This window comes from Aedes aegypti, chromosome 1 (assembly GCF_002204515.2).
Source record: "Aedes aegypti strain LVP_AGWG chromosome 1, AaegL5.0 Primary Assembly, whole genome shotgun sequence".
NCBI lineage: Eukaryota > Metazoa > Arthropoda > Insecta > Diptera > Culicidae > Aedes > Aedes aegypti.
In genome coordinates, this window is record NC_035107.1 from 131,443,786 (window position 1) to 131,515,874 (window position 72,089).

Sequence of the window (72,089 nt, forward strand, 5' to 3'; positions counted from 1 at the left end):
AATGAATATGATAGTTGTTCAGTGGATCTTTTATGAATGCAAAACAAGGATAATTTTGATTTGGCACTGAGTTATCTAAGAAAAGTGTACTATAAACATTCATAACAACAATACTTGCATAATTTCCTGTAGTATTTGAACATACAGATATGTTCAGTAAAAAAGGAGTGATAGCCGATTTTCATACAAAATGTTTAACATTGGCATGCTGTAACTTTGCTGTTAACAGAGAAATATAGCACCAGGTGAAATTGTTTATAGTAATAGTAATTTGGGGGCCCAGATAGCCGTAGCGGTAAACGCGCAACTATTCAGCATGACCATGCTGAGGGTCGTGGATTCGAATCCCGATGGTCGAGGATCTTTTCGTAAAGGAAATTTCCTCGATTCCCAGGGCATAGAGTATCTTCGTACCTGCCACACGATATACACATGTAAAAATGGTCAATCGGCAAAGAAAGCTCTCAGCTAATAACTGTGGAAGTGCTCATAAGAACACTAACGTAACACGTAACGCCAGAAAGAAAAAGAAGAAGAATACTAATTTAAATAATTCGAAATTTCGCTGTATTTTGAGTATTAAAATGTTTTTACTTATCTTTTTTCTCGATCTCCACCCAAGCTGCAAATGTATGAACAACAGTAAAATAATCACAGAACAAAAAATATCAAAACTATTATTATTGAACGATTTCACTAAATTCAGCATATTTTTATCCCTTTGACAAAATTTCATACCAATTGCTTATAATTGCCAAATGTAATAAATATGTAAAATGTCTCTATCCCCTTATTAATAGAAAATCAAAACTTTGTCTTAAGAACAAGCTGTTGATATTCAAACAAATTTTCAGGCCAGCCATGTTGTATGCTGTACCAATATGGACTAGCTGTTGTAAAACCAGGAAGAAAGCTCTGCAGAGAATTCAAAATACAATTTTGAAAATGATTCTGAGGCTTCCTCCCTGGTATAGTACCAATGAGTTACATAGAATATCCAATGTTGAAACATTGGAACAAATGTCAAATACAATCATTAATAATTTCAGGCAAAAATCGTTACAATCTTCTATTGCCATGATTAATGCGTTATATGTTTAGGTTAAGTTAGGTTAAGTATATTAAAAACGTTTTTTTTTCTCTTATAAGCAGGTGAAATCAATTCACCTGTAAAAAAAACTGAACTGCTACGGCAAATGAAATGTAATATGTTGTTAACAAAATGTTAATTAAATCTTAAATTTGTTTTACCAAATTAGGATGATAGTGTTGTCAAATAACACAGAACATCTAGATATAAGAAATGAATGTAATGTTTGGAATGATACTAATAAAAAAATAAAAAAAAATAAAAAATAAAAATAAAAAAAAATAATAATAATAATAATAATAATTTTGGAATTCCAGCGCGGCTTCGTCAAATAGCGATCAACGGCAACTAACCTTATGATGTTCACTAACTTCCTATCGACAGAAATTTAACAAAAGGAGCCAAGTTGACGTCATATACTTTCATTTCTCCAAAGCGTTCGAGAAAGTACCACACGAACTTGCAATAACGAAGCCAATACACTTGGGCTTTCCGGATTGGATAACTGAGTGGTTGCGACGCAACGTGAAGCATTCGTCAACATCAATGGCACACACTCTAGCGTTTACTCTATTGCTTCTGGTGACCCTCAGGATAGCGTTCTGGGGCTACTGATTGCCATATTGTTTATAAATTACCTGTGCTTCCGACTGGAATCGGGAAAATTATTCTACATTACGATTGAAAAATATACAGAACTAAAGTATCTCATCTGGACTGCTGTGCGCTACAGGCAGATATAAAGGAACTTGAGCTGTGGTGCATGGGAAACGGCATGGAGTTGAATATCAAAAAGTGCTAGCTGCTTCAAAGACATCTATTCTCTTAAGGTATTATATTGCTCGCTTGTTCGTAGTACTATCGCAAGAGTCCAGAAGAGATCCAGAGATTTTTGAAAGACTTCTCTATTATAAGAATTTATTCTGCATTTCATCAGCGATATCATAAGGATTTAGTTTAGAAATATCTCCAGGATTTTTTTCAGGAAATTCTCTCCAATAATTTCTGAAAAAAAATTCTTAGCATCTTCTTGAACAAACTCCTAGACAATTTTTTTACAATTCTTCATAGGGAATTTTTCTGAGGGTATCATTGAAGAAAGAACTGGTTAAATTCTTCAAGGCTCTCCGAATGAAAATCCTGGAAGATTTTTTTGGGTAGTGTATGAAGGAACTGCTCAACGTACTTCTCAAAAAATCGTTATGTGGAAGTTTCTGAATAAAATCAGCAGATCCAACAGAAACATAAAAACTACGCTTTGAAGATTGTCTGGTTGGGTTACTTGAGGAATCCATATTGAAACATGGATGATACAACTTCGATTGATTGACTAGCCAATTGACACTCACCGTTATTTTGAATGGCCCCCCAATTTCATTCCATATCGTGTCCAAAAAACCCTAACTACGCCACTGATTCCGGTAATCCTTCGGGTCCTTAAAAGCTTTTTTAGAGTTTTTTTGAGCGCCAATGACGTACTAAGTATCACCGGTCAATTGGGGTCGGGCAAAAGATCACAGTGAGTCTTCTTCAGCACATTGGACAGAAACACTGGCAATACTGCATAAATTTGGCACCTTGTTAGATCAGCTGATAACAACAAATATAAACCTAAACCTTTTTTCATAAAATTGTTGTTACAAAATCATGAATGATGTCGTGTTTTGGTCTTATATTCAGAAATTATCTAATGAGAGGTTTTAGGTGTAGAAATTAGAACAATCTAAAAAACTCCAGTAGAATCTGGTGCATAATTTAGTTGGTAAGCACTCAATCGACAAAACTTCAATAACTTTAGTTTTTTTTCCCTAAGTTCAATCACCGCATGACTTTATCATAATGAGCTTTTATTGGCTTTTATCGGTGGAAGCGATACTACTCAAAGTAAAAGGGAGCAACGAAAGTAATGAAATAATATGATGGGTAAGTAGAATCGCAAGCGAGTTATGAGATAAATGAATAGAAGTTGAAAACTAACAAAGGGCCATATTGAACAACAAAATCGAAGCGACAAATCGTTGCCTAACGTCCTGGTCTTGAACGGCTAGATGTTGTAGCGTTAGTCACTACTAGCATAAGACAGGTAAAATTTGAGTAGTATCGCTTTCACCGATAAAAGCCAATAAAAGCTCATTATCAACTTCAGTTTTTGTTTTGAGGTGGATTATTATGCTTCAACAAATTGACTGCGTACAAAAAAAATGTATGTTAAGGTGAAACAGTTTGGAATCAACTTCTAAGATTGCACTGAAACTTCGAAGGCACAAAACTCGCGAAGGAAGCATCCAACAACAGTGCACTTTTTATTTTGGTTTTTTGCACTAGCAGAAAGCTTAAAATAAGAAGATCTGAATCTGATCTCGTTTACCAACTATTTCTCCAGTTTAGTGCCTTTGAAAACGTAAGTAGGGGCACAAGTCGGCCTTTGTGACGGCTATCTATGTATTCCGAGATGTTTCACCTTAATAGTGTAACATTTTCGGGACATGAACCGTATACAGCCAAACCTCTTTTTACGCCCCTAGCTACGAGAGCGTAAAAAAATTAGAGCGTAGAAAAAAGGAGCGTAAGTTGCAGCTCCTAGCGTAAAAAGAAGAAGCTTAAGCTCAAATCCAATATCGAGCGTAAAAATTATAGAAATGTAAAACAAGTTGTCAAGTTTTCTCAAGGAGTTTTGCGAAGAGGTAGGGTTCGTGATTCTTATCCTTGGTACATCATAAGGATGGTGTAAATCGAGGTCTGACGCCATTTAGCAATTTAAGATGTTGATTTCCGGTTTGTTGAAATCACTTGCAAAATGGGTAATTTCGGAACGCGACCGATGAGTGGGTGATGTAAGTCGATGTCTTACACTATTGTGGTATCCAAGATTACAACTTCCGGTTAAGTTCATGGATTTCAAGTGTTTTTTACTAACCGGAAGTCGCCATCTTGGATTCCAAAATGGATCTGGAATTCAAAATGGCGTCACACATCGATTTCCGCCATCAACTTATTGGTTCAGTTGCAAAAATACCCATATTGCATTGGTTCCAAGTGGTTTTCACAAACCTGAAATCGCCTTCTTGAAATATAAGATGGCGCCTGACATCGATTTACAGCTTCTGTGCGATGAGAATGGTTCCCCCATAGGTCATTAATCCAATAAATCAACTTTAATGAAATCGTGATATTTTTCAATGATATCATGCTAAATAAAGCTGTAAATAAAGCTGAAATCATGTTAAGGGGAGGGGGTGGGAGGCTGAAAACCTAAGCACCACACCCTCTTTCAGAATAAATTCTTTGCATGTAGAACACGAATACATATCAAATTGCTTGAACTTATACAAATTTACCGATTTTCGCACTTTTGACCGCCCTTCTTTGTAGCTGGAACCACTGTGCATCGGTTCTATTCCAAGAATACCTACCCACATTGCATGGGTTCAAACAATTTGAAAACTGAAAGTCACCATTTTGGATTTCAAAATGGCGTCAGACATCAATTTCCTTTATCTTTTCGTAGGTTTTGTTCCAAAAATACAAATATTGCGTTGGTTTTAAGTGATTTCCTTTCAGAGTGTTATTTCATGATTGTTTGTAGATGGTATTCGAGTTGACGTAAATATTTTATTAAATGAAAATTGGTATGGACTACTATCTGGATAGTTACAACCAATTGTAAATTGTATCAAACATAAGAAAATCGAATTTTAGGGGGAAATAGGCACAATTTCGTTGAGCCAAATATGCTCATGGTGATTGGTCGTTGAACATATTTCCCATTATGCGCATCGCGACAAAAGTTCGCTCTAGATTTGCAATGAAATATCATCAAAATGTCTTCAATTTCTTCAATTTACAGTTATCATTGCAAGGAAACTATTATAAATGGATAGAATGGGAAAAATCATTTCTCAAAACGTTATTAGTGGAAGAGTTATGTTTCTAGTTAGTTTTTTAGCATTTGGTACAGTCACCCCACAGTTATGAATAGCACATAGATATGGATCAGATTTGGATTAAATAGAGAATATCTCATCAAATACAGTTGCAATTATGCAGAACACATTTTACATACTAGAACCATACATCTATTCAACGTCGCAATCGATTAAAATATGCCTAAGCATTCCTAGAAGCGTTGATTCATAAGTGTGGGGCAAAAACCGCCAAAACGTATTTTTTTCTTTAAATTTATCGCAGATTTTGTGATTACAATGAAACCTGTTACACAGCTTGTAAAAAAATAAATAAAATGTAAATGTTGTAAATTTACCTTTTTCATGCACATATTTGGAGCATCAAAATTAACTTAAATTTCAACGACCAATCCATTATTTCAATCGAATTCACTTTAAATTTACACGTTTATGTAATATTCAAGCATTACCAGAGGAAGAGAATAAGTGTGTCAAAATTCCATCATAAACATTTTGTACGTCTTGACTTTGCTGTATATTCAGTTCGATCTTTTGCTCCGTACAATGCGAACCTCTGCTCTCACTAGGACGGGAAGCAATTGTATTGAATCTTATCATAAAGTCCAATGAACTTACACCAATTGAGTGATACTTTAACTGGTTGAACATGAACATAAACAGTGCACAGCCATAACAAAACTTTATAGAATGTTAATTGAAACCTCGGAAAGTTGTTTTGCCCCAGGGGTGCACTAGAGATGGTCGGGTTTCATATTTTTCAAACCCGAACCCGACCCGTACCCGACTTATTTTATTTCATAAAACCCGGACCCGACCCAAACCCGAGACAATAATTGAAAATCAAACTCGGTTCCGACTCGAACCCGAATAAAATGTCGCTGTTCAAACCCGAACCCGACCCGAAACTCGATTTTTTTTTTGTTAGAAAAAAACCAGAGTTCAAAGTGATTATAAATTCATCGTTTCTGGTGCATAGGGAAACTTTCGTGTTGTTACTCTGTTCCCAATTCTCACAAAACTCGACCCAAACCCGACTTTTTTCAAACCCGAACCCGACCCGTACCCGATAATTCTGTAACCTCCAAACCCGACCCGAACCTGAACCCGACAAATTAAAAATTTTCAATAGCGAACCCGACCCGAACCCGTCGGTTTCGGGCTCGGGTCGGGTTTCGGGTTTGAAAACCCGAGACCCGACTATCTCTACGTATTACCCCAGGTACCCTTATAGAATCAAAACTATTCACACAACTCTTACCGTAGCGTTAGAGTTGAAATGTGCTTGATGATCTGAATTGAACTACGTTCATCTATATTTTCCTTTTGTTTGAAAATATTACCTAAAATACTGTTGGCAAGCTTCAGAGCTAAAAATAGGTGCTAAATTTCAGTTTATTTTCATGCACATATTTGGAGCATCAAAATAACCTGGAATTGCATCGATCAACCTCTTATGTTTCAATAAAATGCAATTTAAATGTACACGCTCATCAAGCATTCAAGCATCTTTTGTTGAAAATTAAACGAGATGCCGTAACAATAGATGAATTTGGCTTCTTTTTTTTGTATGCCTAGCTTTACATAACATTAAAATTTTAATATTTTTATCTGTGTTATAAAGAGTACAGATGTGTTCAAAATACTCTAAACAACACCGACCATAATGTCATTTAATTCCATGTGGCTTTTGTGCTCCTAAATTGAAATAAAGGATTGAATGTTTTACTGTTATCTTCTCCGACTCGGGTGCTGAGCTTTCGGTCGGCTACCGGAGGGTGTACTGTACACGGGTATCGTTGTCGTAGCACACAGAAGGGAAAAAATCGGGCTCGAGCGGCTTAGAGTAGAATGCCGATCGACCACCCCGTACAACCCCTTTGGAGCGACCCGAGGGTGAGCCACGCGTTACAAGTGGTCGCCGTATAAAAGCTTTTGAGCGGGGTAAAACCCTGCTCAGTAACGTATAACTCGGAGATCGTTCTGTGTGTGTCGTGTGTTCTCGGTCGATGCTAGATGCTATAGAAGAGTTAGCCGCCGGTAGGACATCTGGATATTCTAGGTTCCGTGGACATATTTGCAGTTGGCATTGAGGGCCAAGGGGAACGGGACGAAAGTGGTGTCGGAAAGTGATTGTGCCCGGGAGTACAATAGGGTGTGTCGAAATCGAAGCTGACCCAGTGGATACTGATCGGTTCAATTGAATCAAAGGCACTCGAGGATTAGCCAGCCGAAGTGCGGTCGTGTGTTAGAAAAGAAGCGAGCAAACGGAGTGTGAAGCAATCATGATTGGATTCAAATTGGTATGTGAGCAAAAACAGCATCATTCTCATCATCACCATCATCATCAACCCTTGTCATACAGTTCGATGCAATTGGTCTGGGAATGAAATGGAATGGAGGAAACAGAGAAGACTTACTGAAGCAAACTGGGGATTAGCGAATGTGCAGCAACAGAGCCGCAAGCAGCTGGACAGTGATTGCCTGTTGTGACCTTGTAAGGCTTGGACTGCGGGCTTTATTCCTGGCTGGGTGGGTGGAGCCAATCGATGTGAAAAAAATGTGATTGTATTGCAATTGGGGCAAGGTCAAATCGAGCGCTTGCGGAAGTGAACTTTTATGATATCAACGTTGCACATATCACCAAACGTTGATTCATTGATTATTTTGATATAGGAGGACATTGTTAAATGGAATCGGGGATGGAGTGATATGGAGTATATTAACGTTGCTGCATGCGATACTTGTATTCACTTTCACTTTTAAGAATAGCAAATATTTACTTTATAATCGTAAGTGAACAGCTGTGATATGAATCTCAATGGTTTTAAATTTATGTTTCTTTTTTAAATATATATATATATATATTGGAGAAGTCTTCTACAGCTTATGCAGTTTATCGATCAGCTAATTTCTTAGTTTCAAATCTAAACTGATCAGATTTCAAAATAACGTTTAAGCTGGTCTTTTAACTCTTTGTGTTCACTTTCACTTTTGAGAATGTCAAATATTTTCCCCTCGAAGTAACAATTCAACAACAATTTAACTTTCATATTAATTTGTTAATGTTTTATGACAGTCTCGTAAATGCTATAATAGTGAGAGGCGACATTTAAAGTTGCTAAAAGATGATATTTCGTAATTCGGCTCTTAGCTATTTTCAAAAAGAGACGAACCACTAAGTCAAAATTGTATAGCTACAACAACAGTTCTATGGCAACGTACAAAACGTTATTCAAACTGCTTGTAGTGTTTGATTGATACTTATTTGTTACAGCTATGATAAAAGATTGATATAATACACCCTGTTGTCTTAAAATCAGATTTTTACTGATTGATTTCCACTTGGTTACTGACCTTATTTGTACCTCTCAAATGAGTGTTTGGAGACCATTAGCAATATGAATTTTTAATTACCACACCAACATTGCGTTATTACTGAAAAACACTTATTCTCAATGGGAATATACGGAACTAATATTCGTTTTAACTGTTTTTGCGTACCATGCCCACACAGTTTACGGATCACTTTGGCGTTCAACATCGGATAACTCGCTCAAAACATAAACGTTGACGTAAAATATATTTTTTCCATGTTATACTATTTGTCTTCTAGCATTTGTAAAGTTTAGCACAACATTCAACCGCTTCATAACGGTGTATTTGACAAATGTTTAGTTGGTACCACACAGCTATCATTATATGGTCGTTTTCTATAAGAAGTGCCGTCAGCATTCTTAAGCTGCCACAAGTGGTAAAATTCATATGTTATAGCATAAAACATGCTCGTTCGTTTCGATTTAGTGTGAATTCATCTTTAGAAAACAGTTTTGATTGTTGATTGTTGATTCTAAATACCGAATAGTAGCACTTCTAACTAGTGATCCATAATATGGACCAGGAAATGATTGTTTACCACGGTTATGGATCACTACCAAAGAATGTAGATTTCTACCATTTTAAGCATTGGATTCGACATTTTCAGACAATAGCACTAAGGATAAAACTAATACAACATCAAGGTTGGTAAATTTCATTTTTTAGCAGACAAAATTGGGTGGAAAACTTGGTGTGGAGCCAAAACAGTTCATGCCTCAGTTACTACAATGCAGTATATCACAAAAAAAGGACATTTTACCCTTGTTTCCAGCTCAAACACTGCTATTTTTTGCAGTTATATGTGACACATTGTTAACTTTCACCAAATCATGCAGTACAGATGCAATGAGTTGAAAATATCTTGAATTTGCGCACTGATCCGTAATATGTCACAATTTGATCCATAATATGAAAATTGATCCATGGTATGATTTTCAGAAACCGATGCAATTTTTAATTTTTATGTAAATATTACACTCAAAAAAGTTTACTAACCGAAGTTCCAATTTGAAACGATTCAATTCGTGCTTTTCATTTACAATTTTACGTTTTCCATGTCGTTTTATTGAATTTTATAGGTTGGACTCCACACTATTTGATCCATAACTGTGGGGTCATGGTATATTCTTTATAACAACACGCCTAAACTGTCAAACTTAATTGAATGCTGCTGATTGCCATAAACACATGCACAAATGCCGAAACATTACATTGTGCTCTTATTTGTCTTTTTATGATGGCAAAACAGCATTTGTCGATAGCAGTTTCAGTTATGGTTCTGCCGTATAAATTTCACTTCGGTTGCCAAAATTTTACTATTTTGAAATTAAATTATCTCCATTAATATGCTCATAAAATGCTATGGTATGATGGTTAAGTATAAAATCGAAACGGAGAGCTCCTCGCTCTTCTTGAATGCACATACCATAACATTCTAAATTATAACTTAAGGAAGGCTGCAATTATGACAATTGACTTAAATTCAAATGCAGCAAATCACATGGCGTAGTTAACGTCATGCGGTCGTGTCTTGTACACAACTCCCTCTGATTGTTAACGTAATTGTGGTACATAGGTATATACTGCCCATAACTGCATATTTGTCACATTCGACATTTTTGACAATTTCTAGTTAATACCGTGGATTGTCATCAAATGATAAACGCTTTCGATCAACTTACAGAATCTGTGAGATTGTTCTAGAAAAAAAAAAAATATTAAGTTGTTTTGTCACATTGTCAATTTCAACCGCATAGCAGTCACATTGAGATTATACATGAGCCTCGTAATGTAGTAGCAATGAAATTTCTAACAGAATTATTTTCTGAATATTCACCCAATATGCAATATTGTCTGTACAAAATTCCAGTCTCAAAAAGCACTTTTGAGTTCATGGTAATTTTTAGGAATTTTACTTTCTTTCCATACTACCATAAAATGCACACTTGGTGTTCCATTTAATCAATGCCTATTCTTTTTTCGAATGTTACAAATATGCAGCTATGGGCAGTATTGGTGTAATATAGGTGCACGATGCTACTGATCCTGAGCTGAGAGAGACTCGCGAAGAGGAAAAATATCAACGTCAAATGCAGCCCAGATTCCGCTGTCACGAAACGTCAAATGCAGTCCGCCGTTTTTATGGCTAAAAAAGTGAAAAGTATTGTATTCAAAATAATCTGTTATTAAAAACCTCTGCCGGTGGAGCAGTTTTTCGAAAGTTGCTGATAAATCTAAACATTAGATTAGTTCTTTATAATGTCTGCTACGTTTGCTGGCATGAAATTTCACTCAAAAGGCTTCTTATGATTCGGTGTGATGCTAACGCAATCATTTTTTTTGCTGAGAGGTTCATGTGAGGGTTTGAACGGCTTGCACATGATTGGTATAAACACAAAGCGGAATAAGAAAAAACTCAGCAATTACAGAAAAAGAAGACCGTTTTCGCGAGTCTCGTCTCAGATCCTGAGTAGCGTCTGTTGATTCCATGTGTAAGGTAAGAAGGTATAATACACCCCCCTTAAGAAAAAACTGCTCTATCGCAGTAGCAAGTCAAGGTGTTGCTTATTTAGTTGGCCCTGCTCTACATGCAACTTTATCTTTCAATGTTGCTTCAAAAAAGTGTACAAGACGTTTTTGGGTCCAGATAGCCGTAGAGGTAAACGCGCAGGACCTGAGGGTCGTGGGTTCGAATCCCACCAGTTGAGGATCTTTTCGGAATGGAAATTTTCTCGACATCCCTTGGCATAGAGTATCTTCGTACCTGCCACACGATAAACGCATGAAAAATAGTCATTGGCATAGTAAGCTCTCAGTTAATAACTGCGGAAGTGCTTATAAGAACACTGAGCTGAGAAGCAGGCTCTGTCCCAGTGGGGACGTAACGCCAGAAAGAAGAAAGAAGAAGATGTTTTTTTGTAAACAATCCAGATGTTTACGTTTCAGAACAACCCGGGCTATATGCCCCTCCCATAGAAAATATGTCCACAGCGTTGTAGAAATATTTCCTAGGAGAATTCCACCACCTGCTAAGCTTAAAAAGGTCCACTAACATTCGTCTTTCGGTAAAAGTTATTGTTATAAGTACCATAGTAAGGAATGGGCTACATCCACCCTGAAGCTTGCTTATCAGAAGCATAAATGATATTTTTAGAATTTCAATTGTACAATACTTTTCAAAAAACATATATCTGCAACATAATTTTTTCGCGAATATTTTATATATGCACAGTTCGAACGAAACGTGTAAATTTCTGAGACATATAATGCACATAATTGGAGCGTGGTATAAAATGGATATTTACATGACATGTCATGTAAACTTCAATTATATGTCATGTAATCCAGCAGGATTCTGAGTGATTACATGACATATAACATAAATTTACATGATTCCAGACTTAAATTTACGTGACGTCATGTTTACATCGCACAAATGAAGTTTACATGACGTGTAATCTTCATTATTTTTAACTGTGTGTAATCATATTTACGTGTAAAAGAATCATCAATCCCTTAAAAATGAATGAGGCGTATTGCCCCATTGGGGCGTATTACACCGAGTTACCTTAAGCACAGCTGTTTTCGCAATAACGGAGTAGCAACTGCGGGCGCTCACGCTCATGCTCATGCTTAATATGTATGAAAAGTAGTTATGTGAGTTATAACGTAATATACACTGTATTTGTAGTTTGTATCAAAACGTTTGCATGGGTTTTTACTAGCCGTCAAGGCTTGTGACTTGCTATAATTTTCACGTGTCACCTGATACAATACCAAAATACAGTTTTGGTTAAGTTGTTGAGAGTTAGCTTTAAGTTGCAGGCCCGTTTGACAATACGTTTAAATATATCTGGCGATTTATTTTCATAAATCGTAGAACGATATGGTAAAACCATTTTCCAGATGACGGGACATTCATCTAGAAAAGTTGGTATCAAAAAAGCTACCATTAATCACAATTAGCCATATAGCACTTTAATTTGCCATGCGTTCTAAAATAGTGCTATTATACGGCTGACATGCCCTATGCAGCACCCTGGAAGTTATTCGTAAAACTAAAATTGTTACTTGGGCTATATAGTGCAAAACTGTAGTTTGAATCTCAATGGCTTTAAATTTATAGTTTTTCTTTTATTCTAAGTAGTTTTCAACTTATGCAGTTCGTAGATCAGCTCGGACATTACAATATTATCTGATTTTATTTAAAAATAACGTTTTAGCTGGACTTTCAGTCGCTTTAAAGCGAAATTCAGTGAGTCGAAAGCTCTCCATCAAGGCATGTCTTATTATTTAGTCTAATGAGAAATATTTTATTTGGCAGTATAGAAGTGTCCAACTGGTCCAACAATGATTGGACATGCGGACAGCGCTTATTTGTTCTAAAATATTTGAATAATAGGAGGATTGACATGAGCACAAACACCAAATTATTCGAAGAAACACCCGGTTTGCCTACCCAAGTAACTATGGAGCATTATATCATTGCTCAAATAAAGCAGCTGTATAGTCGTAAGCCTACCATTAAAGTAGTTTAAAAGTGTGAAAAGGCCCTGATATAGTCGAACTAATGCAAGAATCTTAATAAAGCAACCAAGCCATTTTTAAGTAATATTAGTGCATTGATACATTTGTAATGTAGCGTTAATGCTCTTTTGCTTGACAGCTCTTGTAATTTGTCGAATAAAAGCAATGTTGCAACAGTATTGTTGATATGCAGTAGAATACGTGCAATGTTATAATGCTTGGTGTTACTTGGGTAGTGTTTATTCAAATAGTTTAGCGTATAATCTAGGTTGCTATTACAGTGACCTGGTGTTTATGTCAATTCATCCATATCATCGTTCATCAAACTTACTGATTGGACAGATAAAACGACGTATGCGTTTTCAGGTAACAAAAGTAAGAAATTATTCAAAAAGTCTACCCAGTCAACTTTTGAATTTCTATCTGTAGCAAATGCACAGATAATTTGACGGTAATTGTTGAAAGGTTTAGGAATGTAGCTGGGAACACAAAAGCGCTTTTTCCAGCAATGACAGTGGTGTTGGTGGTTACGTCGACCATGCAAACATAGACAGTACTTTTGAGAAAGTTGATCTTTTGACGTGGTGAATGAAACGCAACGTTTTTACAGCACGAAGGTTGGAATTGAACGTAATGTTCTCTTGTTCATTGATCAAAACAATAAGTTAACAAAGGAGATGTGTTGTTACTAGCATAAACTCAAAAGCATGAATACTTCGATCTTCAATCAGCCTATTCTATCATGTACTAAGAGAAATGAAATATCACCGAAAGTTCGCCGAAGTTCGGCGTCGGCATTCTACCGAAGTGCTACGCCGACAAAGGCAATCCTTATGCGTTGGCGAAGCACCAAATTAGAATGCCGACGCCGAACTTCGCCGAAGTTTTGACAGCCGAACTTCTAATTGTCACTCGAATCGTCAATATCTGTCAGTTGATAGCGAGTTGTCGAAGGACCCTATCATAATTTTCATGCTTGTTGATTTGACAGCTGCATTATTTCTAAGAAATTGAAAATACATCCTGATGGCGGCACGTTACTTCCAAGCATTTCGCAAACCTGTTCGAGGGAAACTTGTGCTTCGGTTCGATGCGCTGCTCTCGATCTTGATGCAAGTAGAACACAACTTTAACGTCTTGAGCAGAATCATCATGAAATTGATTTTCATCCGTCGCTACACCGTTGTAACAAACGCTTCCTTGGTTTTCTTTAAAAATTTCCCCTTTTTGCTAAAAAAAAGTCCATCTCGTAAAAATCGTTTCTAATGGGACACACGCCAATGTAACCGCCATTGATACCGTTTTGTCTCAAATTCCGAACAGACTCATATTCCGAACACTCGGTTTTTGTATGGCGATTGGGTTGAAATGTTTCGCTGAAATATGTCATCAAATTACAATGAAATGGTAGTCAATTAAAATTCAATTTAAACGTTTTTCAATCTATTTTATACCTTGGGAATAGTGATGAGTCTGTAGTTCGAGACCAGTAACACTAGCTCAGATAAATTTATTAGCGAAATTATTAATTTGAATATGATTTATTCGTGCTGTTCGGAATTTGAATCAAGGTGTTCGGAATATGAGACAGAATGAACACAGTGTTCGGCATTTGAAGCAAAATGTTGTTCAATACTTTTACGTTAAAACAAAATTAAACAAGTTTAAATTAACAATTTAATCGGCAGCTAACAGTTAGGCTTTGCGGAGAAATTAAAATGTTCACAAATATCAGCTTATTTATGCCCACCAGATGCATTTGAAGTCACTGTTGGTCTTAAGTGTTCGGAATATGAGTCAAAACGGTACTTATCTCAGCCGTTGTTGATTCAAACGTTACCTTCATTCCAGCTTTTGCCAGAGTAGATTCGCTCGTACTTCCACAACATACAGTACCGTTTTGACTCATATTCCGAACACTTAAGGTCAACAGGGACTTCAAATGGATCTGATTGGTATAAATTGGCTGATATTTGTGTAAAATTTAATTCCTTCGCAAAATCTAACGGTTAGCTGTTGGGTGTACCAATAATAATGTTGATTTCATTAGTTTTAGTATTGTTTTTACGTAAAAGAATGTAACAACATTTTGATTCAAATGCCGAACACTGTGTTCATTCTGTCTCATATTCCGAACACCTTGATTCATATTCCGAACAGCAGGAATAAATCGTATTCAAATGAATAATTTAGTAAATAAATAAATGTGAGTTTGTTCTACTGGTCTCAAACTAGAGAATCATCACTACTCCCACGGTATGAATTATAATGGAGACGTTAAAATTGAATTGTAATTGACTGCCATTTCCTTGTTATTCGATGACATATTTCAGCGAAACATTTCAACCAAATCGCCATACAAAAACCAAGTGTTCGGAATTTGAGTGTGTTTGGAATTTGAGACCAAACGGTACGTTGTTGATTTGCACGAGACTCCTACGCTGCTGTTGATTCCCTCAATTCGTCATCTATGCGATGCGGTTAGCGATTGATTGTCCTTCACAGATAGAACTACTTGTTGCTTCAATCTCTCCAAGGAAATAAAATATTTCTGCCGATTCACTAGGTGATAACTAGAGGAGTTCAGCTTGAAGGTAACCCGAGTAACACACATGTTATAATTCAGGCATTTCAACAGTTATATGACTAGATCTTGTCATATAATAGTTATGTTGCTTCAAATATAAAATGTGTGCTACTTGGGAACTGTTTTTCGGCTACTGCTATTCATTGACTTGAGGCTCATGAACGCAACTACCTTACTGTTGGCCGCCACATGGAAATATCGCTGCGAGTACACATTATTTATATTCCGCTTGTTCATCAATAGAAAATCTCAAATTTGTTACCGGTAGTAATATGTCAGCCTTTGATTTTGATCTTCTATCTCTATAATTCCAATTCACCTTATCAATTTCTCTCGTTTATAATAAAACGTCTTGTAGTAATCTTAACGTAACGTAGCTTAGTTGGTTAAAGCGCCGGTCTAACGTAGACAGAGTCGTGAGTTCGAGTCTCACTATCTCAAAATATACGTTCCTTTTTTTTCGCAAATTTAATTTGTTAAACAAACACACACTGTATCTTATGATTATACATGTTCCCAAAAGTTTTGGACACAGACTCAAATTATTTGGAAATTATCGAAAATTTTGAAAAAATAGGAAATCAAAATGCTTATTTTGAAAAGAATATAAAATTACAAAATAAGGTCAATTAAACATTAACAACCAGCTTTTTTTAAATCAAGAATTAAAAAAGCTCAGAAACTTGCCATACAGTTTGAAATTGTGAAATAATAAAGAATAAAGACTCACTTGCTAGTCCAATTTAAATATGTGTTCTCAATGATCAAGAGTTCCTTGTTTGTCAATGTTTGGAAGAAATATTTGAAAAAGGTAAGATCTATTAATAAATCAAAAGGAATATATTAAAACTACTAGCATTGATGGAAATTTACACAACCTAATCAAGAAACTTTTGAAAATGAGTAAATCGTTCTAGGTTTTATATTTAACAAATGTTTTCAGTTGGCATATTTTCCTGCAAATTTGAAAAAAATACTGTAGCAATTTCAAAACGTGATAAAAATCTAGCCGAGGTTTTAAGCTGTGCTGTACATTGTAAGTAAACTTTTCGAACAAGGTATATTTTATAAAGTTATGGCACACATCAATTAAAAATTATTTTTTTATCAATAAATAGTTCGAATTTTGACTTGGACATTCTTCAACTTTTACATGCACCGAATTTGGATCATTCCAACAAATCTAAAGGCCATTCAACTGGTCTTGCTATTCTTTGTATGCACTCCAAGTTAATTATCAGAACTCTGAGTCTGACAGCCTTCCAAGTATCTAGGACTTCTTCCAGGTAAATATTCAAGTTTCTGAAATTACATTGAGGGCATCCAAGCCAAATATTACAATTATGAAACACGTATGTATCCACTTACTAGCAGAAAATCAAAACTACGTTTAAGAACAAGCTTTTGATCTCCAAACAAATTTTTAGGTCGTATATTCAGTGAAGGAACCTATAATGTTCACAAGTGCTATAATGTTCTACTACACAACAAAACTCGTCCGTCAAGTTTGTGTCCTTAACATTTCCCAACTTCAGTTGTTTGGCGAACAATAAGCCAAGCATTTTCCACCCAAGCACTCCATTAAGTTTCCCATTGCCTATTCCGTAGCTGGTAGGAACAAACGACACAATCAGCCCCAGTTCTGACAGCAACAAGCCAATTTCGTAAACATCCAATGTTCATTCATCGAGTATGGTTGGATTTAACAATCGTGCCGCCATTGGCTGCTGCTGCTGCTACAGTAGTCGTACAGGGTGAACGCTCCCGTAGTGGAGGTGGCTCCAATGAATATTTGATATTTTTCTATGAGTACGATCTGGAAATGAAACAAGCAATCGATCAAATATTTGTCGTTTTTTTCATTTGATAAAAAGTTCAGTAATCTAAAGAGCCATAGGAGCCTTCTTTAACTCCGTGGCTACAAAGCAAAGCCAGCCATGCTGAAGGTGCCTGGGTTCGATTCCTGGTCGGTCTAGGATCCTTTCGTAATAGAAATTTCCTTCACTTCCCTAAGCCTAAAAGTATCATCATAACTTTCTTAAAATATACGAGTGCGAAAATGGTAACTTTGGCAAAGAAAGCTTTCAGTTAATAACTGTGGAAGTGCTCATAAGAACACTTAGGTGAGAAACAGGCTTTGCTCCAGTGAGGACATTAATGCCAAGAAGAAGAACATACAAATATGTGGAAAACACATATTTCATAATTTAATCGGCATGTTATGGCTGTTTTCCCCAGTTAATCTACTATTGGTGCACCTGCCCTAGCTTGCAAATCGCAATTTCGACCGGTTTGCCAAAATGCCTCGGCCGAAAGCTTGGTCCACCATGTGCACGCTTGATATTATGACCCAGGCCGCCCGCGCAGTGCCTACAGAAATCTTATTATAGCAATAGCACTAAGTGCTTTCGACGGCGTATGGCAGCGCTCTGTAGATATGCACGTTCCTTATGCTCTCTTGGCCGCGAACCTAAACCAGTAAAACCTGAAAATGACAAGCGCTCTAGTTCTAGGGAAGCAATGAACCGAATGAAGATAAACTACGTTAAGCTTAGATTTTTCTCCAGTAAAGAAACGAATTGACAAAGCAGAGCAGCTACCCAACAAAACAAAATCATATGAACTCTAAGTCCATATTTGAGAAACCTATTTGAGGCTTTGGTTACCACCAACACGTTTACGACCATTTCGATCCTCGTTTAGACCCGTGCCTTCGATTATTCGTTGGACCCGTTGGCGAAAGCTAGCTTTAAAAAAACTTTTAAAAGGTCACGTCTTCTTTAGTTTACGCACTGAACATGGTTGCACCTACAAACAAAAGAACTACAAAATTTCTTCAAAAAAAAAAAAAATAAAAAATGGGTTTTGAAACTGTCACTAAACGTGGCAAAAATGGAAGAAAAGACGTTTCTCCGGAATGCGCGCTTTCTTTCAAGAGTGAAATGATAAATGTTGATAATTGCATCTAAATGAGCAATCCGTTCGATGCTTTAGACAAGTTTGTCGAACAAAAAATCGATGAAGCCTCTAGCTCTGGCGCTTTGATGCAAGTGAGGAAACAAAGAGTGCCGCCTATCGTGATCAATTGTTTAGAATTTGGTGGATTAGGTAGGAGACCTTGACTCCATTAAAGGAATCAAGGTCTCCTTCCAAATCGCAAAGAAAGGAGACAGTCGCGTTTTGCTGGAAATTTTTAAAGATGGCGAACTTCTTCTCAAACATTTTGAAGAATAGAAGCACACAATTTTTATTTATGACGACATAACTGAACGTTTGTTCAAAGTTATCTTGAAAGGTCTCTCAAGTAACTATGAGTCACCTGAAGAGATCAAAAATTAAATAAATGATTTACTTGGATTTTCCCCAGTCCAAGTAATCATTATGAAAAAGAGAACCCAATCTGGCATTGTTCGGAAAGGGCTTTCTTGAGAATATTATTTAGTTCACTTTAACAAAAAAGAACTAAATAATATTAAAGCTTTAGAAGAAGCTAGACTTATGTTCGATGTCCGTGTAACATGGGAACATTTCCAGAAACCTGGAGGAATTTACCAGAACCCCACTCAGTGCCGTTGGTGTCAAAAGTGGGGTCATGGTACAATAAATTGTCGCATGGATGCTAAATGCATGATTTGCGGAGGTTCTTCTCACGTCAAGGACGTCTGCCCAGTGAAGCAAGATACTGATAATTTCATATGCGCAAATTGTGGGGGCAACCATAAGTCTAACTTTTTAACTTGCCCTTCGCGTAGGCGTGTCGTCGAGCCTCGTGCCAAGCAGATGAACGGTAATGTCCGTTACGATAACGGTCGTTTCCGGAATTCCCTTATTAGAGTATCGAACAATGCTCATTTTTCAGTTAACGATCGCTTGATTAAGAATCGTACCCATTAGGAAGATTATAATCATGCTCATTCACAAACTAATTAGCCAACCGATTACTCTGGCTGATTTTGATTTTGATCATGTCCCTGTTACATTTCAGATATCCCATGAAGCGATTCTCAATCCTATCAGCTCCACTTTCAATTATTTTCGAGCCGATTCCAGTCGGACGTATATTGACTCTAATCTTGATGTTAACATTTCATTACAAACTAAACTTGATATTGACAATGCTCTTGAAACTTTAATAAATTCCATTGTTGAAGCTAGGAACATTGCAATACCAATATTTGAAGTAAAATTCGATTTCGTGATTATAGACGACGATCAAAAACTATTGATTTATTACAAAAACGTGAGGATAAGGCAATTTCAAAGCAATCGCGATCCTGCTATGAAAATGATATGGTAGGATCTGTAAAAATAAAACAAACAACGGTTTTCTCAATCAGGAAACCAAAATTTTGAAAATTAGAATTTTCTGTTGGACCCTGGCTCTAAGCCCTCTTGGAAATTATCTAAAATTTTGAAAAAACCTCAGAAGCCAATACCGGCATTGAAAGAGTAAAACATATTTATACTAACTAGGGAAAGTATACCAGTTATGGTCATAGTGGTTCCTTATATGGCCTTATGTAAAATTACGATGGGTCTCAAATATCTAATATTTTTCAATGTACTAACATCAAGATACATTCTTGATCTTACTCCTAAAACACACAAAACTTTTCAAAATGTGAATGAAATCAAGTTATCACGTATGGCGAAATAGGTAACCACTTTGGCCATAACTGGTACACCTACCCTAGTTACAAAAAAAAAACACAAAAACTTGCTATGCAGTTTGAAAGCGCGCACAATTTTAATTAAGAACTTACTAGTCCAATTGAAAAACAAGTTGCTCAGGACTTTGGAAGCATTTTCATCAAGAGTACGTTTTTGGAAATTTCTGGGAGACTGATTTGGAAGGAGTGAAAACATTTATAAAAAAATAAATCAAAAATGTGACAGCCCCATTATTAACCAATAATGCCTGCTTATCATTATTGGTTGATATATTTAACAAATGTTTGCAATGCTAAGGTTGTACCAATTTTAGATCCAGACAAAAATTCTGCAGAAGCTTCCAGCTATCTTCCTATTAGCTTCCTTTTCTCCATAAGTAAACTTCTTGAAAAGGCCAATTTGAGCAGAATGATGGTCCCCATAAAAGAAAATTCATTTTTTAATAATGAACAGTTCGGATTCCGACATGGACATTCGACTACTCATCAACTTTTAAGTGTAACAAATTTGATTCATTCCAACAAATCTGAAGGCCATTCTACTGGTCTTGCTCTTCTAGACATAGAAAAAGCATCCGACAGTGTTTTGTTGTAAAACTTTTATTTTACAACATATATTGTTAGAATAATTCAAAAATATCTGTCAAACCGTACACTTCAGGTTTATTTTCAGATCTCCAAGTCCAAAAGAATTCCTGTAAGAGCTGGTGTTCCTCAAGGCAGCTTTTCGGGACCAATATTATACAATATTTTCACATCTGACTTACCGTAATCCGGGGTAACATTGATCATTTTTTTTTTAATAATTCTCAAATGTTTCGTTTGAAAATGCAAATGTTGCAAATTTTATATTTTTAAAACAAGTACTGCCACCAATAGCTTGTGACTTTATACTGTATTTTGTTGTTTGAAAGATTTAAGCATGTTTAAAAAAATGTTTTAAGCGATTTTTTGATTTAGCTGATATGGGGTAACATTGATCACCTATGTAAACCATGTTCGGTAATATTAAAAATGTCGTTACTTACTTAAATCATGGCCCCTGAAGCCGAATATGAAGGCCAAACGCTTACAAGTCATTTAATTTTAAAGTTATTTCAAAATTAAAAACACCTCGAACCACGGAATACGCCTAAAGGTAGGTAATTTCCTAAGGGAATTCTATATTCGTAACAGTAATTCGTTAATGTTGCCTAATTGAGCATACTTATGAAAGTTTTGACAACGGAATCGTTTTCGGCGATGCCATTTTTAGTAAAAATTGCATTCTCATTGCTCATATCGTTTGCAGAACTTATGTGAGACATGAATGTTCGGTAGTGCCATCCTTACCCATTGAAATAATTGTTTCGAAAAGTTGATAAATTTACGCATAAGGTAAACGCAATTTACGCAATAATCTTCACTTTCATTAGCTTATGAATATAAGAAAGAGAAGAACCATTCATGATTTGAAAAGGTTCCATCAATAAATGGCGATACGCACTTTTTACGAGATGGGTCATTCCGATCAATGTTACCCCACTGATCAATGATACCCCGGATTACGGTACCTGAGTTACCATATGACGAAGCGTGCGTACCATCTGTACCAAGTGTATGCAAAAAAGTTTGGATATGTTTTCTTCATACTTGCAAAAATGGAATATTTCTCGTAATGCTTCCAAAGCATAACTAATAGTATTCCCACATAAACCATAAGCTCTTTATTTGAAACCTTCAAGTAGACATGTTGTTGAGTATCTAGGGCTCATGCTAGATAAGAATTTAACTTTCAAAAATCACATTGAAGGCATTCAAGTCAAATGAAACAAATGAAGAATATGCTTTTTGATTTTCAACATTCAAATCGGCTATCTTCTTGTGAATCAATATAGAATAGAACACCATCACACCACATGATGCGGAAGGTAATTCAATTAATGAATTGATATTTTTCAATCATAATTAATTCTAAATCTAAAACGCTATAGTTTTGTTTTATAGTGTATAGCTCTTCTGCAAGAATGATGAAGTAGAAGAAGTGTATCATAAATGTTTTATCGAATAAAAAATATCTATGGCAAGCTTCCAAATGATTTGCATTTGAGATGTCTTCGCGTGAACGTGCACCAAGCGCACGTTCCCACTAGTCTTTGTCAAGATGCATTTGCTGTGAAGCTCACTGTGCAAACGGTATTCCAGCATCCAGTTGAGCATGCATAAAACATATCCCATTCCATTAAATAAGCGAAATGACTCGGGCCAATTAATTAAATTTACAAAATTCATGCAGTTGCCACTGGAGCAACCATCAGAGCCATCACTCTTCTCCATCTCCTAGGCATTACGTCCTTACTGGGACAGATCCAGCGTAATGTTCTTAGCAATTCGACAGTTATTAACTGAGAGCTTCCTTAACAAAAGTTGTAATATTGCATTCGTTTATCATGAAGCAGGATGCTCTATTGCTCAGGGAAGTCATGGAAATTTCCGTTTAGAAAAGATCCTGGGCCGACCGGGAATCGAACTCAGATACCTTTCACACGGCTTTGCTTTATAGCCGCGGACGTAACCACCAGGCCATGTAAGGCCCCATCGCATTTATGATTAATTACCCGAATCGCAATAGATATGTAGGTAGGTACCCTTGTTGCGCGGACATTATGGAGTCAATAACTCGTGAAAAAGCGAATCGGAAAGTCACTCGGGGTGATTAAAATTCTTCCACCGTTCGTGTGATGTGCAATGCAGCAAAAAATTATTCTTCCATAACCAGGCCACTTGATGCTTCCAGCGACGAAAAGTGATGCATTCCAAGCCACGTTCAGCTAGCTAGTGTTTTGCATTTGTCTATCCACTTCGCTCGGCAAGTCGTTATGATTCCACGCGATGGAACCTAAAATCGTCGAGCTGCTTCCACGCCGTTCTGCGAGATAGTTTTTTTTTCGGCGAACATGAAGAGGCCCTTGCACATCGAATGTGTCTGATTCGTGAGCAGCATGATCATTATAGGTAGTATGCAACTTTGCCGCTGACGACATCATTATCAATATGGTTGAGTTTAATTTCACGTGAAATTTGCTACCTTCTGATTTTCCGATCCGAGAGGAGCAACAAGCGCTTACGAAATTGTGCAATATACGCAGTTTGGATGGGGAAGTGATTGGAACTTTTATTAGCTCTACTTCTGAGAATGAAGATTAAAACCAACAAGAATAATAAATGCTATACTGATGGATATTTGATTTCATATATATCTGGAGCCTGCTTCTCAGTTTAGTGTTCTTATGTTCTTATTATCCACAGCTATTAACTTAGAACTTTTTCGCTAATTGATCGTTTTTGCATGGATACCCCGGAGTAATGACATTAGAGGTTTTGGTTAATTTACAGAGCAAATTTATGCAATAGTTGTCTCTAGAATTCGGGTTTACGATAAGAGTTTTTTGCATCAGCTAACTAAGCCGATGGCAATCACGGCAGCATTTTTATCACACATATTCTAAAGTAGCATTCGAAATTTTAACAATTCTAAATGTCCTCCTTTTTCATTGCCAGTAACTCAAAATGTCATACGTTCCCAAATTTTTATCTAGTAAAACTAGCTGCGCCGTTCCGACCGAATTCGAAGCGAATACCATCTATACAGGGCCATTGTGCGGCATTCTTGCAACATTCCTTGCCCATCGTATCCTTCCAGCTTTCGCCACCCTCAGGATACTATAGAAGGATATTAAATTAGGATATAGTAAAGGTACAAAAAGCATCAAAAGCCTGGCCTGTTATGTGTTGACACGGTGTGGGACTCACGTTAGACGTGCTTAATCACTAAAAACTTTCCCTACTGCTCCTGTGCCTCGATCTCCCACGGAACTACATCACGCAACTTCATCGGGGGAGGGCTTTGCTCATACACTTCGTCAGTCTCAGCCTCTAGCTGTTCTGTTAGTTCGCTGTTTGAGCTTAATGTTGTGAAAAATGCTGTTCACTACGACATTTCTACGGTGTCTCTGCGACAACTCGTTTTGCTCAATTGGTGGTTGAAGATCTCGCCGCGACTTTGGACAGCTTTCTGTGTGACAACGCATACTTCCCTTGGACTGGCCTCGCGTCAGTGCCCTGTTGAACTTCAACTGGACGCTCATGTGCATTTCGTTGCTCTACGACGACTCGTTCTCCGCTGCTGCTGGTCGAGCCCTTCTGGTTGACCAGTTGGATACCGAGGTCGGTCCAGCCATTCCGGTTGGAGGGTGACTTCCGGTTCACTGGCGCCCCGATGACCCAAAACTGGTTTGTGACGATCGATGCTACTCGGCCTAGTCCCCGACGTTGGATCTATCCTATTCCGACAAAGATTTTCCCGGCGGGGGAAGATCTCCCGAACCTATGCTATCTGGGCAGATGCCGAGGTCGATCCTGCGGTTCCGGTGGTGGGAAGCTACCGGTTCACAGGCGCTCCGACGACCATTTTTCGGTGCTGTTTCGCGAATTACTCAGCTAGATCCCGGCGGTGGACTCAGCTTAATCCGACTCGACGTTGAACGGCCAAGTGCCAGGGTCGGTTCTGCAATTCCGGTTGGAAGATGGCTTCCGATTTGCAGGCGCCCGACGACTTATTACCGATACTACGCTGCGTCCGCTCTACTCGATGTAGTCCCCGTCGAAGGATCTAGCCTACCCGATCACGTCTCGGAGCTCTCTGGTCTGCACGCCATCTCCTTTGCAACGATGACGTAATCTGTGTTATCGCTCTGTTCACCACATTTCAAGTGCTTTCAAGCTATCCCTGAATCGAGGGCAGTCAAATATTTGGGTCTCCTATTGGACAGACTGGACAATGTGGAGATTCAGCGTGTCCGAATTTGTGTACATATTTCCGGATGTATCCATGGGCTGACAAAAACTGGGTCAGGAAGTGGTGGTTTCCGAATTATTCCACTCGTGCTGCCACCTCGCCATTGTATTCGTTCTGATGGTGTTCCTCGCATTCCTTGTGTCCTTTTGCTGGTAGCATGCAATGTCCTCAGTCAGAGTGATGCAGATGGAGATCATTCCGGCGATAAAGCACAATGCCTCCGACGATGTGGTACCCGTCTAGCCATGAGTCGGAACGTACCTGCCAGCTTCTCTCGGTTACGTTTGGTTCCCAGCGCTGCAGCCCAAGCAGAGACTCCGTATCTCAATATGGACGATGAAACGGTCGCCAGAAGACGTCTCATACTTGGTCCTCCAATGTTGGGCATGATTCTAGCTACAGTGTTAGCTGCTTTCGCTGCTTTTTCGCAGGTATAGTCTACGTGGCTGTTGAAGTTTACCCTGTCGTCAATCATTACTCCAAGGTACTTTAGAAAGCATTTTGATGGGATTGCGTGTTCTCCGATGCTGATCTCAAATTGCTGAACCGCCTTGAAGCTGCTGATCAGCACCACCTCCATGATGAGCCAACTGCAGCTTGACTCCAGTCATCCACGATTCAATGATGTCTAGCGATTCCGCTATCAGCATCTACACCATCTCCGCAGTCTCGCCAGTTATAGCGAGTACGACGACATCTGCGAAACCGACGATCTGGCCTCTAATCGGTAGTGACAAGGTACATCATATTCTACAGTGCTGGACCAAGTATGGATCCCTGTGGAACTCCCTTTATTACTTTCGTTGGCATGTCCGATAGCCTTCCAACTGGCACTGTTGAACGCGTTCTTAACGTCTATCCTTACCACAGCACATTATCAATTGCCTCTCCTCTTCTGCTCAGACACTTTCTCCACTCCGCCAAGACTGTCCAAATAGCATCCACCGTCGAAATCATTTTACGAAATCCAAACTGCCTTTTCGAAAATCCGCTCTCGCTTTCCGTGTAGATTGCCAGCCAGCCGAGCATGACCTTCTCCAGAAGTTTACCAAGAGTATCCAGCAAGCATATTGGTCTATATTCCATCTGCCTGAGAAGCAGCCTTCCACTAGACATTTCTGCAACGCTGTCCTAAATATGTCTGGGAACGCCACGATTGCTGCCCTTAGCGCTACGTTAATCTGGACCGGGAGCATTGCTCAGCTTTAATCCTTTCGCAACCGTTGTCAGTTCGGCGTTAGAAACTTGGATACCGGCATTTTCTTCGTCTACGTCAGCGTAAGGTGTGGGTGGCCAAGCGATGGGAGCATGCGTAGGAAAGAGACCGTCCACTATCAAATTCAGTTCGTCGGGGCACATTTTAGCTGGTGTTACTGAGCAAAATCGCCATCACTACTCGATAGGCGTTGCCCCAGGGATTTGCGTCAGTTTCCCGGCACAATTCTATGTAGCAGTTCGATTGACTCGTCGCCATCTCCCGTTTGAACGCGGCGCTGAGGGATTCCACGGAGGCATGCAAGTCGATTCTGATCGACCATTTCAAAAATATCTGAAACTTTGCACAGTTTTTCAGTTCCATCTAAATCGTCATTTTCCGATATCAAATCTTCAAGTTGAGTCACGACTAACTTTTCAAAAGGGTGTATGTGAAAATGGTTCAAAAATATTCAAAAAGCTGCACAGCAAAAACGGTTCGTTCGATTGTTAGACAACTAAAGAAACAAAGTTAGACAACTAAATAAAGATTCCAAAAATGCTAGGTCGAGTACTTCATTAACAGATGAGACAAAAGAAAAAATAATTCAATATTTTGAAGACGATGAAGTAAGTAGAGCTATGCCTGGCCAAAAAGATTATGTATCTGTAAAAAAAGATGGAAAGCGTCAAGCAATCCAAAAACGATTAATGATGACTACTTTGAAAGAAGCGTATACACGCTTCAAGGAAATTAACGAAAATATTAAGGTAGGTTTTTCCTCATTTGCAAGCCTTCGTCCAAGGCAATGCAAGCTTCTATCCAATTCAGAAACACATAATGTTTGTGTGTGCACAACACACGAAAATATTAACCTAATCTTACATAGTTTGAAAAGAATCAATTTATCAAAGGATATTAAAATGGTAACTGGTAGTCTTTTGTGTGAAAATACAACATCAAATTGCTATTTACGATCTTGTTCGGATTGTCCAGATTCTTCATCATTGGAAAATACTTTATTCGCTGAGTTTGAAGAAAATTATATTGATCAGTTATCATTTGAGCAATGGGTGACCACGGATAGGTGTGACCTAGAAACTATTGTAAAACCTGTAGATGAGTTTGTGTCATTTTTTTGCTTGAAATTAGAAAGTTTAATTCCTCACGACTTTATTAAAACAGAGCAATCCCGCTTTTTAAAAAATACGAAAAATACATTACAAGATGGTGAATTTTTAGTCATTTGTGATTTTTCTGAAAACTATAGCTTTGTATTGCAAGATGAAGTGCAGTCCCATCACTGGAACGTACAACAAGCTACAATTCATCCATTCGTTTATTTCAATGGAAGTACGCAAATTGAACATTTTAGTTTTATTGTAATTTCCGAAGATTTAAGACACGACTCAGTATCTGTAAATTTGTTCATTGCCAAAATGATTAACTTTTTACGCGTTGATAAGGATAAAGAAATCAGAAAGATATATTTCATGTCTGATGGAGCAGCATCGCAGTACAAAAACCGTAAGAATTTTTCGAGCCTATGTCAATTTAAATCAAAGTACGGAATTGATGCAGAATGGCATTTCTTTGCTACGTCACATGGCAAAGGTCCTTGTGATGCTATTGGAGGAACCATAAAGCGCATGGCCACAAGAGCAAGTTTAGCCAAAAAACTGCAAAAGAACTATTTGATTGGGCGAATCGCAGAAAAGAAGAAGATTTAACAAAATTATCATTTTGTTTTACTACTACTGAAGAGTACGAATTAACGGCATCAGAGCTCAGCGAGCAATATAATAACGCGAAAACGATCCAAGGAACCCAAAAATTTCACTGTTTCATTCCATTGTCAGAAAATAAAATTAAAGCAAAACTATACTCGAACTGTACTGATAATGATGCAAAAGTGTTCGATATTGTAAAAAAAATGAATAACAATAAATAAATAAATAAATAAGTATTAATAAAATGTTTTCATGATCTCATAACGCATACCCAAATCCAAAACTTTTAAAGTTTATATATAACATTTAGAAACTCATCGATCATACTCTAAAAAAAAATATCCTGGTAAAAAAAAAAATATTTTCGTGTATTCTGTTAATTCATTTTAATTTATACATGTATACATATACATATAATATTTATACATATACATAATATTTATACATATAATATTTATACATATACATAATATTTATACATATAATATACATAATACTAATGAATACATGAAAACGACTTGTTTAATTCACGCAAGGCCCTTAACAATAAAATCAGCAACAAACTGCGGTTCCCGTAATAATTTACACCGAAAAAAAATTTTTTTTTTTCTACTATATGTGAAAATTGTGACATGTTTGAAATGTCATAACTTTTTTGTTTATTGGTATACCGTCACCAAATTTTTATGGTAGATAGCTAATATAATGGACCGTTTTCCCTCAAAAAATTACGTTGGTATTCCGATAGGGTTTTGAGATATTTGAGTTTTTGTGTCAAAAATTATGTTTTTTAATGCAAAAAAAATTTTTTTTTTACTGTGTGTATTTTTTTGGAATCTTTATTTAGTTGTCTAACTTTGTTTCTCTAGTTGTCTAACAATCGAACGAACCGTTTTTGCTGTGCAGCTTTTTGAATATTTTTGAACCATTTTCACATACACCCTTTTGAAAAGTTAGTCGTGACTCAACTTGAAGATTTGATATCGGAAAATGACGATTTAGATGGAACTGGAAAACTGTGCAAAGTTTCAGCTCAATAGAAAAAAATGAATTAAAAAATTTACCAAATTTTGGTGCTGTTGTTTGGAATCACTCCGCTGGCTAACTGGTAGGAAACCTTACGCTTTTCCATGGCTTCCGATCTAGTCTACACGCGTCTTCTGGCTCTTAAGCAGGCTGCACGGAGGGTGCTGCGTATGTAGTTCCCAGTATTCTGGTCGCCGATGATTCCTATGCTCCAGTTTTCTCGGCATGCACTCGCCAATGCTTCTGTTATCAGGTATCAGAAGGCCGGCTCCAGAGGCACGTTCCCCGCCATTTGGGAGATTTGTGCCATCGCCATATTTGAGCCTATTTCATCATCTACCCGATGGGTGAGGAAAGGGAAGGGGAAGATGGGAGGAAATAGGAGTGGGGTCCCTTGAAGAGGGAAAATCGCATAAGTGAATTAAGAGCATGTAGCTCCATACCACAATGGGTTCGAACAGCGCCCTAAAAAGGGCACTGCAAAACGCATGAGCGTAAAGAGAGCCTATAGCTCATTACCACAGCGGGCTAAGAATAACAGAAGGTCCTGAAGATTCAGGTTACTGAAATCAATTTTACTTAATAAGTGTTTACCAAGTAATTGGAATCGCAATTACGCGAGAACTTGACAGTTACATATCAGGTGATAAGAAGTTTCATAATCGGAATCACAACTATCACACACAAATGTATCAACACACTGAAAATTTGCCATGTGATAGTTGAGTCAGCAGTGGCCAGTTAAGGTTGTAACCAAGCGACTGCAATTCTGCTTTGACAGATTTGTTAAATACTTAGCCACCTTTGGGGTAGCTCAGTAATGTACAGACGTTCACTCATCCCGCGAAGTGAGTTGTGAGAAACATTTCCTATAAGCAAAGTGACAAGCAATTTTGAGATCACTCGAAGCAAGGACAATTGTGTCCCAATTCACCGGAAGTGGAAACATCCAAATCACTAGGATTTCCAATGGACGGAGAAAATCCATGGAATTTGGTCACAACCAATTCACAGTTTGTGGAGTATAACAAATGCAAAGTCTGCGAATTTACATTCTTATGTTCATATAGAGATGTAGGCGATTTCCTACTATAAGTAATCCAAGATTTGAACTACTTAAGCATTCCATCAGACTGGAGCTTCTCAAATTGATATCTGAGCTGCTCCAGATGATGTGATGAGTATCAACATCATTGCCCACAATCAGCAGAAGGCCTTTTCATAGACAGTGAACGATAACTCGTTTGAAATCATCCATTGGGGATGGTTCATCATGTGGTAAATACACCACAAAACGAAAGACGTATTTCCTATTGAGGTCACATACAGAAATATCAATTGTGACAGCACATACATCTCTGGTTGTTAACTCAGAAATGAGTGTAGCGACGTCAGCGCTATTTACGAGCACGCATGCACGAGGCATGGCACGCGAGTATGCCATTTCATGTTTCTGAAAGTAGCAAAAACTGGGTCCACTAGGATACCTAGATAAAAGTTCACAAAAGTAAGGTTTTTGAACTAGCGCCACTTGAGCTGTACTATTTGCATGAGTCTACAAAGATTGATCGTTGCTGACATTTTATGCTGGAGATTGATCTAACTAAGCTATCCTAGCCGTAGCCACTACCCAAACTAGGCAGTGCTCCAGTTTTCTCGGCATGCACTCGCCAATGCTTCTGTTAGCTCTCCTGCATCCATGTTTGAAGCGTCGCTTACTGCTTGGAGTGCTTCGACAAAAAGTTCCTCGTCGAAATGCTTCGTCTTCCACCTATGTTCTCTATTCCTCCTCTGCCATAATATCTTTCGCATTGAAATATGTTGTGCATCTACCATAATATCAATGTTCATTGATATTATGGTAAATATTCAACGTGGCTAGCGTAGCTAAGCTTGTCTTCGATCATTACCCCAAGATGCCTAAGTGATCACTTGGGCTCTATGGTGCAATCACCTACCAAGATAAGCGCATGTTGCTCGGACTTGAGGTTGTTGACCACCACCACGGGCCAGTCCTAGTTTCTTAGACCTCATCCATTTTTAAACTATGGAGATAGAGTGCGCTGCTGTAAACTCTACTTCCTCCATCGATTCTCCTTAGACCACTAGGGTAATATCGTCGGCGAAGCCAACAATCATAACACCCGTTAAACGCATATTGTAGGTTTTATTTTTCAGGCTCCACTTAAATACTAATCATTTTGGCATAGGGTAATTCGCCAATTGTTGAACGGTCAAAATGCTCGCTAATTGTTGAACACGTCATAAGGAATACACGGGCTTTTCAATAATAGGCGACATTTTTAGCCGTTCAATATTAGGCGACTTGCCCTATAGGGGACGAGGTGATATCTGGACCTTGAAACAATGGGCCATACAAATATCAAAATTTATGTAGTCTTACAAATTCTGGAAAAGAAATAACATTGTTTATGCCCAGCCCCCTATCATTATATCCTTTGTAAGTTAAGGCAGATAAAATTTTCCGTTTACTTCACTCACCACAGAAACTCATGACACATGCGAGACCCTCAATTCTCATTTCGTTTGTTCCGTTTAATCCAGTTAATGCAATGAAAAGTTTTTTTCTGCATTGTCTGAAAGACAACCGACCACACGTCCGTTTGCTGCGGGAAGATGGTGAACTAGAAACCACAAGTAGTGTTGTGGAACCAAGATGTCAGCTCACACACATCCACATAGCTCCTAAAGTTTCCTCCGAGTGGCCTCCGACTGACAACTTTGGCACAATTATTCAAATGAGTTTCTATGACCGAGAACTTCGACATCGACATTCTTCTGACACTGCTTGAAATGACTGGGGATGGAGTCAACCTATTTGAGTTACATTTTTTCTATCTTTCTTTGGAACATAAACTTTCTCTTGATTGATATTAATTGACGTAGTTGATATTCTTCGGCAATATAGTAAAACGGTAGTTTTGAAATGCATTCACTGCAGTGGAAAGTTATTGTTTCTCAAATCAGGAATTTTTGGTTAACATTTCTTTAGAGAGAGATGAATGAATATTTGTAAAAATGTAAAGGTTCGAAGTACATTTCTTACTATCGAGTTTGACATATTTCTTCTCACCGACCTGTAAATTTACCAGGAAAAAGTATGGAATATATTCGTATCAATTCATGCATTCGTTCGTCCACTGACAACTCACTATCTGAGTTTTGTTAACATCACAATGCAAATCTCGCGCAGAGCTATTCAATTCATAATTTATGAACCTGCACAGGAACAGATGATGATTTATGATACTCTTTTGGTGCAGTGAATTATTTCGCATCGATACGATATATGCACACTAGGGCGGTTCATAATTTAAAAATGTTTGAGAATCCAATCTCCCATATGTTGCTTACCATCCTTACCATAGAAACGAAAATCTCAATCAAAATTAGCTCAAAAGGGATTTGTTTCTTCAGCACCATTCTTCATTAACGTTTGAAGAATGAGTTTTAAATATAGGATTATAAGCTTCTACCTACATTACAATATGTTTTTGTTACAGTGCTAGCGTGTTTGGAACATTTCTTAAAATTTCTCCATAGTAGTTTCCATTGTTTTTGGGCCACCTTTAAATCACCACCTTAAAAGCTGAAAATTTCACAGACCACTATTTCTATGGTAAGGATGGTAAGGAGCATATGGGAGATTGGATTTTCAAACATTACTGAAATTTGAATCGCCCTAATGCACGCCCTGGTGGAACTAAAATATAGCACTCGAGTTCGTTGCAAAAAAATCACGACTTACGTGACGATGGGTAGCATGCATTCTGTGCGAACAGAAACACCAACTATTTCAAAAACGTTGGTATTAATTGACGAAAAAGTTGATGTTTTATATGCCTTTGAATGATGATTCGAACTTTACCATATCTTCCAATTAATTGATCATTACTATGAACAAAAAAAATTGGATCTTTTTTTATTTTTGATCCTGGTTTCAAATAAGTTTCAGTAATAATTGCTGTATGTATGTTATTAGCTGTTAGAAAAATAATTAGCTCGTTCTCATTACCATGCAAAATATAAAAAAAAGTATTAATCCATTAGAGAAACGTCATTCAAAAACATTTTTATTGATGAATTGTAAACCAACTTGGACTGCTTCAGCCATAGTCGTGGTTTTGAACATTGCATCAATTATTTGATCTATTTGTTTATTTTTAAAATCAGACATGTTACTAGAAGTAGATACATTTCCTTCCGACGGAAGAAAATTGGCTCGTGAATGAGCATGATAATAATTAACCTGATGGGTATGATAATCAAGCATGGGATGGTACACAAATTATGTCACGCTAAATTTTAATTTTTTGTACCCCCTCCCCCCTTGTCACGTTTTTTGTATGTGTCCTTCGAAATTTGTGTAAGGCTTGTCACGCTTGGCTGGAGCCCCTCCACCTCCTAGGAACGTGACGTAATTTGTGCATGACCCCCAAGTGATCGATAACTGAAAAATGAGAATTATTGGACATTCTGCCTGAAGGTCCGGCTAAGAAAAACGTTGCCGTTCATCTGCCAGGCACGAGCCTCAACAAATAGTGTGCGTGAAGGGCGATCCCAAAAATTAGACTTATGATTGCCCCCGAAATTTGCGCACACAAACGTTTTGTTATCTTCTTTCTCAGGACAGACGTCCTTAGCGTGAGGAGATCCTCCGCAAATCATGAATTTTGCATCCATGCGGCAACGTAGTGAATCTCAACCAGACCATGACCCCACTTTTGGTACCGAAGGCATTGAGTGGGGTTCAGAAAATTTCCGACAAGTTTATGGAAATGTTCCCATGTCACACGAACATCGAATATAAGACTTGCTTTTTCTAAAGCTCTAAAATTATGTCGACAACATTCTTGAGAAAGCCTGAAACAGTGGCGTAGCTAGGATTTTCGGGGCCCGGTGTGGAGTCAAATTTGGGGGCCCTTCTAAACACAGGTGTGTGTCACTTGACTAGTCAATTAATCGAAACAATAATAAACTTTCAATCAACATTATTATTTGGGATCGAATCTCAACCAGACAACTCTCAATGCGTCTTTCTTAAAATTTCTGTGGGAATCAATGATATTCTTGAGATATTTCACAAGAATGTAATTCAGGTATCTGCTAAAAGTTTGCTTCAACTATTAATTCGAAGTTTTCTTCTGGAGTAAATTTAACAATTCCTTCACAGACTTCCCAAGGAATTGCTCCAGCATTTTCATTCGAGATACCTAGAAAAACTCAACCAGAACTTTTTCACTGACCCTCACTGTTTTTTTTTTTACTATGATTCCCTCAGAAAATTTCACAAAAGAGTCTTCAAAGAATTGCTACAAGGTTTCTCGAGGAATTTGACCAAGAAAATGTAAAGGAATTTTTTCATATTATAGGAGGAGAGGATTCCTTAAAAAAAACTATTTCTAAACGAAATCGTGAAGATATCACCGATGCAATACATGATATATTCCTACAAGACGTCTTTCAAAGATCTCCGGATCTCTTGAGCAACTCTCGGATGAGTCTTCAGATAAACTAATAATAAAAAAATGGAAAACCCATGGAAAATCTCGAGTGAAACTCTTTGAGGACCAACAGGAATAATTGCCGTAGTATTTTTGAAGAATTCAAGTAGATTTTACTGCAAAAATAATTCTAGAAATCTTTCAAAGGAATCCTAATTTATGGAGAAATTTATAGGGAATCCTTGGTTGAATTAAATGTGAAATTCTTGGAAAAATCCTTAAAGGTTTTGTGAAGAATTTATGTAGCAATTCCTGGGGTACAAAGTGAGATAATTATTGACGGATTGGTTCTGAAAACACCTGGAAGTACCAATAGAGATTTTTAAAGAATTCTTATATGATTTCATGAAATATTTTTAACACGAATTACACCAATCCTATCTTGGCACGGTAAATGGTTGGGCATGGCGTACCATTGGTACCTCGCGTACCTGCAGGAATAAAATAGACCTTTTTGTGTGGTCCTTAGCCTCTTGCTCAGCAACTCCTATCCCTACCTCCTAGTGGTACTGGCCGGGGTACGAGTAACCTTGGGGAAGATCGGGTAACCAACCCCGGTGGGAACTTTGGTCGTATGCTGATAGGGAAAGGGGTCTCCTCTTTTCTGAGGGTGTAGCTTATCAGAGCGTCTGTTCTCCATGTTAGTAGCGGCACAAAAAAGTGTACCCCAGACGCACACATGTTATAATTGTGTATTATCGACTGATATATGACCAAAATTAGTCATATTTAAGTTGATATTACATAATTATAACATGTGTGTTGCTCGGGTATGTTTCCCATGTCAGGGGCGGCTGATCATCGTCCAAGTGCCGGAGTAGGACTCTTAGCTAAACTGCGCACAATGGCCCTCCGAACATTTAGGGGGAATGGTCCTCCGGAAGTCTAGGGGGTTGGTGTCAGGCCCTGCAAGCCAGCCGTAAAAAAATCAAGCAATGAATAGCAGCCTTCCATACCGATACACCTGGCGATCACTAGAGTAGACAGAATCACAAATCGACCACGTTCTGTTTGATGAACGGCACTTCTCTGACATTATCGACGTCAGTGTGTATCGTGGTGCAAACATCGACTCCGACCACTATCTGATGCTGGTTAAACTGCGCCCCAAAATTCTCCGTCGTCGACAACGTACGGTACCGACGGCAGCCCTGGTATAACCTAGAGTTAAGCCGCTCACCGGATATCACAGCTGCGTACACGCAGCACCTCGAGGCTGCATAACCGGAGGAGGGTGATCTGGATGAATCTCCTTTTGTGGACTGCTGTAGAACAAGGAAAGCAGCCATCACCAATGCAGCTGAGAGCAACGTCGGTTACGTGGGACGGAGTCAACAGAACGATTGGTTCGATGGAAATGTAGGCAGATTCTAAAGAAGAAAAATGCAGCGCGGGCGGTCAAGTAAAAAGGGACCCGGCAGAACGTGGAACGTTATAGACGGAAACGACAACAGCACACCTGCCTCTTTTGGGAGAAAAAACGCCGCCTGGAGGAGATGGAGTGCGAGAAGATGGAACAACTGTGCCGGTCTCAAGAAACACGCAAGTTCTATCAGAAGCTTAACGCATCCCGCAGAGACTTCCCGCCTCGAGCCGAAATGTGCAGCCTGGAATGTTAGGCAGTAAAAGTTGGATTGGTGGTGAATGCGGCCAATGCAAAGTACATGCTAGCTGGTGGGGCCGAGCGCGACTCGCCTAAGTAGCAGTGTTACGATAGACGGGGATACGTTAGAGGTGGTCGACGAGTTCGTCTACCTTGGATCCTTGCTGATGGCTAAACCAAATATCCAGAAGTCCGACAATGGAACAATGGAACCGAGTTTTGTGGCGTGAAATTGTTGATTCAGTGTTATCTGTTTAGATGTTAACTAAATAAATGAATAAACCAATCCTAGAATAAACCTTTGTTATTTTTCTAAAAAAAAATCGATAGGAATATTTTAAAAATTTGTAGGAATAAAAGTATTTTCGTTGTAATTCCATTGTCGGACTGCGAAAGGATTCTTTGGAAGAATTCCTCTTAGCATATCATTTAGAAATCATTTTTGAAAATTTCATGACAAACTCCTGGAAGAATTGCTAGAGAAATCTCCATAAGAATTTTTGGGGCGATCCCTGGAGAAGTCTTTGTACGTAAACCGTAATCCAGGGGCAAATGCATGACTATTTTACAATTTTTTGTTATACTACACTTTGGAATTCAAAGATTGTCAAATAAATTTCGGCAAATAATTTTCGTACTTCATTGATTGTTATCAGTTTACATCATCGATTTTTTATGCAATAACATTTAACATTTCATAAAATTAGTTTCAATACCAAAAATTGAAAATGACACCTTGGGGCGAAAATGATCACCTCGTAACACACAATTTGCGCTTTTTCTCTTCAAAATGTTTGAGAGTTTAAGAGTTTCGTGCAAAACGCGTAGGTCTCCTTTCTTTGCGATTGGGAAGGAAACCTTAATTCCCCCAATTAAGTTCAAGATCACCTTCCTAAATCATCCAAATTCCGAACAACTGACCACGATAGGCGTCACTCTTTGTTTCCTCACTTGAATCAAAGACCCTGGGCTAAAGGCAGTTTCAATTTGATGTTCGGAAAATTTGTCTAAAGCATATAATTGATGACTCATTTCGATGCAATTATCAATATTAACCATTTATCCCTTGGCAAAAATCTCTCATTGCATGGAAATGTCCTTTCTTCCATTTTTGCAACGTTTAATGACAATTTTAAACCCACTGTTTAAGAAGAAAGTTGTTAATTCAGAGATTGGCCCTTTCTTCTGTTCGTGCTGGCAGCTCTGTTCAGTGAATAAACGAAAGAAGAAGTGACCTTCTAAGAGGATTTTTGCCAAGACGGTGTCCAAGACGGATAACCACCGCTAGCTTTCGCTGACTGGTCCATCGAAAAACCGAAGGCATGAATCCAAACAATAATGGATCAACAGAAGGTTAAAAATATCAAAAATACTGTTTGTTGTTTGAGATAGCTTCAGAAACTTGCGAGTGCAGAAATAATTTGGGTACGCACAGCATGACGGTACGTTTTGCACTGATACATCATGTGTATTGATTCTCATTTTAAGCAGTCTCTTAGTTTCAATCGAATCTTAGCCATAATTAATTATGCGCCATAAATGGATTTCTATCTAATGATTTCAGTCAAAACAGCTATCAATATAATTGAATATGGAAAATTAATCAAAAGTGATAATTTCTCCCATGCAGTAGCTTAATTTACGAGGATATTCCTTATGAATAATGTATAGCAAAGTACTCTTTTCTCTCACTAGCTTTTGAGCCTGCTGGTTGCGATCAGGATAATTAATTCCCATCGATTCATCAGAGCTGTAATGTTGTACCGTAAAAATGAAGCGAACCGTTCGCTAAACGCCACTTACAACCCTGAGCTGCAGCGTCACGCTGTTACAGGGCACCATTTCGCATCACTGAATTTGTCCAAGGAAGATAAAACGTACCGCTGAGGGCATTCTCGTTCTGTAATTTATATGCTGCGAATAAATTTGCACCGTTTCAATTAACGTTACTATTGATTGTACGTATTCATCTCTCGAATTGCAAAACCAAGATTCATATTTCAACTCTTCATTATCATCAATCATCGTTAATGCAATGCGATCATCCGTAGTGTTGAGTTTCTTTGCAATTTAAATTAACGTGTTCTGTTTCTTTTTTCACAGCTGATGGTAACATGCCTGGTGGGAGTCGCATTGGCACAGCAGGATTACCAACAGGAATATCGCCCGGCCCCCCTCCGCATTGGCACGAGTGCTGCAGAACCAAAACCAACGCCGATTCCGATTCTGAAGCAGATTAACAGGTAAGCCATTAGCGGACGATTCGAAGCGATTGTTAGCCCATTCCTCTAGTTGACTGTTGGTATTGGTGTCATTGGCATTGATCTTTAGATGCCTAATAGCTTGAATAGTTTTTCTTCCGAAGCTAACGAAGTACATCCCATTCTTCTATGAAATAATGTACTTAACATTCATAACGAGTCGACAAACACATTTTTCCAGAAAAAAAAATTAGTTTTATCCATCTTAGATTAACATTTTCTTTTAAAAATTTAAACACTTCAGCGTCTCATACACAGGTACGTTTCTTCATTTAAGTGGATAACTACTTTATTCATACTGTCGAAAAACATACTCATATTCTTATAAGAGTAGTATTATTTGCTATTTCTTAATATGTGATCTTTTCCGTAAAAGTTTATTATCGTGTATTAGGACCAAATGGGTCAACATGTAACACATAATGATTTAGCAGAATTCCTTAGGAAGATTCTTGAAGGAATCAGTGTGGAGTATTTAAAGCCATCACAAACATCCACCTTTATCTGGGCTTTAGACCTGTAATTCTGGTTCTCAACAGTTTCAAGGACAGTAGTAGCATGTCGTGAGCCGTCATTGTCACCCATATTTTTTTCGATAACCATAGTTCAAAATAGCAGGTCTACCTAACAAAACCATTGCATGACGAGTCCGCTTGCTGGCATTCGTTTTATCTTTCTTCTGCCTCAGCTGCTATGTTGCATGTTTTCGATACACTAACCCTTTCCTGGCTCCCTGTACTACAGCAGATCTAGAGGGAAAGTGGCTATTTGTGTCCGAGTACCAATTCGTTCCTTAATTTGGTTTCCTCTCAATTGCATATTTTCATTTGCCGGATTCGCAAAGTGATCGAAGCAGCCGGAAACGATGCTTCCTCATGGCTGGAAACGCCTGCAAGTCCCATTTGAGCAACAGAACCCGCTCCAATTATCAACCGAAAGGGTCGCAACATTATGAGGATGATGAGCAAAAACAGCAGTTCCGTAAACAGCAACAGGAAAGCGGAGAGACCGAAAGTGTAGGCAAGGGACCTTCAGGCAATGGTTTCGTTGGGGGGAAGAAGTTTTACAAGAAGTTTTAGAGAGATGGGAGTTGTGTTTGCTTTGTAAATATGAAATGTAAATATATACTTTCGTGTTGTTAAGCTACATTTGCATAGAAATAAGATTGAACCGTTCATTAATTTTTTTTTTGGAATAACTTTACATGAGTAGATTTTTAGGTTACATTATAATTTAAAATACAATAATAAAACGAGGCGTTGTTGACTAATCAACATATTTACATGCCATTACTCATTATTGCTTTCAAGCTGAGCAGATTTTCTAAGCTGTATTTAAAAACACTAAACTAATAAACCTTAAGATTACTATAGAGCATGGAACACGAGAAAACTATAGTAGTATATAAGCGATTAAAACTATCTAGGCAAGATACTATCAAACCGCCTCAAACTTCTCATCACTTCTTTATCTATCTTAAATATAACCTACCTCGTACTTAGGTACACGTTTTGTTAATTTTCAATATAGTTTCTTTTTTTTAATAATGCTAGTTTTTACAAGTCAACAACAAAACAATTTCAATTTATGTTAATATAGAATTCATATGAAGGCATTTGTTAAAATCAGTGCCATATAAAGATAACGATGTACTTCCATGCTGATAGTAAAAAAAACATAAATCAAAACCTAAAACCACTATATAATTTCGAAACTGTCCCAAGATTTCCAAACCGGCAAGAATCTACAACGTTTTAAAAGGGGCTGGCTGACATCTACAAGTCGATACTGATGTTTGTAAGGAAAAACGAGCTTTTGAAGGGAATCAATGAGCGAAAAATAAATTACTTTGTAGTTAAGACATTTCAGAAAAACTCATAATCACAACATAATCTCAATTTTCACTAAAAGTAGTAATAGTCATATAAATTACCACACTGCATTTTCTTTAAAAAAAAAAGTACGACGGTTCATTCCAAAGCTCTTGCTTACTAATAATGAAGCATTTTTTAAGCCTAGAAAAAAAATCATCAAAGATTTCAAAGATATTTTAAAATTTTGAAGTTCGATTCTTTATAACAAAACCTGGGCCAAGAGCTTTTTGATTTACTTTCAGAAAAGTCATTACTATTATGTCCATATTATTTTTCAATTCTGATACATTTGCATATTTTGTTCCCGAAAGCAAACCCACAAACATAAATTATTATCATATAAGAAGTTCTAATAAAAAGAACAATTATGTAATCGACCACTTCGAATAAAATTTAAAATAAAAAGTTGATATTTTTATGCCACACGATTCACGATACTACCTCCCATGGTTAAGAAATTGATAAAAATCCATTAGCAGAAATCGTTCTCTTTTCATTTCAAAGCACGATCAAAGCAAGCGAAGAAAAATATCCCGTCTGTACCGGTCTAAGATCGGCAATATATCGCAATGTAACAAGCTTGACAAATAACATTCACTGCAAGCCCTAAAAGAGAGAGCGATGATAAAACCTATTTTTTGCTTATTTATCATTGGTAGGTAGGTGTTTTATGTTACTGGCATAATAAACAGTCCGCCAACATTCGATAGCAATAGTGATTCCAAGTTTGGAACTTGTTTGGATGGGTTTTATCATGCACTGTTATCCGTCCGATCTTATCAGAACTGTAGCAGCAAATGATGAACAGGTTATCATGATGAGTTTCGAATCATTATTGTTATAATTTTCTCAAAATCTCTGTCCATAAATTTACATACTTTCTTAAATCTTTATTCTGAAAATCATTAGACATGGATAGAGCAATTCATCAGATTTTGGGAGGTAATCGATAAAGGAATCCAGAAAAAATGTAATTTTTAGTTCAAATATATTTTTGTTTAAAAATTTAAAATGGATATTTCGTAGAATATACATAATTTATTTTTTTTAAAAATTTCAATTCATCGTGTTTATCATATATTTTCAAACGATAATATTGCACTTCCCAAGGTGAGCTAAGATACCCGGGTAGAGGTGAATAACAAAATAAAGGTAAAATAAGAACAACTTTTGCAATCATATCTGGTTTAACCATTATTATGTTATTAATATATGACATAAATATCTCATCAATGGCAAAACATACAATCATAGCAAAATGTGTCATTGGTATGTTATCCTTGAAAGTCATGTAATAGCTAATGAATAACAAAATAAACTATCATAGTAAAATTTGTTATTTCTGCAAACAAACTAAAAAAAACATTTAATATTTAAAGAATAACAAACATTGCTATCACAGTAAAATATGTCATTATTTTGATTTTTGAAAACTTTATTTAAATATTCATGAGAACAAATAGCTTATTTAGTTATTATTTTGTTATCAATATCTAAATAATAACATATTTTGTTATTTACGGTTGCCTATATTTTTGCTATTATTTTGTTATTACAATAGCAAAGTATGATATTATTTAGTTTTTATGCCATATAAACTTAGTTATTATTTTTGTTATTTTATCTATTATTTCAAACAAACAAAGAACAAATTTTGCTATTCAAACATTCTATTTCAATAGTAAGTTTTGTTATTCTTTTGCAATTCTCCTCTACCCGGGTAATGACACAACAGCGTCTGGAAAAATGTTTTTGCAATTTCTCATCAGTCTGTTTTCCATAATGCCAATCCGTCAGAAAACGGTCTACTTTCCTGCACTGAATTATGCAGTGTCATAATTGTCATTATGCAACTTTATTTGGTTGCGTAATGACTATTTACGTTTTAAGTTTGTCTTTTTCTGGTTCTTAGCCTAAACCAGGACACCCAGGGAGGCCATCACACACAACCCTGGGACCCTACGTATCAAACATATCAGAACGTAGCCCAGGACCACACTATGGGCAGCTTCCATGTAAACTGACGGACAAAAATATTTGTTCCGTCTCGTATCATTTTCATGAGTTTTGTAATACAAATTTGATGTGTTGTTTTCAAAAACAAGTATTCGAGACTAACTTTTGAATAGAGCCTATAGCGAAATAATGAGTTATGTTACCAATGATGCATTAGTGCGGTTCACAATTTAAAAATGTTTGAGAAAGCAATCTCCCATATGTTCCTTACCATCCTTACCATAAAAATAGTGTTCTGTGAAATTTACAGCTTTCTAGGTGATGATTGAAAGGTGGCCCAAAAACAATGTAGGTGTATATGGAAATTACTATGGAGAAATTTTATGATATGTTCCAAACACGTTAATTCTGTAATGTGAGAACAAACTTATTATCCCATAGTAAAAATTCATTCTTCAAACCATAATAAAGACATTTGCTGAAGAGAGAAATTCAATCCGACGGATAGCACAAGAGATGTTCATAAATTTGTTTGCTATTATTTACCTTAACAAGGGATTATAGCCCGCAAACATGTACAAAAATTCAAAACAAAATTAGCTCAAAAGGGATTTATTCTTCAGCAACATCCTTCACAAAGGTTTGAAGAATGAGTTTTCAGTATGGAATGACAAGTTTCTACTTACATTACAGTACTAGCGTGTTTGGAACATTTCTCAAAATTTCTCCACAGTAATTTCCATATAAACCTACATTTTTTTTTGGGCCACCTTTAAATCACCAGCTAGAAAGCTGAAAATTCTACAGAACACTTTGTGTATGGTAAGGATGGTAAGGAGCTGAAGGGAAATTGGATTATCAAACATTTTCAAAATTTGAATCTCCCTAGTGATGCATGGATGCCACTTTTTAAAACTTTTATTGTAATGATGATAAGAATCTCTTAGGTATAAAAAATCGAGTTCTTTCTGTTGAAATATTTCATAGTTGCAGCAATTCAAGGCGAAGGAAGATTTCCCATCTTGAAAGTCAGCTTAGCGTCTGCGTCGTGCATCAGGGTACAAACCCCGGCTAGCTATTATTTTCCGCACGTTCAATACCCATCGAAACACGTTGTCCAGTTCCCGAAGCATCTGGAGTATAGCAAGCGAGATCCCACCTTAATTTGTGAAAAATTCAATCCAAGTCCATCAGAATTATTTTGCAATATTCAATTATACCCTACTATAATCTATAGCTGATGTTAATTTGAAATTGATTAAAATATTGGAAAAAAAGTCAGAATGTCCTAAATGAAAAAAGCAAATTTGTGCAGCTTCATTCTTTACCATCCTTCAGTTTATATCTCAAAAAAACCTTGGAAAAGAATTTCAGCCTGGGACAACTAGGGATAAACAAATATGGGATGTGTATAGTTTTGATGAAAACCCAAACATTTTGTTTCAGTGCATTCTTCACATTTACTCATGAGTAAATGAATTTTTATTTAATTTTGTTTGTGTAAGATAGGTTTTCAAGTTTTCGAACTGAACTGAACTGAATGTCTGAATTTCTGTATAAAATATTTCGATTATATAATATTTTCCAATCATCGACTGCCTTGTGTTTGCACTGAATTCTTTATTCTTCTTAAAAATCAGTGGGGGATTGTGTACAAGACACGACCGCATGACGTTAACTACGCCAAGTGATTTTCTGCATTTGAATTTTAGTCGATTGTCATAGTTGCAGCCTTCCTTTAGTTCAAAATCTAACATAACATCGTAACGGTCGCAACATCATAGATTTTCAATTGACACCCAGTATATTTCCGTAAGACGTAGTTAACGTCAAAAGAAGAATGAGCGAACAAGCAGGAATTGGTCTGCTTTTATAGTGTGCTTCCCAACCCACGTGTTTGGTTGCGTAAGAAAGGGGTCGACATTTTCACAATTTTCGACAGTCTATCGTCAAAAATCAAAAGTTTTCTTAATTTGAGCAAAATGTTGTACACATTTTCGACCAATTTGCGGGAAAATATTGAAAATCTACCGATAAATGGCTGAATTATTAGTATTCAAAATCTTACATAATTTCGTGACGGTCGCAACGTTTTAGATTTTCAATTGACACCCAGTATATTGCCGTAAGACGTAGTTAACGTCAAAACTCTAACTTTGACATACTGTATCAAAAAAATACTACAAATGATCTTGCTCTTCTACTATACGAATATCTTCATAGCGGTCGTTCACATATTATGTCACGCTACAAGGGGGGAGGGGGTCAAGCCAAGCGTGACAAGCCTTACAAAGTTTTCTAAGGACTCATACAAAAAAACGTGACAAAGGGGGGGGGGTGGTCGAAGAAGTCTAAATTTAGAGTAATAATTTGTGTACCATCATAATTTGTGTACCATCCCATAGAAGTGTTTACTGTGGAAAAGTATACAAGAAAAACTTATCAGAATAAGTCAGTTTTCGATTATTTACCACCTGATCGCCTGTAGTGGACCAACAGCTTCAATTCCCATCTGAAGAAAGACATGAGCAGAGATTTTATGTCTCAGAAAATCCGACGGCGTCGATAGAAATTAATACCTGATCAATGATAATATATACCGAGGTGGGAAGAAGAAATTTCGTATGCAGTGCAAAATGTTTTACAACCACAAGAAGGTGAGCTCCCATATGAAGCCGTGTAAATTAGTGACGTTGTTATTTTTGTTTACGTTTTTTTTTCTCCATACAAATACATAGCCATTGCTTCTTCTTCCACACCTCGGTTTATATTCTCATTAATACCTGACCGACGACGCCACTTGAACAGATTTGAATGTTTGTTTTAGTTTTGGATGTTTGACGTTTTCTATGAAATGACATTTTATTCGTTCAGTTTCAAGGTTTCCTGAGCCCTTACAGTCAACTCTACATACACCAGATTCCGCTCATTTAAGGGAAGTTATGTGTTCAAATGTTAATTATAAAATAAATATTGAGTTTATGTTTATTTTTATGTCACAATGTAGCTCCAAGTACCTAGGGTAGGTGTACCAGTTATGGACATAATGATTCCCTATTTCGCCATACGTGATAATTTGATTATTTTCAAATTTGTAATCATTCTGTGTGTTTTAGTAGTTTTAATTTTTTTTACGGTTAACAGATTTGTGACGAGCTTACTTTCTTGTCGTTTTTTATGGTCAAACCATAGCTACTACTGCAATAAAGAAAGCTTGTTTATTTTGTAACATGAGCAGTTATTGGAACACACAAAAATACCTTGTAATCCAATAACCGTTTTCAATATAAAGAATTATTTTATCAAATGAAAATAATGTCAGACGACTTCGTTTGAAAGTTGTTAATACTGCTAGAATGAATTCAGGCGAAAAATGTTAGTTTTTGACACGAAAAATCAATTTTTACGCTACTGAGTGAAAATAGGAGCATGAGTGGATACTTGAGTGGATGGTATTCTATATGGAAATTTTTCACTCAACAATTGTTGAACCACTAAACGTAATTTCTTAGGATTTGCTAAAAATAGCTATAGAAGTTGAATAAATTTAATATATGCAAAGATGCTCGGTTTTATCAAACGCTTTGGTTCTATCTTTAATGATCCATACACTATCAAAACTTTGTACGTTGCTTACGTGAGGTCTATATTAGAGTATTGTAGTATTGTATGGTCTACTTTTATAAAGACGCATGAAGAACATCTTGAATCAGTTCAAAAGCAATTTCTGTTATATGCTCTTCGTAAATTGGGCTGGACATCCTTCCCTCTTCCATCTTATGAATCAAGATGCTTGCTCATTGATATTCAGACATTGAAAAAGCGCCGCGAATTCGCTATGGTTTCATTCATGAACGATATTGTTTCGCATCGTATTGATTCTCCTAACCTATTAAACAGTTTAAATTTTTATACTCCTTCCCGGCAATTGATGAATCGTAACTTGTTTTTTATTAATCACCGTCGTACTAATTATGCAAAATTTTCTCCTCTGAACCGAATGATAAGTTTATACAATCAACATTGCGAAACAATAGACTTAACAATGTCGCGTAGTAACCTAAGAATATACTTTAACTCTATAAGATATATCAGTATATAGATTTAAGTGTTAACATGTAGTCTACTTTGATCGACGATAATGAATAAAAAAATAAATTTCACGTGCTTCAAACATTTGGCTCATTTAATATCCAAAATTAGCAGGTTTGTTTTGTATGAAGAAGTTATTGAAAACCATTTTAAATGCTTAATGTGCAATACATTACATTAAGCTTTCACTCAGTCTGAAACAAATATTTTTTTATTGATTGTGTTATTCAAATTTATAGAACTAACTTGAATCTATATTGCAAAAACCTTATTTGAAAAAATAAATCCATTTTATAAGCATTGCAGAAAGTTTCAGTTTTCAACTTCCATTCTCCTATCCACATTTTAAATACCTTTTTTTCAAAAGTCAGTAGTTTTATTTTCAATCACCCAACATTTTATTCTTTAACTATTGTGTTCTTTTTTCCTACTAATTTTACAATTTTGTCTATTTTCTTTGAGTATGGGAAAACGTGCAATAAATTAAATAAATTTTTATTATTTTATACAATATCAAGGAACATTACGACATTTTTTAAGTAGATATAAACATTTCATTTGGATAGATTCACAACCTCAAATTTTTTTATCAACATATTCATAGTGTAATATGTTTTAACAAAAGAATAGAGGATCGAAAATGCGGGAGTTGTCAATCGCGCAACTCAGCAATCAAAAAATCATGGATGAGTTTGCTCACCTTTTTGACTCATTGTCTCGTATTTCCACAGTTTACTCACAAACAACAATAATTTCTTGTTAGTCTATTAAAATAATAGTAATCCTTTCTAACGTAAACAACAACATTCGGGTTTTACGACTGAAACAGTTTTTACGGTTTGAGTTTATTGAGTGATTTTGCATCAAAATCTCAAGCGTGAGTGCGTATTGATTGAGATTTGAGTGTGAGTCTATTAAAACTGACTGAAAGACAAACGGTTGATACGGTTTTCTCCAGAGAAATAAAAAGAATATACAAATTTAAGCATTTTTAAATTCATTTGTTTTGTTTCTTATATAGAGTATGAAGATAACTCATATAGTATTCAGTTGATGCCTCTAAGCATCTTTTGAATCTAGTCCGTTTCTTTCTAAAGTAATTCAACAGTTTTAGAATGGGTCAACGAGTCGATAAACCACTTTTATGTAACAAGATACAGACCACTGAAAGCGGAAAGTATCTTGAATAGCGGCGATTTGAAATATTGAAACAAATGTTTTAAGCAACTTTGGATTGTGCTAGATTGGGTCATCCAGTGCCGAAATTTCGAAGACATAATTGGAAAATCACTGTTGAGAGTGTTTGGAATATGAGTCATGTGTGGAATTTGAGACAATTTGAGGTACCGTAAAACGGGGTAACTTTGATAATGCGGGTAACTTTGATAGTGCGTAACCCACCGCATACTAAATGAAATATTATAATTTCTGTTAATCAGTTAAGCAAAACGAATGCAAAACTAAAGAATATTAGTATGACACTTCATATAAGAGCAGTTTTCATCTTAATTAAGATTATTTTAGGCTTTTTATACGAATTTAAAAAATTTACACAATTTTAGCATTTTCAAAACGCTTACAAACAATCTGTTCTACGATCACTATTTCATGTAGTTTTGAATAGTTGGCCACTTATCTTTGATAGCCTAGTTATCATAGAACTTGAATACGGTCTCAAATATCTTAGCGAAAAGCATATTCACAAACTGGGACCATTTTTGTAATCTAAGTCAGAAATTTCCATATAACGTTAAACGCCTAGAGGTATGCAATGCCCTACAAATGTTCGTTATTCATTCAATTTTGTTCGATTCATACTCCATTATCAAAGTTACCCCAAAACAGAAAACCAACTTTCGATTATATGAAAAATTATATATCCACTCAAAATGAATATTTTGCCAATTTATCGACTGAAATTGATAGCTAGGATGCCAGTACTTGTTTTAAAAATATAAATTGTAAATCTTTGAAACAGCATGCAAAAATATTCAAGTTTTCTTCGAAAAAACTATCAAAGTTACCCCGTTTTACGGTACCGTAATCCGGGGTAACATTGATCAGTTTTTTAGGATATTTCTTAAATATTTAATTCAAAAATGCAAATGTTCTGAGTTTTATATTTTTAAAACAAGTACCACCCATAGCTCGTGACTACATACTGTATTTTGTTTTTTGAAAGATTTAAGCATGTTTACAAAAATGTTTTATGTGATTTTTTCATTTAGCTGATATGGGGTAACATTGATCATCCATGTAAACAACGTTCGGTAATATTGAAAATGTCGTTACTTACTTAAATCATGGCCCCTGAAGCCGAATATGATGTCCAAACGCTTACATCTCATTTACTTTTTGAGTTAATTTAAAATTAAAAACACCTCAAACTGCGAAATACGCCTAAAAGTAGGCAATTTCCTAAGGGAATTTTACATTCTTAACAGTAATTCGTTAATGTTGCCTAATTGAACAAACTTATAAAAGTTTTGACAGCGGAATCGTTTTCGGCGATGCCATTTTTAGTGAGAACCGCATTTTCCTTGCTCATATCGCTTGCAGAACCTATGTGAGACATGAATCTTCGGTAGTGTCATCCTTAACCATTGAAATCATTATTTCGCAAACTTGACAAATTTACGCATAAAGTTAACGCAATATGTGTAAAAATCTCAATTTTTAATAGCTCATTAATATAAGAAAGAGAAGCAACATTCATGCTTTGGAAATGTTTCATCAATAAATGATGATACCAACTTTTTACGAGATGAGTCATTCCGATCAATGTTACCCCACTGATCAATGATACCCCGGATTACGGTAATCATATGAATTCCCGAATTTCGATCAAGAGGTTTATGTTATTGTATGTTTTTAAATATATTTAAAGTATGAATAAAAAAAGTAAAAATTCCCCAAATTTATACTTCTTGCTGGAGTTTCTCTGTAGAACTACTGAAATAGAAACAAAAAGAGCAAATCACCACTGGGTCTTCCTTGGCCGAATGGTTAGTGTCCGCGGCTACAAAGCAAAGTCATGCTGATGGTGTCTGGGTTCGATTCCCGGTCGGTCCAGGATCTTTTTGTAATGGAAATTTCCTTGACTCCCCTGGGCAAATGCGAAAATGGCAACTGTGGCAATGAAAGCTCTAAGTTAATAACTGAGGAAGTGCTCATAAGAACACTTAGCTAGGAAGCATGCTCAGAAGCAGGCTAAAAAATAAGAAAAAACATCACTGGAAACGAATGAAACCAAAATTAGATTTTGAGGTTTTACTCACAATAAATTCCATTTCGATATGAATGTATAACGAACTCAAAAAAGGAAGCATAACTTTATACTATTTAGGAAAAGCTATGGAAGCATCATGAAGAATCATGATGGAAACGTCCGCTAAAGATCGCAATTTTTAAAATCTTCGTTATTAAATCTTGAAGACAAAACTGAAATGTTTATTCAAAGCAGTTTACAGTTAAAAACAAAACAAATAAAATCACGTTGTGCGTAATTTGTTACTACAAAAACCGGATATCGGAGCTTTGAACCTAGATAGCTACATATGTTTACATCAAGAACCTGACCCGGCCAACCTGTTTCGATTGTTGTTTATTTGGGTTCATTCAATCTAACGTTTGCTCAAGGCTGTCACAATATTTCCATTTTCAATGATAATGTCAAGGTCGCTCGTATGTTTTGGATGAGGGATCGTTCGTTTATGCGTGTTATTAAGCACCCATTGACAACGTGTTCTGTTCCAGTCAAATCCAGTTCAAGCCCTTGTGTGTGACGCTTTATCTAAAATTGGAAGAGTTTGACCACATCTTCGATTGAGATAACAATTTGATAACAGCGACTAATAAGGGCTAATTGCGTTTGGATATCACTTCGCTTGCATTCATTATTTGTGAGGATTATTGAATGGAACATGTGAGTAGTAATGCATAATTCAATTACCAGTTTTTCTAGTTACTCGCTGCTTCAAAGATTAAATCTTAGATGCTGCAAACTGTCGATCAACTGAAGGTTCTTCTTAGTTAATCTATACCCTAGGTATAACTTTTTTGTTTCTAAACAAAAGTACTTTCGGTTTATTGTGGTATCTTCTCTATTGTTTGGAGAATCTTTTAATCAAAAGCGTGCAAAAAATCACCAGCTACAATCAATTACATACATATTTAGATGTATTTCTCGAACATATTATCGCTTTTCTTCATTGAAACTTCAAGCTCGTTGAGACCCCTTTAGACTTGACTGATTTCGCTAATGGGTTAACGGATTTTTTTTTCGTTTGGAAATGGGCCACCTTTGTGATGTACAAAGTGGTAATTAAATTATGATTTCACTTTAATGATACTAGTTTTGAGACGTTTAGCTTAGCTTAGACTGACTACACATATCAATGGTTGCTATTCCGTGATTGACCGAGGTCAGTGAAAATGCACAAAGAATCAACTAGAAGATCGGCTGGGATTGGCCAAAATCTTCTTCAGTGTGCATAATTCAGTGCCTCTATTTATACATGGTCAATAACGGCGCCGGCCACGTCCTTGCAGTCAGGTGGGATTGGGGGAAGGAATGTTAGTGTGTAACCTTTGCTATTTGGAGACCGTGTTTGCCTCTGCATCTCCACAAAGGTTACTGGGAGGGATGTTTGTTAATGGGGAGGATCGTTGGGTCACAGGATTCACTTTGATAAGTGATTAGACCATGATAAATAATTATTTGTGAGCTATAAATATGCTTATATGTAAATATAAAATTTTCTATTTGGTGTGAACAATATCTATGTAGAGAAAAATTATGCCGACACTTGAGGTGACGAACTTATCAAAGTTTGTTGAATAAAGTGAACCTTTCGCAAGTCTACACTCGTAGTGTCGAACCATTCAAAGTTTTTTTTTAATTACAAAAATAAAAGTAAAAGGAAAAAGGTGTTTTGAGTAAAAAAAATTTGACGTAAATAATTTATGAATCAGAGTTTATGTCGACACTCACAGTGACGAACATTTCATAGTTTGTTTAAAAATTATTAAAGGTGCAATCATACATATTTTATAGATTAGATATAGTAGCATGAAACGAGCTCACCAATTGATCCGTCATCCTTGAGCAGCAACAATCCACTTTCAGCTTCACTCGTTTGCTCGGCTATATGAAAACACACAGAGAAAATAGGCGCGCGTCCCGAGAGGGAAAACAACTGACGACTGCTCGGGCTTTCTTGACGCACTGCCAAGGAGCAAGCGTCAACGTCGAAAGATCAAAAAGAACTTATCGAACGCGGCACTTTTTCACTTTACTCGACCGATGCGCGACATGTTTGATCCTGCCCTCATCGCCGGCCCCCGCAGGAGCAAGCATCAAGGTCGAAGGATCAAACACAACTAAGCGATCACGCCACTTTTTCACTTTCACTCGACCGACGCGCGACATGTTTGATCCTGTCCTCATCGCCGGCCCCCGCAGGAGCAAGCATCAAGGTCGAAGGATCAAACACAACTACTTTAATGATACTAGTTTTGAGACGTTTATTGGATAAAGTGTTTCTGTCCAATTCAATGGAGTTCTATCAAGATCGTAAAATAAAGTGATTCGTTAAGGTTTTCCAATGAAATGATTAATTTGCATATGGAATTGCTAATAGGGACATAATTGAGAAAGCAAAACATTTTTTTATTTCCTAGGAGAGAAAACAATCCATCGGAAAACCAATGCTCTTTACTTCACGAATAGGTATGCTAAACAATTTGCTGCGGGGATTCAATACTGAGACACAACACAGATCTTCGTTTAATCCAATTTCTTGTCGTCGCTCGCTTCCAGACTCTGCACCCAGAGCGTAAAATGTAGACAACCCGATTGCTCCCTTTGTATGTACATTCTGCAATTGGAGAGCATTGACATTCCCCAAGCTCGTTAGCAGATTGCATAATTGATGGGATGAGTTAGTTGAGTAGGTCAGCAATGGGGTTTAAAGGAAGAAATTTAAATTTGTCGGAACGATTTGACTCTTCGACAAAAGTAAGTTTCATTTTGGTTTAGATTCAATAGAACGTTTTAAGTTTTTCTTAAGCGAAGTGGTAAAATGAACAGGGGTTCCAGCATCATGCAATTGGTCCTTTTTTAATGCCCCACAGTTATGAACAAACTACTGCTTTAAAGAATATGAGATATATGGTTCACGTAGGTAAAATGTATTCTGAGTAATGGCAACTCTATTTGATGAAATATTTTCCATTCAATCCAACTCTGACCAATATCTGTGTGCTGTGGGGAGACTGTAGATCAGACACTTATGAGAGCAATCAACTCGAGAATTCATTTAAATGCTTTTTTTTATCATGAACATTTTTTACTTTTTCAGGCACAATGAAGATGGATCCTATACCTATGGCTATGAAGGCGCAGATGGATCCTTCAAAATTGAAACAAAACTGGCAACTGGCGAAGTTAAGGGTAAATATGGATATGTCGACGAGGCCGGCAAGGTGAAAGTCGTTGAGTACGGTGCGAATAAGTACGGTTTCCAACCTTCTGGCGAAGGTATCACGGTTCCACCACCGACTCTAGTTGACGAGACGACCGGCAAGGATGCTTTGTTGGATTATGAAGACAACGTTCCCGCTCCTCGTCCTCAGGTATGACTTTGTGCATATAAACATACCAGGTGTATAAGGTATTTGACTATTTCAGAAAATTCGTCCATCGAAACCACGAGCCCAAGAATTGCCACAGCCCCGTCCGCAACCTCAACCACAGCCACAGTACTATGATTACGAAGAAGAACAGCATCAACCGCAACCCCAACACCACCAACAGCCACAACTGCACACACAAGCACACTTCCAGCCCCAGCCTCAGCAGCAGCCCAGATACATCCCGCAGCCTCAACAACCGCAGGTCCAATACGTCCAGAACTCCCACTTCGGACCGGGTGCCCTTGCTGCAGGGCCTGCTCCTCAAAGAGCTCATATAGCAAATGCTGCTCCAATCGATGTAGTCTACTCTCCCAAGCAGCGTCCTGCTCGTCCAGAACAGGACTACGACACCCGACCACAGACCTTCCCGAATGCTGCACCAGCCCCTGAGCCAAAAATCCGCTACTCGGCACCAGCTTTCGCAGCGGCTGCTCCAGCCCCGCTTCCAAAATCCAATGTAATTATCAGCTCCTTTAGATTTAGCACATTGTAGTTTCCATCTTGCAATCCCAATCACGCTTCATCATTTGCTTGTTTTACAGCCTGCACCGCAACCCGTTTTTGCTCCACAGCCACGACCAGCTCCAGCCGTATACCAACCGCGACCGGCTCAAGGTCGTAGCACCAGTGTCCTGGACCAGCTGGCGAAGGATTACGCACTGCCACAGGGTGGAGCTGCACCTCTGCATGACATCTCCTTCGGTTATTACTAAGACGTTCTTAGAACACTGAAGTGACGTAGTATTTGTGTAATTGCACGCTGGTCGGTTTGCTTTGTCTAGTTCCCACTAGGAGAGCTTGCCAAAACATATGCATAATGCCATCAATGAGAAATAATATGAAAAAATGAGAGATCTTATAGCGTTTCTGTGCTTACTTGAACACACAGAGCAATTTTCGGACTGTGAATGATATGATAGAACTGATAATTGTATGTAATTGATAATAAAATGTTGTGAAAATATAAATGTCTTTACTTCAATGACGCTATCCTTGTTTGCAAAAGACATTCAAGTCATTGTGTGGCCATTAGTATTGCAGTGGGGTTTCCTTAAGTTCTATATGGGCTTGCAAGATGAAATTCCTGTATTTCCAGGATGCGTTTCAATATTGGCTGCGTATGCACATAGAATAAAATTGAAGATGTTTTTCGGCTGAACTGTCTGAAATTGGGATAAAACGTTCTTGTTTTTTATTTATTTATTTATTTATTTGATTACTTCCATCGGACATCATGGTCTTAATGAAATACTAATACTAACACAATAAAAAATGTAAACATAGTCAATTTATAAAACGTATTCTGCTTAAGCGTTGTCTAAAAGTATTTGTCGTCAAGTTAAAATCAAATACACCATAAGCTTGTCGGAATTCATTGCAAATGGAATTTAACGGATCATTTGCTCCATAACCAGTATTCCTGGAAGCTATCTGGATCAGTTGCCTTGTCCGTAGTACGCGCTCTGGAGCATAAAATTGCACATGTTGAAGCAAAGCAGGACAATCAACCTCCGTACGAACAATTTTCGATCCATAAACAGCTCGGCTATTTTTGCGCCGGACGTGCAGCGGTTCGAGTCCCAGCAATCTGCAACGATGGTCGTAAGGAGGCAAGTTCAACGGATCACGCCACGGTAGATCCCTCAAAGCATGTCTCACAAACTTACGCTGAACTGCTTCTATTCTGGTTATCCACACTGCCTCATAAGGTGACCATACTATAGAAGCAAATTCTAAAATGGATCTAACCAGAGAACAGTACAAGGAACGCAGACACATCGGGTCGTTGAATTCTTTTGTAATTTTTAAGATGAAGCCCAGTTGACGGTTCGCCTTGTCAATGATAGTGGCATAATGCAGTTTAAATGTCAATCTGTAATCCAACAAAACGCCCAGATCTTTGACCTTGTCCACACGTTCGAGTTCCTGACCATTTATATTGTAATCGTACAAAATTGGTGATTTACAGCGACGGTATGAAATCACACAGCATTTGGAAACGCTAACAGCCAGGAAATTCATGGTACACCAGCGTGCGAACTGGTTCAATAGCTCCTGGAGGTCTCTGCAGTCCGCTTCAGTTCTCACGACGAGGAAAATTTTTAAATCGTCTGCGTAGATTAACAAACCGCCATTTGCAAGAACGATAGTCACATCATTGAAGAACAGCGAAAACAGTAAGGGTCCCAGGTTGCTGCCCTGCGGTACCCCAGATGCAGGGTGAAAAGGATGCGATACAGTAGATCCAACCTTCACACAGAGACTCCTGTTTCTAAGGTACGATTGCAGCCAATTACACATTCGTGTTGAAACACCGAGTCGGAGTAATTTCGCCAACAGAATCTCGTGGTTCACAGTGTCAAAGGCAGCCTTGATATCCGTGTAAACAGCGTCTATTTGCGCTCCATTATCCATGGACCTAATGCAGGTCGAAGTAAAATCAACCAAGTTACTTTCTACCGACCGCCTAGGGAAGAAGCCGTGTTGAGCCTCACTAATATAGCAACAGAACGAGCTGAACATTACTTTATTAACAATGGTTTCCAAGCATTTCGCACCTGCTGAAAGGGATGTTATTCCACGGTAGTTGGCAAAATCGGTCTTATCGCCCTTCTTGAATACCGGCCGCATGTAGGATGTTTTCCAAGCAGTTGGAAACAGTTGCGATTGCAGCGATTTGTTAAAAATGCTTACCAGTAGAGCCACCAAAGAAGCACCGCATTTTCTAAAGATGCAGGACGGAATACCATCAGGTCCAGGGCAATTCGATAATTTAAGCTTCTGTAATGCAGCATAAACCATTGATTCATTGACATGAAAGATATCAAGGTCAACAACGTCACGTGGCACTATACAAGTGGCAGCTTCAGTATCCTGAACAGTAGGAATGCGGCCAACGAAAACGCTTGAAAACTGCTGTGCAAAAAGCGCACACTTTTCATCTTGACTGCTTGTGAAAACATCTCCTCGGTGCATTGTTGTTGGAAGGCCGTGCTCTTTCCGTTTTGAGTTGACAAAGTTCCTAAAACTCTTCGGATTCCGACGAAGATCATTCTGCTTCCTGAAGACATAATTTTTGTACAGAAAGCGATTGTATCCACGGTATATACGACTAGCCTCGTCCAACTGTCGTTTGAAATGTGCACATTTTTGACGATTGTATTGTTGAAGCAATTTATCACGTCGACGTCGGAGGACACCAAGATGTCGGTTAGACCAAGCCGGTTTTCTTGGCGGTCTATTCAGCGGAACTGTTTCAGCAATGTAATTATGAATAATGGCATTAAAGCATGTTACTGCACTGTCTACATCAGAGCACTGGTGTACTTCGGACCAATCAACTTGGGAAAGAAGACTTTTTAGTGCATCAAAATTACAACGACGGAAGTCTCGTTCCGAAAGGTCGATGTCCTCGTAGAACGTCATTGATGATGGTATTTGCACCAACATAATTTTTGTACAGAAAGCGATTGTATCCACGGTATATACGACTAGCCTCGTCCAACTGTCGTTTGAAATGTGCACATTTTTGACGATTGTATTGTTGAAGCAATTTATCACGTCGACGTCGGAGGACACCAAGATGTCGGTTAGACCAAGCCGGTTTTCTTGGCGGTCTGTTCAGCGGAACTGTTTCAGCAATGTAATTATGAATAATGGCATTAAAGCATGTTACTGCACTGTCTACATCAGAGCACTGGTGTACTTCGGACCAATCAACTTGGGAAAGAAGACTGTTTAGTGCATCAAAATTACAACGACGGTAGTCTCGTTCCGAAAGGTCGATGTCCTCGTAGAACGTCATTGATGATGGTATTTGCACGGAGAAATCAAGAGCAGGATGATATCGATCAAGTGGGACAACATGTTCTGTCGCTGGAGTTGCAAGTACACTTTTTTTACTGGAGTCATCGCTAAACACAAGGTCCAACACGCGGCCACTGGAATTACGGATCGAATTACGTTGTCGCAAGCCTTGGAATGCCATGTTGTCGAGAAGAATTTGACTTGCCGATGAAATGTGGGAGTTTAGTGCATCAACGATAGCGTAACCGTTGCTCAATAGCCATGCCAAACGGGGTTGGTTGAAATCACCAAAAACTACAAGCGGACTTGCATCGCTGCGTGAACTGCAGACCTCGGAAATAACATCGAGATGAAGTTGCATAAAAGTTCCGTCTTGACTTTTGTCAGGAGGAATGTACAAAGCACCAATAAAAATATCAGTCACTTGAGTCGACATTTTAACCCACAGTTGTTCAATATTAGCTCGAGTAGAAACAACTGTCGTTCCAAACTTTTCTTTAACGGCGATAAGAACGCCACCACCACGACGGCGAGAACTGTTGGTAGCGCAACGATCAACCCGAAATACAGAATAATCCGGAGAAAACAGCTGACGAGATTCAATGCACTCATCAAGCCACGTCTCAGTGAAAACGTAGACATCGTAGTCTAATTCCGCCGTAGACAGGAACACATCATCAATTTTCGTTCGTAAGCCACGCACGTTCTGATAGTAAATTCGCAGATCGAATGGCATATCACTTGGGTTTTCAGGGCATCGTTCCGGACGTTTATGCTGTGTAGATCCTCCAGAAACATTGAATGGGATCGACGGCTTCGCAGTTAATTGAAGTTTTGGAATCGCAGAAAAACAAGCAGAATTCCGTGAGGGGCCCGCTATCGCCAATTGGGGATCGCCCAATGCAGTCGTCCATAGGTCATACAATCGTGAGTAGGTGAGTGCATCCTTCGGAACGAGGTTTCTGGAATCGACGAACGATACAGCGGACGAAATGCTCGGAAGATCAGTGTACTTGCCTTTCATAGGAGCTCGGAAGACCCCATCTTCCAAATCACACGCAGGACCGGGACGGCTGCTGGTCGCTGGCTGGAAGGGCTCGACTGCGGTGAAAGGAATAGGGGCTTCCTTAAGACTAGCGGAAAATGTGCGCCCCGGTGTCGATTTCAGAGATGTTGAACGTGAATGGATTGATGACGTTATGCTGGAAACAACAAACGATACAGCGGACGAAATGCTCGAAAGGTCAGCGTACTTGCCTGTTGTAGGAGTTCGGAAGACCCCATCCTCATGCTCACACGCAGGACCGGGACGGCTGCTGGTCGTTGGCGGGAAGGGCTCGACTGCGGTAAGAAGAGTAGGGGTTTCCTTGATGCAAGCGGCAAATATGCGTCCCGGTGTCCAACTTGAAGATGTCGGTAATATTTGGATTGATGGTGATATGCTGAAATCAACGAATGGTACAGCAGACGAAGTTCTTGGAAGGATAACGTACTTGCCTGTTGAAAAATTTTGGAAGACCTCATCTTCCTTCTCACACGCAGGACCGGGACGACTGCTGGTCGCTGGCGGGAGGGGCTCGACTGCGGTGAGAGGAACAGAGGCTTCCTTAATACTTGTGGCAAGTTTGCGTCCCGGAAAGGAGTAAGAGTTGACTTCTTCCATTCTTACTCCATTAAAACAACATCTTCGGTCGAAAGGCTCAGCGGATCGTTGGATGCGGCAGCAGGTACAGGACGCCAAAAATTTTCGTCAGTTCTGTTGTCAGTAAATTCTCTGTAGACCACACCCTTCGGCCACGTTGAAGTGGATAGCGCCTTAGATTTCATCTCCACGTTCATTCCAATTTTGAAAGAGATGAAGGACAATGTACTCATGTCCCTTCCTTTGCCCACCAGTCGGATAACTTGCACATCATCAGTACCGAGCCGTTTTTTAGCTAATGCACATATTTGATTGACTGATACATCTCTAGCAATCCGTGACAAATATAACCAAAACTTTGGTTGATTTGGAGGCACTGTAACGATGTCGAGTGACGGAGAGGGAGTACTACCAGTTCCCAATAACAGAGGTGGTTGTTGGTTCGGGATTGATTTAGCAACAGTACTAAACAGCCTCCGACTCCTGGTGAACCTGGGGTCAACACCAACGCGTTTGGAAGATTTCGGAGTACAAGTACTTGAGTTTATCAGTTTGGCGAAGTTGGTTCGAATTTCCGCCTTCAGTTCATCCATTATTTCTGTTTTGAGATTTTTCATAATGTCGCTATGGGAGTTGAGGGCATGACCTTGACCCACTTCGTAAGCTGCACGTGCAGTATTTCGAAGGCGCATATCCTTCATAAGCGCCGTACATGAAGAACAAAACCAAAACAGCTGATTGTTTCTCATCACTTCTTCAAACACATCGGCAGCAACCGCACAGCATCGAGGATGAAAAATGGCTTTACAGAAGCCTTGGCATTCGACTTGGATATCACCGATATCACCAGCACATGAACAACATACCAGTGACATATTGATAGGATTTTTTCAAATGTTACTCTTGAAATTTTCACTCACGACCAACACGTATCGATAAACTATGATGTCCGAAAATAAACAAGACAACACACTCAGAAGAGTTAACCTGTTTTGTACGGTAGCCAGAGCAAAGTGCAGTAAGGGTACACACGAAGCAAAACAACACAGATTTTTGCAAACCGCAGAATCGCGACGAGAGTTTAGTGGATAATATTCTCAAATTATTCCGATCTCTTTCCGGTATCTTCACTTGCTAATGATGCACTCAACGATCCACTACGCAACAAAATCAGATTCGACGGAAAAGGGTACTTAAACACACAAAATATACGATTTCTTTAGCAGCTTTGGAAACATCGAACATGTAAACAAAGCACGATAATGTTAACGAAAAACGCATATTGCTGCTTAGCATGGGCTCAGTAATCTTAAAAATAAAACTACCAAAGAGAATCAAAAGTCCCAAGAATAGGGTCATTCTTCCATCGAGTTAGAGGGACCATCGAGTTAGAGAGGTATCGAGTTACAGAACACAAAACCAGTGCAACTGTGATCCAAGGGGCCATCAAGTTAGCCATGTAAACCACCTTTTACTATGGTTCTCTAACTCCATATCGAGATACAGAATATTGAGTAAGGGAGAGTTAACTGTACTAGATTGGAAATCACTCCATTACTAGGAAAATTGAAAACAAACAGACGTAATTTCGTCTTTGAAAATTGTTTTGAATCCCTAAAATCTAGTCTAGTCACCTTTGATAATGGCCATATCGACGCTACTGTGTTTTCTTGGTGCGCTTGACTCCATTTTTCTGCTCGTTATGCTCTACGGGCGGACCAGTTGGATGCCGAGGTCGGTCTTGCGATTCTGGTTGAGGGGTAACTTCCGGTTCGCAAGCGCCCCGATGACCCAAAGCCGGTGCTTCGTCGTGATCGATACTACTCGGCCTAGTTCCCTACGGTGAAGGTAGCCTACTCCGATGGAGAGTACCTCGACGGAGGAATATCTCCCGAAAACGGTAACGTTACGCGTTGTTCATACTCCGTTATTGGCCGGTAGAGTGCCGAAGTCGGCCCAGAGATTCCGGTTGGAGGATGGCTTCCGGTTCACTGGCGCTCCGACGACTCAAGCCGGTGATACGCTCGCACTACTCAGAATAGCCCTCGACGGTGGATCTATCCTACTCCTACTCCCGGCGGCGGAAGATCTTCCGAACCGATGCTATCCGGGCAGATGCCGAGGTCGATCCTGCGATTCCGGTGGAAGGAAACTTCCGGTTCACAGGCGCCCCGACGATCATTTGCCGATGCTGTTCCGCGATCTACTCAGCTAATCTCCAACGGTGGAGTTAGCCTACTCCGAAGCTGGCCGGGCAGATGCCGAGGTCGGTCCTGCAATTCCGGTGCAGGGAAATTTCCGGTTCACAGGCGCCCCGACGACCATTTGCCGGTGCTGTTTCGCGATCTACTCAGCTAGTCCCCGGCGGAGGATCTAGCCTACTCCGACTCGATGGTGGTCGGCCAAGTGTCAGCGACGGTTCTGCAATTCCGGTTGGAGGGTGATTTCCGGTTCACAGGCGCCTCGACGACTTACTACCGATACTACGTTACGCTCGTTCTACTCGGTCTAGTCCCCAACGGAGGATCTAGCCTACTCCGATCGCGCCCGATGGTCTCCTCTCATCAACAGACTGACTTATCGAGTGCCGAGGTTAGTTCGACAATTCCGGTGGGAGCTTGGCTATCTCTTATCATTCCGTGGACTATACCTTGTACGCTGAAGTACTCACCAAAAGCAGTCGCCACCGTGTTTCGTTCTATGTTGAGCCTCGGACAGTCGAAGACAACATGTTCTGGCGTTTCTTCAATCTCCATACACTCAGGACAGAATGATGAAGACGCATGGCCGAATCGATGCAGATACTGCTTGAAGCAGCCGTGACCTGACAAGAACTGTGTCTGGTGGCAGTTCACTTCTCCGTGCTCCCTGTTCACTAAGGCCGATAGATTCTGGATGAGCTTATGGGTCCACCTGCCTTTCTCGGAGGCATCCCGTTCTTGCTGCCACTTAGCCAGCGAACGAATTCTTGCCAACTTTCTCGCCTACCTAGTTTCGCTTCGCTGATAGCAGTCAATGTCTTCGGACAGGATGATACAGATCAAGATCATCCCAGCGATTACGCTTGCCGCCTCCGACGATATAGTCCTGTACACGCTCACCACTCGCATGGTGATGAGTCGGAACGTGCTGTTTAACTTATCCCGATTCCGCTTGGTCTGTAGCGGATATGTAGAGATATCGAGATGTGGAGAGTCGACTATATAAATAATAAAATCTAAGTTCAATTTCAGTGGGTGATATTCCTTTATAAATTCAACGCCTTTCAAACAAAGGCAAATCAGTATAGAACATTGGTACGATTGGGATTTTTGGTATATTTTTATATAAACTACACACCCAAAAAATCTTAGATTTACACGTAATATAATTTTAGCCTCAATCATGCAAAGCCATGTCTCATGTATTATTCAATGGTAAAATCTATAAAAACATCTATTATATACAACATTGTTACCAAAATCCTTAATATTGAAAGCGAAACGTCTTCTCTCGAAGAATTGCATGCAACGGCTCGGTTTACATGATTTTCACGCTGAAAATTCAATCAATGGAATGACAAGCCATCGATCCATCCATGTGCATTATTTTTGACAGAATATTCAGCGTGGAATCATGTATACCGAGAGATCTTGTTTTCAATTACACTTTCAAGATGCAAGAAAGCTTTTACCATCTTCTACCCGTAACGCGGGTAGATCACCTTTTCGTGGTGCGTTACGGGGTAAGATCTACCATTTGAACCCTAGTCTCATCTTGTTTGTCGGGCTAGGGTAATATGTTCTGGGAATTCAAGAATTCGCGGTACAAAGTCCTTGTAATTGGCAACAGTTTCTGAAAATTAATCTATTTTACCTGGCAGATGGTTAAAGACTCGGAGTTGGTCAGTCCCGAGACTACACTTGAAGCCAGGATAACAATCATGAGTATTAACTCAACAAGGACTGTAAGTACTGGTAATTCAAGGACTCACGTGGATTCTGATTACTAAACGAATTTTCTAGCTTGATTCAGTTTTGCTGCTAGCATAAAGCCCCTTTTTCTAGTATTTTTCTGGGACTTAACTAAAAGCGAAACAAGGATGGGACTAGAGTTCCGTTGCATGGTCAAATATCAGTAGTACCGATTTGGTTTCTCAGAAATTTAATCGATTATGTTTGCTAAGGGGCGCGCCTTCGCTGAGATGTAAATTTTTATGAAGGGTGTAAATAGCGGGACCTTTTCATCATAGTCGATTTGTATCAATATCTGAGGAATCAAAACAAGAACTCTACAGAAATCGATGCTTCATTAGCTATCAATGGAAATGGAGTTATGCGACATGCACTAATACACTAAGGATACGGGTAATGTCACAGGAGATCTAAATAATGGTCGCAGTGGCGCATCCGAACAGAGAAAAAAAAAATGCAGGAAAGCATGCAATATTGGCGAATGTTGGATGTAAGATCATGAAATGTTTCAGTTTCACTCAAGATTGCAAGCATGTACGAATGCAATGAGACAGTTTACATTATTTATCGTTGAACATTCAGTTATAACTCGCTTAACATGATTATCATAGAAGTTTAAGTGCCATGTAAATTCAAGATTTGTTTTGCTGTGTATGGAAGCTTTTCTTAGCCGTGTGGTTAGAGTCCGCGGCTACAAAGCGAAGCCATGCTGAAGGTGTCTGGGTTCGATTCGCGGTCGGTCCAAGATCTTTTCGTAATGGAAATTTCCTTGACTTCCCTGGGCATAGAGTAGCTGCCACACGATACACGAATGCAAAAATGGCAAATTTGGCAAAAAAGCTCTCAGTTAATCACTGTGGAAGTGCTCATAAGAACACTAAGCTGAGAAGCAGGCTCTGTCCCAATGAGGACGTAATGCCATGAAGAAGAAGAAGAAGAAGAAGCATATATACTACTGCACCATAAATGTTAGAGATATGATTGAATTTTAAAGATTTGCCTATCAATCATCCGGGTGACTGATGAGCCACGCGAGAGACCAAGTCGAAAAGCAAATAATCAATTATTTCGATTGCTTTAGCCCGAACTTTGCGCTCCACTGATGATCTATGGCTAACAGTGGATATGAGATAGTCAATAGTCTATATGCAAGAGAGATACAGGATGATAAATTGAGGATGCTGTTCTGGGTGATGATTGAGTCATACACTGTTGCTATGACATGAAATTCCACAATTCACCATTCAATACGTTGTTGTTATCAACATTGAATTATGTTGTATTACTTTTCTTGAGAGTTGTGGGTAAACAACAGAAACATGGTGACGGAGAGGCTGAAATCAGCAAGCCTACTTTCCGGCTTTTCTTCCGGTACTCACTTGTGCATAGAATAACATTATTAGAAGAACAAGAAAGCAGAAGAACATGGTCAAATCGATCGAACTTCTTTACGTAGCTTATGGAAGAAAAAATATGTAAGTGGCAAACAAAGAAGGATGAAGCTTCACTGTGTGCAGATTGATTGATGACCGTCTCACCAATTCGTTGGGGAGAAAAATACTCAATGGAAGAACGCACACAGGACGTTATTTTGCGTTTTTTTTATACTAAGTATAGTATATACAGCTTTGTTACATGTGAACGCAAGATTCTATATGGTTTTGGAGGTATTTCTTTAAATTGCTTCAATTAGTTTTAAATTTTGATGAACTTCACGTTAAACTTTAACACGTCATTGTCTTACCACAATCTCCTTGAGGTTTTACGGAATAATATTACGGTTTGAGCCAGATATGAAATCAAAACAGACTCAGATTTTCAAATTATCAATAGTAGTCTATAAATATAAATGCCACAAAATTCCGCCCGCCAAATTGAGCACAATTACGAGTTCTTGGTCGTATTGATGTCGCCATCATGTGATGATGATATTTCTGCCGGCTTTCACGTTGGCTTGCCGCCCACCTTTATAAGTTTGAAGGTTTGAGTTGATTAGTTGATGATAGTTATGATGTTGATATAGTTGATAACGTTTCGCCCACCTGTAACGATCTTCTCCGTTCCTTAAGCTGCCGGCTTACGCGCCACCTTCTTAACAGCTCTGCTAAATTACCCGGACGAGACTGCCTTCCTTAGGGCAGGTCAATTATTGAAACGAACCGAAGTCGCACTTTAACAAACCCAAAACGTCGTAGGCAATAAACCGATTCAAACTTACCAACATCAATTTCTCACTAAAAACTAAAGAAAATATTTACAACTCTCAAATATCAAACAAAGAAGAATAAGCTTAGCAACTAATAAGAAAAATCCAATCTTAAATCTATTTTAAAAGAATCCGTGACGTAAGCAAAATGGAGTGTGTTCTAAACTAGAAGTAATCGTTTTATTTCAAAATTCAAGTTGCGAACGCGAAAGTACAAAGCGATCAATTTATCGAGAAATGATCGAGAAGATTTCCGAAAAGATGTTATTAAATTAAGGAAAGCCTAATTTCCTAACCGTGTGTGACGTCACGTTTTAAATTTACAACTCTTTCTAGCTTCTGACTTGTGAGCAGGGCCGGATTTATGGGGGGTCCGAGGGGGCCATGGCCCCCGGGCCCCCACATTTTAGGGGCCCCCACAAATCTTGACAAACATATTTGTAGTTAAACTTTTACGAATAATTAGAATCAATGCAATAGTTCATACTTTTTTAAACCACATCATATGATTTTAAAGATACAATTTTATTTTAAGAAATCCGGAATAATGGGCGAAATTTATGCAACATTTATGAATTTAAAATGAATTACTTAAGCAGAATATCAGAACATTCAGAATGGAAATTTGTTGACAAGAAGATTCGAAAACGATTTGGATAAACAAGTAGAGTGCGAATATTTGGCTTAAATTCCTAACGATTTTCTAAAGCTCGGAAAATGACTTAATGAAACACACTGCATAACAGGTAGTATTTGAGTGCCTTGAATAAAGGAATTAGAGAGACATCTAGCTTGAAGAAAGAGACCAAGAAGAGACAGGAATCAATCAAGTCAGACATTTCTCTTTTATTGTAATTCCTCGTGACATTACGGCAATATTACCGCTCGTATTACCGATTGTTATTTCTTCATGATTTTCTCAAGGAATTACTTGTAGTTTCCCAAAGCCTCAGATATTATTCCGAAGATTTCTCCAGAAAAGCATGAAGTGATTATTTCCCGTGGAATTCGTCTGTTCTGGCACGGACAATCTAAGTGGACTGTATCAAAATAAGTCCGTCCAGACGCGGGTCTTCAGAGGTCCCTGACCTCCACCTCCGATTGTTGACTTTTCTCAATCCGAATCACTACACTGGGGACAAGTTTACGTTCGCAAAGCTAAACTTTATTCCCGACCGCGAACCGAGTATAGAGACATTTCTCTTGAAAGATATTGGTGGCTAACTAAATTTATTCGGTGTAAATTGGCAATTATAAAAACGCCGATATCTGGATGCGGCGATCTCTTGGGAACAGGGATGGGAAATGTACTGTAGCAAACATTTACCACCTCGACATTCACATTTTTCTACACGACCATCAAAATCCAAAGCAATCCATGACCGTTCAAAACAAAAAAATGTCACGGCTCTTCAAAACTGTAATCTTCTTCTTCGCAACGTTTTTTCAAACCCGAATGCGAAATGACTCGAGCACAGTGGTAACACGATTTTTCCGGTTTTCGGGGTTTTGCATTTTTGCTCGATAAAGGCAGCATGAAATTGAACTTTTTTATATGTATCGCAACGGAATGATTGTGGTCTTGCTGTTAGAGCTAATAGATTTCATTTAGTTGAAAACACAAGCGATATATTAGCGATTGAATTGTTTAACATTTTTTTCAATCATTCACCTCGAGATGGCTGCCCGAAAACGGTCGTAGTGGAGAGACAAAAACAGTCAAGCAGTGTGTGAACCGTTGGCAGCGCAACACCTGATAGTATTGATGCTGCTGCTGCTTTGTGTTTTGGATGACTGGCAGAATCGATGAACTGTGGCAAATTGTGATCACAGTTCCCAAGCCTGCTTGGGAAGCGAGAGATGGGTGATAGCTCTTATCGCTCTTATCATGGGAGAATTAAACTACTTGAATGTGATCTAAAGAGATCAGAACCAGGAGTTCACAAACTAAATGGGTCGAACATTGTCCAAGAATTTTGCTAAGGAATTTTTCCAAGCAATTTGTTTGGGATATTTTAAGAATATATCCTGAATTTTTTCAAGGACAACCATAAAAAATACCTTAATGGTTCCATCAGGAATTTCTCCAAAGATTCAGATATTTTCAAGGAAGTCCTAAATCACAAAGAATTTTCCGGTGATCGACTTAACATCGATTTTCCTAGTATACCTTCCAAGATTTACATCTTTGAAACATCTGTAAGATCTCCTAGAGGGTAACAACTGGAGAATATCTATCTAGAGGAACTCCAAGTATAGCTTCTCTGAAAAAAATAATCGGGAGGTAATATCTTTGGAATGCTCAAGGATTTCCTGGATAAAATACTCAAAGCATATTTTGAAAAATCACTGGATGCATATCTGGGAGAATTGGTAAAGGAATCTATAAAATAATTTTTAGAGAGATCCCTGTCGAGGAACATCATTTTGATTGAGCTAGAGACCTTCCATTACAAATAGAAACTTTTTTAGAGACTTGCATAAAAAAAGGAAACAAGGTTCAAGATAAAGACCTGCTACCAGCCCTAAATCATTTTCTTCAACGCAAAAATAAATCTGTATGTTCAACAACTTTAATATTAAAGTTCATATTCAACATTAATAGAATAAGCATAATTTGAATTAAGGTACCAATAAGAAAGGAATAAATCAAATAAATTTTATTATTGTCGAAAAAGCACCAAAAACATTTAATAAACATGACTTCTGACAATGAAAACCTTAAAAAAACATTTAAAATATCTAATCTATTCTAATGTATCAGAATGTTTTTCTGGGAAGAGGGCCCCCACGAGACAATGGCCCCAGGGCCCCCACATTTGTAAATCCGGCCCTGCTTGTGAGCAACTAAAAAGGACAGATCTGACCTTTCTTCTTTCGGGATCCCGCGACGGATGTGCTTTCGCACCACGGTGACAATCCACGTCGAAATTCAAGGAACAAGCAGTCCACCAACGGTTGTTGCGAGACGAAAGTCGACCAACCAGTGTGACTCACCCAAAATGTTGCATCCAACAACTCGCGCCACTGATTAGACTCGCGCGCTGGCGACGTTTCTCGGGGTACAGATATCCCCAAGCACTGTGGAGTGATGGCCGTTAGATATGGCACGACCTGCGCCACGCGACTGATTGACTTGCGAGTCGTGATACACAGAATGTTTCGTTGCACGACTATTGCGACAGCAATGCAACGAGATGTGGCTTACGCTTCACACTAGATTGGACGACGTCTAGTAGGCGTCGGTTTGGTAGACTGGGGTAGTATAACGATCACGTGGTCGCTGGATTGCAGTGACACCGCACTAACCGCCCACGTTGACTGGGATCGCTTGTCCTGCTCAACGCGGATAATTTCACTTATTAGCTCACTTGCATGTTAATCAAATAGGCTTACCTGAATTTAGGACTTGAATTCAACACTCACTTTAACAATAATGGTAACTTTCTACCAATTTCGTTCACACTCGACAAATTGATTTGCTAAACACAGAAATAAATTCAAATTAAACATTTAAAACTATTTAAATAGACTAAAACGGACGCGAACTTACTTCGAGTTTAGTATAAGTCACTATAATTACTTCCAATAATTTTCAATTTCACTTTTCAAAAACTTCGACTGATCGGTATTAAACACTCCACAAAAATGAAGAAACCGACGCGAGTAAGATTGGGCTGATCCTAATCGCTGCAGCGCAAATCCCATCTATTGTTCGATTTAAGAGAGATGCATTATCTAAATCGTCAATTCTCGCTATTATTTGGACTATAATGCCCCGATTTATTCTCTACGACGCAATTAGACATTTGCTGTCCACTAGATTTAAATTTAGGAATATTCCATTGGGTTTACATGATCAACCACTAGGTGTCGTTTTGTTGGTTGTTGTCTATGGACAACTTCTACAAGTGACAGCATTGTACCGGACTTACCCTGACTGACAGCATAACGGCTGACAGCAATACAGGAAAAACAAACACGAAAAGCAAACGCTTCAAAGTAGGTTCACAATGTCCTTACACACCTTGAGCGATCGGGTTGGGGTATTGATGACGAAAGATGAATGGCAAAACTGGTCGTTGTCGCCTTGATGATCGGTGAAATTGATGCTCGTAGTTGTGGATGTTGAATGATTCGTTGTTGAATAGGATGTTGTTCGCATAGAATTTGATCTTCATTTGAGCTTTAGTGCGCCGCCCACCGTGAAATGATCGTATTGGGCAGCTTAAAGCGATGAATTTTGGATGTCCAAATGTATCCCGAAGCCATTCGACGCTGGCTGGCAGCGGCCGCTTCTGCGATATGGGGTGTTGAAGAGGATGACGTTAATCCCGAATCAATAGTCGCTGTCTTTTTTTTCCTTCTAAGCAATGGGGGGATAATCTGCTCAACAGACTCCGGGCCAAGGTCCGGGAGTGTGGGGTTGGGGACCAATTTTACTACATGCAAGCAGTAAACAGGACTACACCCCCGACCCACTAAACCATTCCCATTGCCGCCAAACCCTTTCGTCTTTCCGGGACCACCAAGAAGGCATTGCTTCGGAGAGGGGCTATTGCACATCGCAACCTCCAGGTTAGCTGCGTAGCCATGCAGCAACGAACATCGACGACACGCTTAGGGGGGTCCTAACCTCCCATTGTCCGCTGAAGGCGGGCAGGGTCGACCACAACGACCGCGCCCAGCTGCACCGCAGGTATCAAGAACTGATACTGCGGGCTTCGCAATTTGACCTACTGAAGGCTCAGGCCCTATCAGCTAGCACCAGCTGGGATTGCTGACGAAGGGGCCTCCAACTGCCCCGAACAACCAAAGGCCTCGAATCCAACCCAATAGGCCGTCCCCATCCACCACCGTACTGATGAAGCCATTTCTCCTGCTGTGCCATTCAGGTGTGCATCGTAGTGCTACTTCCACCTTTTAATCACCTCTCGTTCTTCCGTCAAGATACCTCAATACTTATCCCGGCACATTTTGGCTCATGACACGAAGTCTTCGCTGCATTATTAATGGCTGCTTTGACACTACTCCAACAGGCTTCAAGAGGGGCTTCGGTGAGCTCCCTTTCTTTCGACAGGGCTGCTTCAAGGCTTTACGCGTAATCAGTTGCGACATTTGATCCTCAACTTGCACATTCTGTTGTAGATTGGCCACCACCCAATCACGCTCCACTGCATTTCGCCCATCACGATAAAAGCTGTGCCCAGCTGATTTCTGTTGCCGCAGCTCTGGTAGATGGTATAACCATCCCTATACGTCCCAACAAATATTTTTGATGAATAAGAGTTGAACAAATCATTCTCGAGAATACTTTGACTGAAAAAACTGCTATTCAGCTACTTATGTTACTTGGGGTGTGTGCCGTCTACCCTTTCCACCAAACCTCCTGTAGCGCTACGATGTCGAACTTGCGGACCCTCAATAATTTGAAAAGAATGTGGGTACTTCCTAAGAAACTGAGAGACTTACAGTTCCATGATCCTAGTTTCCAATCGTTAGTCCCGATTGTTCTGGTGTAGATTTACATTGTAGGGGAAGGGGTGGTAAAATGAACACCTTAAGGAAATCATCGTGTTTCTAATAGAAAAACGAGGAATTTGTATAGTTCTATCCCACAACATCAAAAATAGGGATGTTATCTATAGCAGCGACATGAATTCAGACTAAAATAGCTGAACTTTCACATATTTTGGCGCTAGCAAAAAACGATGTAAACGTTCATTTTACCTGCACTATGTGGGTAAAATGAACAGCTGTTGGTGGTAAAATGAACATCATGCAAAAACGTGAGCAATACAAATATTCCTGAAATTTTTTTTTGCCTTACCGAAAATATATCCATTATTGATTGTAACCCATTCAAAAAGAATTCTAAGAGTATCAGATTTGACACCATATGACAACGATATTCACCTCACTGAAAAACCTCAAGTCTTAGGAGCTAAAAGTTACGTCAGTTCTAATTTTCAAACGTGTTTTTGTAAAATCTCAGTTTTCGTTGATGTTTTCACTTTAATTGACTTACGTATCAACTTGAACACTCCGATTTATGCTCTAAATCGTTCGTGCGAGATGAAAATTCATCGAAATTTCTTTTTTCTCGGTAAAACGCACGGTGTTCATTTTACCACCACTTCCCCTATGCTTCCTGTACTGATGATTTTACGGCTGGCGTGTAAGGTCTCGCCGAAGGACCATCGTGCACAGCACTGTTCAGAGTCCCATGCTGGCACTAGGACGATGATCAGAATCCCCCTTCCCAGTCAGCATACGACCTAGGTCCCACCGAGGTTGGTTACCCGATCTTCCCTACGGTTACTCGGTTACTACTCTAGGCGGCACCGCGGGGAGCTATTGATAGGAGTTACTGGACAATAGCTTAGGATCACAAATGGGGTCTATTTTAGACCTGCGGATACGCGAAGTACCAATGGTACGCAATGTCCAGTCATTTACCACCCAGTCGAGTATGGAAATATTGACTTATGGAGAGCACGTTGTATGGTAATTTGAAGGGATCGAAAAATCCATCGACTTACAGAATATCGAGTTGTGGAGAGTTGACTGTGATTGTAAATCGATAGATACAAGAAATTATAGAAATAAAATGCTTATCATACAGGATTTATCAATCTGCATGGAACGAACTCGCAAAAATCACATCAGGGTATCATTTGGAGTTTTCCTGTCACCAATTTCTGATGATCGACATTTCCAAGTTATGTCCAACCATCTTTTATTCTCCCACTGACCACACTGACCGTCCACTAGCTCTTATCATCAAACGGATGTGACTTCAACACACACGGCTACTGGCTGTTGATTTGTGACGAGAAACTCGTGTTGGGTGCCCAACGGTGGGTGGGATATAAAAGTATCTAATTTCCGGTAGGACAACAACCCTTTATCACCGTGGGGGGTTTGATGAAGACGTTTACAAAAGTTTACGTCACCAGTCGACTGGTTGATGGCTGGAAATGATATCTTGAACAGTCATCATGTTTAGATAGCGCAAAGATGAAAAATATGCTTGGAAATATTCTTGCAACAAAAGGCTGAATGTTTCTTCATAGTATGATAACGGAATTTCTTTCATTTGTTTGGCTAGTGATCAGTTACCCATCAAGATTTTTACATCTCCATGATTTACACATCACCATGATTTTTAATCATAGTTTGTCCCGAAAAAATACCCCTAATTGATCCATAGCTATGGAGTGACTTCAATTCTTCTGCACGGATTTTTTAAACGACTTTTTTTTGCACAGTATCTCGAAATTTTATGTTTTTTTTTTTTTTTTTATTTGAAAGCTCATTTAATTCAGATATAACTAATAGTAAATTAATATTTGGAACCAATGCACGTAGCCAAAATTACAATTCGCACATATTTCGCCGGGCTTATTCAAAGGTGTGGCAGTTTGTTGCGGACGAGTTTACTGCATATTTATACAACAACGATATAAATTAGTGCAAACGAACTTTGTCCTGACAGCAGTAGAAGCAAA

General features: G+C 38.4%; 1 protein-coding gene across 1 annotated transcript; it reads left to right on the top strand.

Annotated features, from left to right (window-relative positions):
- Positions 1-6,887: 6,887 nt before the first annotated feature.
- On the top strand, positions 6,888-53,934 carry LOC5576871 (tyrosine-protein phosphatase non-receptor type 23). The gene is made up of 5 exons (XM_021847859.1): positions 6,888-7,316; positions 38,195-38,334; positions 52,637-52,910; positions 52,966-53,427; positions 53,513-53,934. Exons 1-5 carry the CDS (start codon positions 7,299-7,301, stop codon positions 53,681-53,683), a joined length of 1,065 nt encoding a protein of 354 aa, XP_021703551.1. The 5' UTR covers positions 6,888-7,298; the 3' UTR covers positions 53,684-53,934.
- The last annotated feature ends 18,155 nt before the right edge of the window (positions 53,935-72,089 follow it).

Bases quoted from the DNA above. Each gene is read 5' to 3' on its own strand.
- LOC5576871 (XM_021847859.1), top strand. The intron at 38,335-52,636 runs GTAAGCCATTAG...TTACTTTTTCAG, and splicing joins ATTCTGAAGCAGATTAACAG to GCACAATGAAGATGGATCCT. The intron at 52,911-52,965 runs GTATGACTTTGT...TGACTATTTCAG, and splicing joins TTCCCGCTCCTCGTCCTCAG to AAAATTCGTCCATCGAAACC.